This window comes from Hypanus sabinus, chromosome 9 (genome assembly GCF_030144855.1).
Source record: "Hypanus sabinus isolate sHypSab1 chromosome 9, sHypSab1.hap1, whole genome shotgun sequence".
Taxonomy (NCBI): domain Eukaryota; kingdom Metazoa; phylum Chordata; class Chondrichthyes; order Myliobatiformes; family Dasyatidae; genus Hypanus; species Hypanus sabinus.
This window is the reverse complement of record NC_082714.1, coordinates 50,417,700-50,489,788: the sequence shown is the minus strand read 5'-3', so window position 1 is coordinate 50,489,788 and position 72,089 is coordinate 50,417,700. Positions and strand designations below refer to the sequence as shown.

Here is a 72,089-nt window from a genome sequence, read left to right as displayed (position 1 = left end):
GCCAGGACCAGTCTGAACTCCTGCCTCAGCAAGGACCTGGACCCGTTGCAATTCACCTATCACCACAATTGGTCAATGGCAGATGCAATCTCAGTGGCTCTCCACCTGGACAACGCAAACACCTACGTCAGGATGCTGTTCATCGATCTAAGCTCAACATTTAATACCATCATTCTCACAATCCTGATTGAGAAGCTGCAGAACCTGGGCCTCTGTACCTGCCTCTGCAATTGGATCCTCAACATCCTAACCGGAAGACGATAATCTGTGCAGACTGGTGATAACATATCCTCCTCACTGACGATCAACATTGGTGCACCTCAGAGGTGTGTGCTCAGCCCACTACTCTACTCACTATATACACATGACTATGTGGTTAGGCATAGCACAAATACCATCTATAAATTTTCTGATGATACAGTCAGGTAGACCCTCAGGTAGTGACGAGAGGGCGTACAGGAGTGAGATATGCCAACTAGTGGAATGGTGCCGCAGCAACAACCTGGCATTCAACATCAGTAAGATGAAAGAGCTGACTGTGGACTTAAGGAAGGATAAGATGAGGAAATCATACTAATCCTCATAGAGGGATCAGAAGTGGAGGGAGTAAGCAGCTTTAAGTTCCTGGGTGTCAAGCTCTCTGAGGATCTAACCTGGTCCCAACATATCGATGTAGCTGTAAAGAAAGCAAGACAGTAGCTATACTTCATTAGGAGTTTGAAAAGATTTGGCATGTAAACAAATACACTCAATAACTTCTATAGTTGTACTGTGAATAGCATTGTGACAGGCTGCATCATTGTCTGGTATGGAGGGGCTACTGCACAGGACCAAAAGAAGCTGCAGAAGGTTATAAATCTAGTCAGCTCCATCAGGATACTTGTCTACAAAGTACCCAGGACATTTTCAGGGAGCGGTGTCTCAGAAAGGCAGCGTCCATTACTAAGGACCTCCAGCACCCAGGGCATGTCCTTTTCTCATTGTTACCATCAGGTAGGAGGTACAGAAGCCTGAAGGCACACACTCAGTGATTCAAGAACAGCTTCTTCCCCTTTGCCATCTCATTCCTAAATTAACATTACACTTTTTAAAATATAAAATATTTTTGTTTTTACATGATTTTTAATCTATTCAATATACATAATTGATTTACTTGTTTATTTATTATTATTATTAAAGTTTTATTATTATTTTTTCTCTGCTAGATTATGTATTGCATTGAACTGCTGCTGCTAAGTTAACAAATTTCACATCCCATACCGATGATAATAATCTGATTCTGATTCTGAAATCTGAAGTTGATAGTTATTTCACCACACTATGTGAACAGAAATTTGGCAAGCTTTGTTGGGCCGAAAGACCTGTTCTTGTCAAAAACATTTAATGTTTTGATCTTCTATGAAGTCCAGCAGAACTGTTTCTGTTAACAGGAGAAAGGGCTAGGGCAGGTTACTGGCTTCTTAAAAACAATCGCTTTGGGCAGATGGGGCTTGTCAGCTATGGTTGACAGCTCATTGGAAGGGAAACTCTGATTACAATCTTCTGCTGCCTTGCCATTGGTTCATCCCCACTCATCTCCCTCCTGGCACCTATTCCCTGCCAGCAGAAGAAATACTACACCTCCCCATTCACCTCCTCTCTCACCTCCATTCAGTGCCCCAAACAGTCCTTCCAGGTGAGGTAACACTTCATCTGCGAATCTGTTAGGGTCATCTACTGCATCCAACTCATGATGTGGCCTCTTCTATATTGATGATATCCAACATAGACTGGGGAACTGCTTTGTCAAGTGCCCCTGCTCCATATGCAAAAGTGAAATTTCCCAGTGGCCAGCCAATTCAATTCCTATCCCCATTCCCATTCCAACGTGTTGCTCCATGGCCTCCTCGTCTGCCATGATGAGGCCACACTTAGATTGAGCAACACTTCATATTCTACCTGGGCAACCTCCAACCTGATTTCTCCATCTTCAGGTAATTTTTCCCATCTTCCCCCTTCCCTCTTCTATTCCCTATTCTGGCCTCTTAACTCTTTTTCTTACCTGCCAATCACCTCCCCCAGTGCCCTTCCTCCTCCTCTTACTCCCATGATCCACTCTCCTCTCTTATCAGATTTCTTTTTCTCCAGCCCTTTACCATTTCCACCTATCACCTCCCAGCTTCTTACTTTATCCCCCTTCCCCCACGTAGCTGGCTTCATCTTCTAGCTTCTTCTCCTTCCCCTCCCTGCATCTTCTTATTCTGGCATCCCCACCCTTTATATCCAGTCCTGTTGAGGGGCCTCAGCCTGAAATGTCAACTGTTTATTCATTTACAAAGCTGCTACCTGACATATGGGGTTCCTCCAGCAGTTTGTGCATGTTGCACTATAAGGACATGATCATTTTGGGTATAAAGCTGAAACATAACCATAAAGACTTGACAAATGGCAGATTCTTTAGGAAACTTTAGGATCCTTTGTAAATCATCATCAAAGTTGGAAATCTATTTTACCATTAGCATCCACAAGGGGCTGTATGGATAATATTCCCTTGCACATGGAATTTCAGCAGCATTAGCAATTTCCCAGCGTACCATGGACAAGATCTCACAGTTACTGAATTGTGCTATCTGCTTTATGGGTGATACCTTAATTTCATCAACCAAGGTAACATAATCCGACAATGCTGAAGAAGATTGAGTCCATATTTTGGCTATATGAGATCAATGTGAAGCAACTAGCATGGAAATTGCTACAAGAACAGGGAGTACCACTATTATTGGCAGAATCTCAAATGGCATTGAGAAGATGTGCAGGAATGAGATAGGTCACTGGTTGAGAGGTGTCTGAATGACATCACATTCAACATCAGCAAGACCAAGTATCTGAATGTGGACTTCAGATATTTGGGAGAACACACTCCAGTCCTCATTGAGAGATCAGTGCTGGAAAGACTGAGCAGTTTCAAGTTCTTGGGGGATCCCTCTTATGCCTATCACATTGATACAATCACAAAGAAGGCATGCCAGCAGATCTATTTCATTAGGAGTTTGGAGAGACTTGGTATGTCATGAAAGGCTCTTGCAAATTTCGACAGATGAACAGTGGAGAGAGTTTTGATTGGATGCATCACTGCCTGGTAAGGAGGCTCCAAAGTACAAGATCGCAAGAGGCTCCAGAGGGTTGTAAACTCAGCCAGTTCCATCATGGGCCAAGCCTCCCCACCGTTGAAGACATCATCAAGGGGTGGCATCCATCAGTAAAGACACTCATCATCTGGGACGTGTCCTCTTCACATGACTTTGGGATGGAGTTAGAGGACTCTGAAGACCAGAAGTCAACATTTTAGGAACAGATTCTTTCACTCTGCCATTAGATTTCTGAATGGTCCATTTGTGTTTTCCACACAACTGACCATGACTCTTTTGGGGCATCTCATTATATTTCATGATTTACCAAGTGAGCATGTGCCAGACAGTGGTCCTCAGGTCATTACATATATTTTGAGCTCTTCCTGAAATGAAATAGGGTTTGGTCAAATTTTGTCCCTGCCTTATCAATCTGCGACGAATGGTGCAACTGAGTGGGCTGTACAAACCTTACAGAGGGTCCGGACAAATAAGGATATTCAGTCTTTTCCTTCTTTGTAAAAGTTGGCACAGTTCTTATTTGTATAATGTATGGAATACACCAACATGCATTTTGTAAAGGAGCTTACAGTGTTTTTAAAGCATTAGCATCCTGCATGTCATCTTCCTTAAGCATTATTTGTCTGCCACATTAGCTAAAGTGTCTGAGAGCTCATGATAAGATGACCACATCTGTGTGGATGTTCTGTCCAGGGAAAGGATGATGGTCCAGAAAATCAGACATTCAAAATGCCTGTGATTTTCAGGAGAGATTGTCAGGCATAAATGGCCTATAACTTACGCAGCACAAATGGAAAAGATGCAAGTTTGTATTCAACTGGAGGATCACTTTGTTGTATCCACTTGTTGTATTGCCGTCTTAGCAGCATCCTGCCAACAGGAAGAGGAAAACAAAGGTGGCAACACCAAGATGAATATCACATTGCTTAGTCTCTCAATGTATTATTATAATAAATGAAGGTTATTATGTAGAGACTCCCACAATGCTGATGAATAGGGATTTTCAGGATTTAGATCCTGCATCAATAAGAGATTGGAGATCTATTTCCCGATCCAGATTGCGTGGGAGTACAGTTGACAGTGCTCTCATTCCTCACTGTCCTTGCTCTTCTTGGTGGTGGAGGTTCTAGGATGAAGGGATGTTGTTGGACTCACCTGAACAATGGAGAGTATTGTAGATACTGCACACTGTAACCAAACTCTGATGGTAGTGGAGGGCATTAATATTTAGTATAGTTTGACGGATAGTTTCCTGAGTGTTTCAGAAACTTAGGAATTCTTTGAAATACTGGCCGGAGGATATTTTTTCACATATGATGCCATATGGGGGATGGAAATATTATTCTTTGTCTTCTACAGTATCATACAGGAACTGTTAAACCTTTCAACTCCAATGGAGTTCACACTTCATGGTTATTCGCAACCTTTTATCAAATGTTTGAACAGCAATTGAAACTTAAAGACTATTTAGCGTTTACAACAGCTCACCTATTTTTGAACCACTCAGTAATGGTTTTTTAAAAGGTATTAACTATCACCAAGGATGGAGTCTGACATCCCACATAGTCAGCAGACACCAAACAAGTGGTTGCATAGCTGTACAATGAAATAAATTGACATAATATGATCACAGCATACTATTTCTGGAAGTGATTAATATTGGTTTGTTATGATTACTTTCAGTTGTTGCTCAAAGGTGTAAATTAGATCACAGAGCAAAAACAATTTTTCACAAGAATATTAATATTTGGAGACATAATCTAATTGGATCTGGGGGTTATATTAATATCGAAGATCACAAATACAGCATCTGCAAATTGGGCTTTCTGATATTTAGTTGCAGTGAATCTCTATATTTATGTCAAGGTTAATTAAAATGTGCTACTTTCTAAAATTGATGTTGGTAATATGAAATCATGCTGTTGTCAACTATGACACATTTGAAAGTGCCTCGTCCTCTGAACCAGATACAGTATATCAGTGACTAAGGGAGGGTGTACTGTTCGAGATGCTGTCTTCTGGTAGTAGTGCAATCACACGAATCGATGATGATGTCCTCCTAAGGGTATTGTCCTCAGGTGGCTGTAGATGCTGATCAGAGATTCACATATCCTGGTGCAGTAACTGGTAGCTGTGGCTAGCAGTTGGGTCTTTTGATAGTCCGGTCTCTCCTTTCATGGCTCTCGTTTCTCTACAGCACAGGGGAGCACAGCTCCCTCTTGAACAGACTCCCTCCAGCTGTATCTATTGAGTGCAATGTCTTCCCAGTTTTAAAATGTAGAATTAAACTTCGTCAGGATAATTTTGATGCATTTACTTTGCCCACCAGGGGCTCGCTGACCTTTCTTCAACTTGGAGTAAAGGATCTGTTTGGGGAGATGTGAGTTAGGCTTTCAGAGGATGACCTATCCATTGGATTTGGTATTGGAGTTGATGTCTTCTTGTTGTGGCTCAATCTATGCTCTCTGGTGGGGGTAAATAATATACGGTAAGAGCAGGGGAACTGTGTTTTCCATGTAGCCAGTATAAATCCATCAACTAATGGCTGGCATAGAGTCAATGGTTGAATGACCACTATCGCTGCCTAACAATCCTATGATCTAACATCTGTGTTATTAACACGTTGTCATTTGGAGAACGTTCTACACACAAACTGCTGTTATGTTTTGACATGGCAGCATGTACACTTAATAAAAAGAAGTTCAGTCAATGTGAAGAGTTTTGGACAGCTGAGGTTATGATAGGCTCTATATAAGTGCACTAGTACATCATACATCATTGGTTGTGTCAACGGGGAAGTTTTTCGATGGTACTTAAGAGGTTAGGCTGTCTAGGCAAATTCATATGCACCCTGCACTCATTTTATAAAAGCATATTGATAAAAGGCAAGGATGTAAGAAGTGCTTTGCCAGCTTTGGTGTAAATAATTGTAGCAAAAAGTGTGGAAGAGTAATGGTTCTTTAATAGTTTCATATAAAGATGACCAATTCAAAAAAAAAAAGAGAATGCTGCAGTGGGTCAAGTAGCATCTGTGGAAGCAAAAGGTATAGGTTGACATTTTGGGTCAGGATTGAAAGGGAAAAGGAGCAATTATGTATATACATATAAAACAGTACAGTGGAGTTGGGTGGGATAGCAGCTGATGGATGATAGGTGGAATCAGATGAGGGGTGGGGGTGGGAATGATGGACAGATAATGGATAGATCACCTTCCACAAGCACATTTCACATGCTGGATACCCCCCCCCCCATTCTAATTCCACCTGACTGGTCAGCTCACATCTGCTAGTTCCCTCTACCACCTTCCTTACATCAGATTCCAGTGCTGGAACCTTTGTGTTCCTGCTTATCACTCTCCAACCTGTCTCCATCTTCACCCTCCCCTCCCTTACCTGGCTCCATCTGCCCTTTTTTTTGCTTACTTCCATCCATCAACCAATGGCCATTGACTTCAACTTCACCGCTACACCTCCACTACCGAGTTGCATCTGCCCATTGTCCTTCATCAGTCTTTGGTCCACCAGTCACATACCCCAACCTCAGCCATCACCTTTGCTGGCTGCTTTCCTTCTCCACTCTCATTCTTGGTGCAGCATCTGGACCTGACACATTGATACTGCTCAACCCACTGAGATCTTCCAGCTGATTGTTTGTTGCTTTAGATTCCAGCATTGGTAGTCACTTATAGTCCTTTAACATCTTTGGACTATTTTTACTGTGCCCATAGTCTGTTTTTTATCAATTATGCTATTGTTTGCACTGTTGTAACTATGTGGTTTTGTGCAGGTCTTGTAGCTTTAGTTTTTTGGTCTTGTTTGTCTGGTGGATTTGGAGCTCCTTTCCGGGGAACGTGCTAAGATGGTAGCACAATATTAATACACAGCAGCCTCTCCGGACTCTGGATTGGGGATTGCCAAACGTTACGTGGATTTTCTGGTGTAGTCTGTTTTGTCATATGCTTTTGTGATATCATTCTGGGGGAATGTTGTCTCATTTTTTAACTGCATTGCATTTGTGGTTTCTAAATGACAATAAACTGAATCTGAATCTGACTTGTGTCTCCATTGTACCAAAATACCAATATGTGCGTGGCTGTACTTTGTAGATCACAGATCAACTTTATGTCTTGTTCCCTCCTGCCAATTACAAGCCAGAAGATCTAACTCATGCAGTATACTGGATGCAGAGCAGTTATATCCCCAGGGGCCCATGATTCTGTATGTGTAGTGTACATTATTATGTACGAGGCTGCACATCTGTTCCAGTCTGTAATGAAGAAAAAATTAACATCTGTGCTTACCGATGTAATCATTACTTATAAAAGTTGCCTTGTTTTATTTGGGAGACAGAGAACTTATTTAGAATTGAGAAGATGTGAATGTGTCAGATACTGTCACTGGTTGCAAAGTAAAATGAGCAGTAGTTTTCCATTGCTATCATTTTCTACTTTATAGGCTTTATGAATAAAAAACATTGAAATGTGTGTCAGCAATTACTATTCCAATGCATTTTATGTAATAATTAGAGCATTGCTCCTCCGCTCACATTCAGAAGGTAAAAATGCTGAAATATCTTGATTAGCTGTCAGCTAAATTATCTTCTGTAGAAAGCAGCAATTTATATTTCCATAGTCAGCTAACTGAGGTAAAATACTGATGAAATAATCTGTGGTAATAGTCATAGAGTACACATCACAGGCATAAATGGGTTTAGAATTAGATATTAATTGGAAATATAAAAGTTACAGAGGGTAATTGAAGGAGAAATCATGTAGTGTGTATTATTAACACCTGGTGTACACCATTTCAGTAAGTTCAGACTAGGACAATAAAGATGCATTCACATTGTAAGTGGAACAGAAAGATTAAAATCACATGCATTGCCAGCTGTAACTCATTGGGCAGATTTTGCTTCTGAGTCAGAAAGTTTCTGGTTCAGTTTGTACTTCAGTTCCTGGAGTTGACCAGTTAGTTCAATTTGTGCTATCCTTTGACAGGTAAATTGATAAATTGCTTTATATGACCAAGGTACTGTGAAAAACATGTCTTGCAATACAGATCTATTCATTACACAATGCATTGGGTAGTACAAGATAAAGCAGTAACAGAATGCAGGACCAAATGTTACAGCCATAGAGAAAGCACAGTGCAGGTAGACACTGTGAGTCAAAAGTTCATCTTATCTGTAATGAGATGGTTAAATCTAGGAGTGTCTAGGAGATATGCTAATAAGCATAGAAGCACAACAAAATAACTTAAGTCTAATTTATTAACATAAAATAAAAAGCACAAATAAACCACACAAAACACTACGTAACAAATCTCAGAGATTTCTGGGCTCATGATTTTTAGTCACCAGTTGATTGTCTCTCTTGGCGGGGCAACTCCAATTTCTGACTCACTTGTGAAACCACCTCTTTGTCACAGGCACTGATCACGATTTCTGGCCCTGGCTGAAGTCCAAAACAAATCCAAAAAGCAGTCCACTACATGCACAAGCTGCATAAGCACAGGGCAACCATGAGACAGACAAACTCTTCGATTTTTTTTTGTTCTCATGCCATTAATTCAATCTAGTTCTTTTCATTCAAATAACACATGAGTCCATTAACACAATGTTCAGCATATCCTCATAAATCAGTTAGGCATTTTAATGATCACTCCTTATTCATTGGCTCCCCAATGTCCAGACACAACATCCCTTGGACTTACAAAGGAGATTAATGTTTTCCTTCTCTCTATATTTATTTATCATGTATTTTGTTGTACTGTTGCCGTATGTTAACAAATTTCACAACATATGCAGGTGATATTAAATCTGATTCTGATTCTGGTATATAAGTGATGAGTCCAACATTACAGACATTGACAGACATTTAGTCCCTAACAGACTTCACACACCACAAGATCAGAAAGAGTTAAGTTGTCATTTGACCTTACAGACATTCACTCATCATTTACAAAAACCAATATGCCACATTATTGGACAAGGGAATTACTCAACAGTCTTACAACAATGAGATAGAATCTGTTCTTGAGCTTGGTAGTACGTGCTTTAGACTTTTATATCTTCTACTTGAGGGAGGGAGGGAAAGAAGAGAGAATGTCCAGGGTGGATGGAATCCTTTATTGTGCTGGCTGTATACTAAGGCATTAAGAACTATAGACAGAGTCAATAGAGGTGGGGGCAGGGGTCTGGTTTCCATGATGCACTGAGTTGTGTCCGCAAATATTGCTTTGATAAAAATTAGTGACAATCAAAGTAGACATGTCAATTTTTTTTTCTCCTGAGTAAGTAGAGGAGCAGGTGAGCTTTCTTGGCTGTGGAGTCAGTGTGGTTAGACCAGGACCAGAATTCTTACTCCAAGAATCTTGAAGCTTTCAATCATCTTGGACTCAGAACCGTCAGTGTAAACAGAAACATATTCACTGATCCCTCTTCCCGAATTCAATGAACATCTCTTTTGGTTTGGTGACATTGAGTGATAGGTTGTTGTTATGATACCATGTCACTGGGCTCTCTATCTCTTTCCTGTGTCTGACTCATCATTAATTTGTGATATGGCCCACTACCTGCATACCACTACAGATGGAGTGAAATAATAGCTGGCTATGCAGTCCTTAGGTTAAAAAAGAGGTCTGAAAATACAGCTTTGTGGGGCACCAAAGTTGAATACAATCATGGAGGCGGTGTTGCTGCCAATCCTTGCTGATTGTGGTCTGCTCATCAGGAAATCAACGATGCAGTTGCAAAGTGAGAAGTTGAGTCCCAGGTTTAGGAGTTTGGAATTGTAATAATTAAAGTCGGAGTTGTTGTCAATAAACAATAGTCCAATGCAAATGTATTTACTGTTGGCATGCTCCTGAGGTGAGTGTAGGGTCATGGAGATGGTAGCTACCATGGACCTGTTTCAGTGATAGGTAAATTGCAGTGGGCCAAGATTATCTGGAAGGCTGGGGCTAATGTGGGTCATAACCAGCTTCTCAAAACACTTCAAGATGCTGGATGCTAGAGTGATTGGCCAATAATTATTAGGGTACACTACCTTGTTTTTCTTAGGTACTGAGATGACAGTGGTCTTCTTATAGCAAGTGGGAACATCAGAATGAAGCACAGAAATGTTAAAAATGTCTGCAGATACCTCTGCCTTGTCAGCACAGGATCTCTCAGGTTTATGATGTGTTCTAGTTCTGGTCACTCTTCTTCTTGCTACTTCTGGGCTGTTTCTGAATTGGAGTGGTCTGCAGATTATGAATACTGAGCTGAACTGTACTGAAATGCCTTTTTGTTTTGTGTTTTATATCCTGTGTTTTTGATATTTTTTTTTCATTGCTGATTGCACGATATTTTTGCATGGGGCGGTGAGGGTTTTTTTTTAATTTAATTTTTTTCAAATATTGCCCCCCCCCCGCCATCAAGGGGGGGTTTTGATGTTCGATATTTATCTTTGGTGGGCTGGGTCTATGGTTCTTGATTCGTGACTGTGGGGAAAATTAACTTTAGGGTGGTATACTGAATGCATACTTTGAGAAATAAATGTAGTTTGAACTTTGATCTAAGAACACAGCTGTCAGGATGCTGAAGCAGGGACCCAATCACAGACCAAGTACTGAGTGCACTGTGATATTTACTGAGTAGCAAATCAGCGTCAAGGTTCAGGCGGAGATCAAAAATTCCTGAGAAAGTGAAAAACCAGAATCGGGAACAGGCAGAGTCGATATTCAGACGGACAGAATTCAGATACGAATGCTGAAAAGGCTCAGGAAAATTCACTGGCACAATCTGGCAACAAACAAGTGAAAACACAGGACTGAAATACACCGAGCAATAAACGGGGAGGCAGATGATAGGTGGAGCACAATGAGACAGAAATGGCAGCAAAACAGGTAATAATGAGTAACAGATGAGAGACAGAGTACTCAGTGATACAGGGGCCGGAGTAGAGCAGGGATGGAGACAGGAGCACATAGGGCATGAAAACGAACAAAAGCACATGGCAATACAAAACCACAGACTGACGGCTAGGGGGAAAACACAAAAAAGACAAAGTTCAACTGGAGGTACTGACAACAGCCAGGTACACCATTTGGGTCCGATGCTTCCCATAGGCTCACTTTGGAAGCCTGAACTTATATCCACAACAGCAACGGTGGGTCCAGGAGCACAGAGGACTGTGGGAGTGGATGGTGATATTCTATTTCCTGCTGAGCAAAACATGTGTAGAATGCGTTAAGCTGATCGGGATGGGAGGTACTATTGTCAGTGATGCTGCCTGTCTTTGTCTTGCATCCTGGTAAATCATGCATGACCTATTGCAACAGACATCTGGTCTGGAACTTGATTTTGGGTTGAGACATCTACCATCGCATGTGGGCATAGAAATTAATATTTTTAAAGAAGGGGCACAAGCTATGGGTAGGCAAATATTTACTTTTCACTCAATGTGGCTAGAAGAACGTTTCTAACCATATTACACTGCAGCTTCGGGGACCCTACTATGTACCGATTTGTTGTTTTGACATTACAGAGGTGTCCAACTTTTTAAAGAATTCACTGTAGACTGTTGTGAGATGTCTTGACTCAGATGTGATATGTGCTGTATAAATACTTTTCTTTGCAAAATGTCAAATTTAACGAGAGTGCCAAGTGATTATATGCCAAGCTTCCTGTCTCACCACAATCACACGTCCCAGAACTCCAACTTTGTGTCCTCCATTTATTGTTTAGTTCCTACCTCTTGAAAGTCAAGTTTCAATAAGGATTTACTCAATCATTCTGCTTCGCTTTGGTGGTAATGTGCAGAGATATTGTGAATGCAAAACTACATAGAAGCAAGCTCTGCCAAAATTCACACCATGCTTGCCACACTGTCTGATTTCAGCCCCGCTCCTAACTCTTTTTGTATTCCTAACCTGAATAGCTTTCTCTGCTGTGAAGAAGCTTGATGGAATTAAAAGTACCACATAAAGCTATTAATAATTAATCTTAAAAATGAAGTGTATAATGTTGATGTTTATAAATGGCAGCAGGTCTGTAATTTTGGAATGAGAACTGGCAGCAGGTTTTCATGCATAGTTCAATCAGCAGAAGGTATTATGTACCTTTGACGTTTACTGTCTGGTTTGGGCATCATTCAATCTGATCCACGACACGATGAGACTGAACACGGGATCACTTAGCCATTTAGGAGAGAGAGAAGAGGTTTCTTCACCAACAGGGTAGCAAGTCTTTGGAATTCTCTGGCCAAAAGTAAGTGGAGGAAAATAGCACTGAGAGAAGAGATCAGCCATCATTGTAGCTGAATGGGCTTGACAGGCTGAAAGACCTACTCCTGCTTTCACTTCATATGTTCTTATGTACCTTTTGGTCTATTCCACCATTTATATTGTTACGAGTGTGGAGCAACTCTGAGGGGCCGAAGGGTGCAAAGCCACCCCCATCTTTTTGAGAATCGCGGGATCGCTAGTATTTCGGGTCTGAGACCCAGGAAATGAGAGAGATACACATCATGTCAATAATGAGAGAGCGAGATGCAGGATCACAGCAAAGGCAGTTGCCATAGACAACACAGAATACACAAGGTAGGGGAATGCCTCCTGACATAAGCAGAACAGAACCACTGATTACTGCTATTGTCTCTTGGAGAAGGAATTGTGTATTGAGTACTGTACTATTCATTGAAACCCCTCAGGGGACAACCAGAGTGGGCTGGTTGAGGGATTGCATCATTCCAACCTGATTGACATCTGAGACCCCATGAGTGAGGATAAAAGAGGGTCTGGGGAACAACCCCTTAGACACACCAGGAGAAACGCTAGAAATCCCGTGACAGCCTTTAATAGCGACAGCCGTTGGGGGACTCGTGTGCGTCCTCCCTTGCCAGGGTGGTGGGCTCATCACGGAAGAACGGTTTAGCTAAAGGAGAGGCCACAGTTGAACAGCCACACCAACGAGACACCGACAAATCGAAATCATAAAGGAAGGTTGGCAAAACCCGTAGCAGTAACTGTTCCCATTCTCCTATCTCTCTCTCTCTCTCCAACAATTGCAACACAGCGACAAACAAACGATGGCAGCCTGTGTGAACTGCAGCGAACTTTATATTTCCATCGGACAATTCATTATCCCCTAGACAACGATAGAGCTTATTTCTTATTGATTATTATTATACCTGCACTTTTAGGTTTAGTATTGATGACGTATATTATCTGTATATTTGCATTGATATTATTTTTGTGTATTTTTGCTAATAAATACTGTTAAAAATAGTATCACCAGACTCCAACGGATGTCTCTATCTTTGCTGGTAAGTAACCCAGTTACGGGGTTCGTAACAATATAAATATAACAATTAACCATATAACAATTACAGCACGGAAACAGGCCATCTTGGCCCTTCTAGTTCGTGCCGACGACTATCATGCCTGATCAATTCTGAATCTCAAGTTTTAATTTTTTTCCATTGATTTAACCTTAAAATGTGATGAGGAAAACTTAAGGAATAGAAAGAGGAGCAAGCTATTTGTCTGTCTCCACCCCCCACCTTGTGTCTGCTCATTTATTCATTTAGATCATAACTGGTTTTATACCTCAGCACTTCTTTTCTACACAAAACCTCTGGTCCTTAACTCTCTAAATATGAAAATAGCCGTCATTATTGGTTTTGAATATACTCAGCATTTGAGCTTCAGTATCTCAGTAGCCCTTGAATAGAGAATTCCAAAGATTCATTCTCCTCTAGAGTAAGAAATTCCTCCTCATCACTATCCTGAATGACTGAGATGGTGGCCTACTGTTCTAGACACATCAATTGTGGAGAATATCAGTCCTGCCTGCATTGGGTGAAGCCCCATCAGAATGTTGTACTGTTTGATGCAATAATTTCTCACTTATCTAAACTCTGGAGATTATAAACCCAGTCTATTTAATCTTTGTATCTATGATACTAGCCATTGAAGTATCATTTCACTTAAAATGTAAACCATGTAGGCTTCATTCCTCACATTTTCAAGGTCGTAATCCTCTGTTCTGTCTTTATTTATTCCATCAGCATCTGTACTTATCATAACCTCAATGAGGTCATTATTTAACTTCGCATCTTTAAATGCAGCCTTTGTGATCAATCTTCTTATAAATTATTTCAGCTCAGTTGTCATGTTGTATTTTCTCTCTGTCTAGATTAGTATATCCCTGAGATGAATTGTCCAGAACTGAGACAGCCATTTCAAAGCTGTATGCTTTAAGTGGCTGTAAAATAAGGCTCACCCCTTTTGTGTTAGTCTACATTTGGCAAAGGTCAAGATTCCATGAGTCTTCCTGACTACTTTTGAATCTGTCCTCCAGTTGTTAGAGATTCCTCTCTTTATTTCATTAAATTTTTCTGATCATTCACATTTTCCATCTTTCTGAGGTCCTATGGGCATGAGCTAATACATTAACCCACTAAGTATTACCCACCACAGTCTAAACCATTAATATCCTTTCCGGAATTTTCTGTACTTAATTTTCATTTGTCAAGTTTTATTGGTAGTATTGAAAATGCCTATTGTTTCATCTGGGATTACATTTTTTTTAAAAAATGGAAGCATTTAGATGAACTGGATCAGCATTAGTCCCAATCTGCCTATTTGGGCGCATCTTCATTGTCGCCTCTATTTTTCCTTGGTGATTCCTTTCTCTCACCTTTTCTTTTCCATCCTGGATCTCTCTATCTCAGTCTCAAGGGCGAGTCTGCCACAAACTTCCATGACAATCACAGACTCACACAGTCATATTGACTCTTACTTCCTCTCACCCTTCCATCGCATTCTCCTTCTCCATTGCATTGTTCTGATAGTTTTCATTTCTTTTTCTTCCTCTTCTGGTTCTTCTGAATTGTTTTCCTTCATCCTGAACCACAAAATCCCTTCTACCATAGTGAACGAAGCCTTTGACTCGATCTCTTCTATTTCCTGCACTTCTGCTCTCACCCCCTTTTCACCCAAACAGGGCAAGAACAAAATTTCTCTGGTCACCACTTTCTACTTAATTAATGTCTGCATTTATTGGATCATCGTTTGCCATATTCACCAGCTACAATATGATTCCACCACCAGAAGCGTTTTTCCCCATCCTCCATTTTAGCATTTCAAAGGGATTGCTTCTTTTGTGTCATTGCCATTAATCTCTACCCATTTTATGGCACTCTCCCATGCAACATCAGGAGTTGCAATGCCTGTCCTTTCACCCCTTAAATTCTAAGGAATAGCAGTTTTTTGCTTTGGCTGCAGCAGTTCTTTGATGCTTATTGGCAACCTTCTATTATGATAAGCTCCCTTGCCCATTTATCATCCTTCCCTTTCCAAATGTTTCTGCACGAGCCTCTTCTCATGGCTCAAACAGACCTAGTTAGTTGCACATCATCTTAGTTTGCCCAATATGCACAGAAGTGGTGAGTAATGGTATGATTTCTCATTACAGTCATTGTTTCACTCTGTGCTCAGAAAACTGTGCATGGGCTTTCAGCTGCTGATTCTCATTACGTTCTATGGATTTTCACACATCATGACATTTTTAATAAAATATGCTGACATCTCAAAATGGTTTTAATGTTAATAGGACTTTCTCCTCACACTTATCTGCTGACAGATGAATATTACATATAATCAGACACTGATGTTTTTGAAAAAGCAAGAAACGGCATTTGCTGGAAATCTGAAATGAAAACAGAATATTCTGGAAACACTCAAGAGGTCAGGCAGCATCAATGGAGAGAGAACAGTTACATTTCACATAAAATTTGACGTTCCTTCTTTAAAGCTGACCCTCTGAATGGACTGTAATATTGCTTTAAACCTACTTTCTACAAGGAATCTCGAATCTTATTTTCCTATTAGATATCTCCAACCATGGTTCCCTATGAGAATTCCGTATTAAGATATCCTGAACTGTATGCCAACTCTTACTCCAAATCTTCTGACCCTCTGTATGACCATGATCCTACCAGGAAACTCTTACAGAGGCTCTGATCCTCCTTCCCAATCAGGACTGTGCAAATAGCCTTTTCTACCAAGAACATTGCACGTTTCTCTTCAAGAATCATGATTCTATAATTTGGTGGGAATCCCTTGTCTCTTGTACCCCACCAGTGCTATCAGCCCTCTCTCTGAAAAGACACCTAAGCCTTGCACTCCTAAGCTATGAGAACTTTCTCCTAGAAATTTAAATTCCAAAGGGAAACAAAGAAGGACTTTCACTTATATAACATCTTCCAACTTGCTCTACAGAGTAGTTAATGAAGAACAGCTTCCCTTACTGCACAGTGTGGTGAAAGATGCCAGTTTGCACATTCTAAGCTATCATAAATGATACTTTGTAATGACTAAATAACCTGTGTATACTTAGCTTGAAGGATAAACATTGGCCAGGACACTGGGGATAACTTCCTTTTTCTTCTCAGAGTCCATGAACTTTGGAATTTATTAAATCCACCTTAGAAACAAATTTTCCATGGCTTCAAGTCTGTTTCATGGTCAACTGTACAAATGTGTTATTAATTTTTGAATGGTTTTAGTGATACTACAGAGGAAGCCATTCCTAGATCTGCAGATAGATGGATCTTTTTTTAAAATGTAGACAATAATAAGAGTTTGAATAACTTTTGAAAGGTTTGGCAGGTAACTTACAGAGTATCTATATGACTCCCAGTGCGAGACTCTGGAGCTTGGGGTAATACCCAGTGACTGATGATGAAGCAAATCTTAGGTACTTGGTGAAAGCCTTGTATTGCTGGTCACCCATGACAACTGCCTAAGATGGATATCGTGACAGTGATCTTCAATGGTCAGAGTTGCACATTGCTGGACTTGTTCCCCGCTGCTTTAGTATATCATTTACATGCAAGGTGAAACACTAGGGAAGATTAAAGATGGGGAAGGTTAAAGGTAGAGGGATAGGGGGAAGGAAGCAGAAAGGGAACTGTGGGAAGGTGCGCCTCTATATTTGTGTGTGACACAAACATGGTGACAGGTATCCATGTGGGTGCCCATTTTTGTGTGTGTGTTAATGTGGAGGTAGCAGAGCTCTGTCTCCTGTCATCCCAGACTCCGTCACCACTGGATCGAGACATTGCTCTGTGTGGTAGTCGATTTACAAAGGTTTGAGGTCCTCCGTTGGTCGATGTCGACCATGGATGTTGCGTTCCAGCTGTCTACGTGATACGCAAGCCAGGGCAGTACGATACAGAGAGTAAGTTGTTGCCTGTGTAGCAGGCTCCCCCCTCACACAGTTGATGAATCAAAGGAATGGCAGAGATCGATACAATTTGGCATCAGCAGCATCACAGAAGCTGCCAGTCAGTGTTAAACTCCACATATGACTGCCTTAGGGACTCCAGTGCCATTTTTTCCCCTCGAGTCTTACCCCAAAGCCTTCCCCATGAGTGGGCATAGCCATAAGGCAGTGGAGGTTTGAAATCAGAGTTTTCCTTCTCCTATATGGGCCACTAACCACGGCTGATGAGCCCCATCTGCCCGAAGCGACTGGTTTTAAGGTGCCAGTAACCCACCTTCATCCCTTGTCCTGTCAGTAGAAATGCTTCCACTGAGCTTAGTAGCCAAGGCACACAGGGAGGCCAAGGAGCTAGATTTGGTTGTCAGATGCTATTTGAGACACACATCATTGGGAGCTTTAAATGGTAGTGGGAGCCCCCTTAGGAACCAATGGTTATCTGATATTTAAAGACATAATGCACAGGCAACTTGCACTTGTTTGTTCTCCTGTATCACCTGAGACAAAGGAAACTGAAAAAGGAGTCCTGAAGTACTGGAGAGAAACTACCAACATCAAATCCTCCAAACCAATGTCAGTATCCTCTCCTAGACCTACGTACCCAGTATTCCAACCCCTGACTTTGAAAACAGACACTTCATTCCGAGTTCTGCAATGGAAAGGGCTCATCAGGCACAGGGAGGAAAAGATTCACAGAACTTTCACCACGCTTTGAAAAGGTGTAATCATGAGAGCCGTGGCCCATGAATGCTCAAATTGTAGAGGGAGTGCTTGAAATGATGTTGATGACCTCAGGTTCATTTGTCGGGAGCACTCAGCAGTCAGGTTTACCGGATTCCTAACTCCTCCATCTGTCTAGTTCCCTTCCCTCCCTCTGCCAGCTCCACCTGTCTTACCTGTGGCAGAGTCTACCGTCCCCACATTGGCCTCACTAACCACCTCAGAACTCACCGACAAGGATTGAAAGCAAATCATCTTTGATGACAAGCGGCTGCCTAAGGTATTTGAAAACTACAAATAAAAGAACTGTTAATGGGCGTCATCTGATTACAACACATGTTCAAGTGTCCAGGTACAGTTAGGTTAGAATTATAGCTAAATTACCTTACCATTAATACATTCTTGATTAAGTATCTTAAAACGTGACTTGAAACATTCTCTGGCATCTGGTTCTGAAAATCTAGAATCTGCATTGGTGATCGTGAAGCTGCAGGATTGCCCACTGTTTTGTCTAGCTGTATACACTGTACAGGTCTATAGCTGAATGACAAATAAACTTGAAGTCAAGGATCTTTACTAGGGAAAGGCATCTGTGTCCACAACAATGTGGTTAACTCTTAACCCTTCCTTTGCAAAGAAACTTGGTTCAAGCACAATATGACCTGATAAAAACTCCTAATCTGGCAATATGAGTCAGCTGCCTTAGACCAAGTCTCACACTAGGAGATTTGACGTATAAATGCTTCTATTAATATTCTTATGGTATCAAGGTTTTATGTTCCGTACAAACGTTGACAACAGGAGGAGAGGTTCAGGTTCAGAAAAGAAAGCGAAGTGGAGAGCCTTAGATATTTACAGGCTCATTGTCACAGCCGCATTCTTACCCTGAAGAACAATGGAGGGGGACTTCAGTCTGACTCCAGATCTATTTCTTTCTTGAGGTGTGATGGAAGAATATTCAGGAGAAGCACATTTTGCTGTTTTAGCAGTGAAAAACATCCATGTTATCTGTTCCACTAGGGGGAAAAAATGACAAGCCTGTCTATGCCACCCTTAACGCAGAGGTAAGGTCAGCAAGTGGCACATTTTATCTGCATCTTCCTGTACACAGGGTTGCTTATCACAGTAATTGATCCACTCCAAGACGGATTACCTTTGCTAACCAGCACTTTTGGGTCCTCTCTCAGCAGACGTGACTCTCACTGGGCCAATTCCTCTCCTCTGAAAGAAGCTGATCAAAACATGGCAGTTCAGAAGACTTGCAGAAGAAACTTATCGACTTGCAAATGCTTACACTCAGCCCATTTCCATGCAGACATATAGCCTAAAACAAACTTTTCTAAAAGACTAAGCTGCAACATAATTCCATCACTAACATTTTTATTGGGAATTGGATTATAGTTACGAACATTGCTGGCCAAAGTGAAACCATGCACTCCAGATGGTGTTGAGTTTGTCTTAACCCAAGGACAGTAGCTAATTAGGTAATTTCTTTTTATTTTTGATACCACTCAGAAATTCAGCTTGTAAATATATTTTTAATTATATTTGCATGTTATATTGCCAGTGTGATGTTGTTAAAACTGTGCCTGCTTGAAAAACTGCTGAGTTTCCATTTCACGTGGTAAAAATACAGGCTCAGTTTTCTCTTTTAATATTTATAATGTCTCAGCCTAATTGTATCATTTCGAAATCTATTTTTGTTGAACTATCGAATAGAAAATTATGTAATCTGTTTTATATATTCATACATGGAATGCAAACAATGCTGTCTAGATTGGTACTCAATGCCCTACTTTACCGTACAAGAGAAGGTAAGGGCACCTCTGAAACTGTTGCAGTCCTCCGGCTGAAGATTCTCCCTCAATAACGCTGGTAGGGAGTTCCAGGTTTGTGAGACAGTGCCATGAGGAAATAGTGAGATATTCCCAAGCCAAGATGGTTTGTGATTTGGAATGAAAACATAGAAATCTACAGCACATTACAGGCCCTTCGGTGCACAGTGCTGTACCGACCATGTAACCTACTCTAGAATCTAGCTAGAGTTTCCCTACTGCATAGACCTCTAGTTTTCTCAGCTCCATGTACCTACCTAAGAGTCTCTAAAAAGACCCTATTGCATTCTCCTCCATCACTGTCGCTGGCAGTGCATTCCATGCACCCGCCACTCTCTGTGTGAAAAACTTACCCCTGACATAACCCTTGTACCTGCTTCCCAGCATCTTAAAACTATGCCCCTTGTGTTAGTCATTTCAGCCCTGAGAAAAAACTTCTGGCTATTCACACAATCAATGCCTCTCATCATCTTATACACCTTTATCAGGGAACCTCTCATCCTCTGTCACTCCAAGGAACAAAGACCAATTTTACGCTATCTATTCTCATGAGGCACGCTTGCCAATCCAGGCAACACCCTTATAAATCTCCTCTGCACTCTCTCTATAGTATCCACATCCTTCCTATAGTGAGGTGACCAGAACTAAACACAGTACTCCAAGTGGGGTCTAACTAAGTTCTTAAATAGCTATAACATTATCCCATGGCTCTTGAGTTGAGATTTGTGGGTACTTTAGTCCTTTTTTTAGTGGAAATGGTGTGTTTGGGGAGAGTTGTCAAAGTCGCCTTGGCAGGTAATTATAGAAAGCACTGCTCTATGAATTCCAGTGCTCCCTCTGTAGAGTTTGCACATTCTCAGTTGCCACACCGGTTACCTCAGTTTCCTCCCCCATCCCAAAGTCATGCAAGTTGGTAGCATCATTGCCCATGGGAAATTGCACCTACTTTAGTTTTTCCTTTATACTTAGAATCACCTCAGAATTCACAATGTGAGTCTTCACGTTAATGAAGAATTCTATCATATTGCAGTCACTCCTTCCCAAGGGGCCTTGCATGTGATAGTTGATTAATCACTCAATATCCAACCTAGGATAGCCTGTTTTCTGGTTGATTCCTTGACGTATGGGTCTAGAAAACCTTCTCACATACAAGTCCAGGAGTTTATTCCAGCAAACCACTGTTAACTATTGGCTAGCCCGATCTATGTATAGATTTAAATCAGCTTTGAATACACTTTATCTTTATTGCACATGATCTCGATTTTCCAATCTGTCTTTGCTGGTTGGGAGGCAACAGGATGAACTTTAATGAATTGGCAGCACTGGGAAAATGAGTATTGTCATCGTGAGACAGGACCACTGATTTCTACTTCTCCCAGGCACTTCCTCTCCAACAAACCAGCACTTCAGCAAATCTAATAATCTCTGAGAGGTTTGCTTGCAAAACGCTACTACACTCTGTAAGTAACCATTTAGGAAAGCGGTATCCACGGTTACATCACCAATTTAAATTTAAGTGGGAGCAAGCTGAACTTCCACTAAAGGACTCAGATATTAAATGGTTTCTGCTTGTCTTGTAATGGAAGCTAAGGGATCAGATACCAAGATATGATTGGGCCATAGGGTATAAAGGTGTCAACTACCCTTTCTGCACTCCATTTACAATGCATGCAGGACCTCTGGGAGCCTAAAATATATTTTATTTAAGTCAATAATCTGTACAACCAAAATACTAATTTGACTATTGCCCAGTAGCACTCACATCTACAGTGCTGAAATGCTTTGAGAGGTTGGTCATGACTAGACTGAACTCCTGCCTCAGCAAGGACCTGGACCCATTGCAATTTGCCTATCGCCACAATAGGTCAACAGCAGATGCAATCTCAATGGCTCTTCACATGGCCTTAGACCACCTGGACAATACAAACACCTACGTCAGGATGCTGTTCATCGATTATAGCTCAGCATTTAACATCATCATTCTCACAATCCTGATTGAGAAGTTAAGAACCGGGGCCTTTGTACCTCCCTCTGCAATTGGATCCTCGATTTACTAATTGGAAGACCACAATCTGTGCAGGTTGATGATAAAACCTCCTCCTCGCTGATGATCAACACTGGTGCACCTCAGGGGTGTGTGCTCAGCCCACAGCACTACTTTCTCTATACCCATGACTGTGTGGCTAGGCGTAGCTCAAATGCCATCTATAAATTTGCTGATGGTGCAACCATTGTTGGCAGAATCTCAGATGGAGACGAAAGGGCGTGGAGGAGCGAGACATGCCAACAAGTGGAGTGGTGTCACAGCAACAAACTGGCACTCAACGTCAGTAAGACCAAGGAGCTGATTGTGGATTTCAGGAAGGGTAAGACGAAGGAGCACATGTCAATCCTCATAGAGGGATCAGAAGTGGAGAAAGTGAGCAGTTTCATGTTCCTGGCTGTCAAGATCTCTGAGGACCTAATTTGGTCCCAACATATTGATGCAGTCATAAAGAAGGCAAGACAGTGACTGTACTTTAGTAAGTGTTTGAAGAGATTTGGTATGTCAACAAAAACACTCAAAAACCTCTATAGATGTACCGTGGAGAGCATTCTGACAGGCTGCATCACTGTCTGGTATGGGGGAGGGGCTACTGCACAGACTGAAAGAAGCTGCAGAAGGTTGTAAATTTAGTTGACTCTATCTTGAGTACTAGTCTACAAACTACCCAGGACATCGTCAAGGAGCGGTGTCTGAGAAAGGCAGCATCCATTATTAAAGACCTCCAGCACCCAGGGCATGCCCTTTTCTCACTGTTACCATCAGGTATGAGGTACAGAAGCCTGAAGGCACACACTCAGCAATTCAGGAAAAGCTTCTTCCCCTCTGCAATTGGATTCCTAAATGGACATTGATCCTGTGAACACTACCTCACTTTTTAAATATATACTATTTCTGTTTATGTGCAATTTTTAATATATTCATTATATGTATACTGTAATCTATTTATTTATTTATCTATCTATCTATCTATCTATCTATCTATCTATCTATCTATCTATCTATTTATTTATTTATTTATTTCTCTTCTTCTGCATCCTGCATTACATTGAACTGCTGCTGCTAAGTTAAATTTCACGACACAGGCCGGTGATAATAAACCTGATACTGATTCTGAATGTTTTGAAGTCAAACTCATGTATCACCTCACATTCACTGAAGCTAGTATCTTCACCACTCCTGACTCCAGCCTCAATGTAGACCACGTGTAGATTTTATCTTTAATGAGCAAATTACATGCTCCAACTTTATGACCACTGGTGACTGCAAAGGTTTGATTTAAGGTTTACCATCTTATTTAACACTGCCCAGATAGGTTTAAGCTCAAGGCTATCTGAATTGGTCAATATTCAAGTGCAGGGCACTGATAAGTAGACAAGGGAGATATGAGTGGTCTTTATTCCATATGCATTTTGTATATAAGATAATTTGGGATGAAAGAAAGTGGGATGTGTAGAAGATAAAATGTGAGGTTATCACAGCTGCTTCAGAGGTAGTGAGCACCATCTCCTATATGTAGTTAAGGTAACACCGCCATGCCTGACCCTACCTACATTAACATTGCTACTACCTACATTAATGATGTTTCCAAAGTTGATTTGAAGGGGACACTAGAGGGGATGACAGTAAAGCTGCATTTTCTGGGTTTTCTGGGAATAATTTGGAAGATGGAGGATCCGTTCATCTCAAAGACAAAAAAAAAAATTCTAAAAGGAGGATGAGGCAACTGTGGCTGCCAAGTGAAGTCAAGGACTTCATAAAAGCAAAAGAGAAGGCATACAATATCATAAATATCAATGGGATGCTAGAGGATTGGGAAGCTTTTAAAAACCAACAGAAAGCAGCTAAAAAAGCCAGAAGAAGAGAAAAGATAAAATATGGTAAGCTGGCCAGTAGTATAAAAGAGGATACCAGAAGTTTTTCCAAATATCTACAGAGTAAAAGAGAGACAAGAGTGGACATCGGACTGTGGGAAAATGATGCTGGAGAAGAAACGAAGAAATAGCAGATGAACTGAATAAGTACTCTGTGCCAGACTTCACTGTGGAAGACACCAGCAATTGCCCGAAATTCAAGAGCATCATGGGGCAGAAGTGAATGTACAACGGAGAGAGTTCTTGGGAAGTTGAAAGCTCTGAAGATGGATAAGTCACCTGGACCAGATGGATTACATCCCAGGGTTCTGAAAGAGTTAGCTGAAGAGTTTGTGGAGGCATTAATAGTGATCTTTTAAGAATCATGAGATTCTGGAATGGTTCCAGAAGACTGGAAAATTACAAATGTCACTCCACTCTTTAAGAAGGGAGAGAGGCAAAAGACAAGAAATTATGGGCCAGTTAGCATGACTTCAGTGGTTGGCAAGATGTTAGAGTCCATTATTAAGGATTTGGGGTATTGGATTGTGGGGTACACAATAAGATAGACCAAAGTCAGCATGCTTTCCTGACAAATCTGTTGGAATTCTTTGAGGAAGTATTAGACAGGATAGACAAAAGAGAGTCAGTTGGTGTTGTTTACTTGTATTTTCAGAAGTCCTTTGAAAAGATGCCACACATGAGGCTGCTAAACAAGATAAGAGCCCATAGGAAAAGTACCAGAAGCGACAGAAATATTGGATGGGACTGGCTTGAAGCAAAGACTGATAATAAATGTGGCATTTCAGGTTGGTTGCCAATGACCAGTGATGTTCCACAGTGGTTGTTAATGGATCCACTTTACTCATCATATGTTAACCCCTACAATCCATGTTCCTATCCAACCTTCTCTTAAACATTGAAATAGAGCTCACATGCACCACTCCCACTGACACCTTCGTCCATACCCTAATGACCCTTTACTCATGGTGGGATTGATGACTTTGTGGCCAAGCTTACAGATGAAACAAAGATAGATGGATGGACAGATAGTGTTGAGGAAGCAGAGAGTTTTCATAGAGTCACAGAAAAGTACATCACAGAAACAAGCCCTTTGGTCGATCCAATGGCAAACAAGACAAAATCTGCAGATGCTGGAAATCCAAGCAACACGCAAAATGCTGGAGGAACTCAGGAGGCAAGGCAGCATCTATGAAAAAAAAGTACAGTTGACATCTCGGTCAGAAAAATCGACTGTACTTTTTTCCATAGCTGCTGCCAGGCTTGCTGAGTTCCTCCAGCATTTTGTGTGTGTCTTTTGGCCCATGCTGAGCCATTTAAACTGCCTATTCTCATCAACCTGCCCTCTGTAGCCCTCCATACTCCTACAATCCAACCTTCTCTTAAACATTTAAATCGAGTCACATGCACCACTTACACTGGCACCTTGGTCGATACTCTAATGACCCTTTGAATGAAGAAGTTTCCCCTCATATCCCCCTTAAACTCTTCACTTTTCATCCTTAACCTATGACCTCTAGTTGTAGTCCTGCCCAATCTCTGTGGAAAAAGTTTGCTCACATTTACCTATCTATACACTTCATAATTTGTATATCTCTATCAAATCTCCTCTCAATCTTCTACATTCCAAGGAATAAAATCCGAACCTATTCAAACTTCTCTTATAACTCAGGAACTCTAGACCCGGCAACATCCTTGTAAATTTACTCTGTACTCTTTCAAACTTATTTACAGTACATCTTTCCTGTAGGTAGGTGACCCAAACTGCACATGTACTCCAAATTAGGTCTCACCGATGTCTTACACAATTTCAACATAACATCCCATTTCCTGTACTCAATAATTTATGAAGGCCAATGTGCTGAAAGCTTTCTTTACAACCCTATCTAACCATGATGACACTTTCAATAAATTATGGACCTGTGTTCCCAGATCACTTTGTTCTACCACACTTCCAGTGCTCACTATTCACTGTGTAAGACCACCATGGTTGGCCCCACCAAAGTGCAACATCTCACACTTAAATTGCATTAACTTTCATTTGCCATTTTCAGCCTATTTTTCCAACTGATCCAGAACTTGCTACAAGCTTTGATCATCTTCCTTGCTGTCCACTACACTCCCAGTCTTGGTGTCATCCACAAATTTGCTGATCCAGTTAGCCATATTCTCATCCAGATTGTTGATTTGGATGTCCAACAACAACAGATTCAGCACCAATCCCTGCAACATTCCACTAGTCACAGGCAACCAGCTACTGCCATTCTCTGGTTTCTTCCACAAAACCAATGTCTCACCCAGTTTACTACCTCATCTCGAATGCCAAGCAATTGAACCTTCCTGACCAATCTCCCATGCAGGACTTTGTCAGATGCCTTACTAAAATCCATGTAAACAACATCCACAGGCTTGCCTTCATCAACTTTCCTGGTAACTTCCCAAAGAACTCTATAAGATTGGTTAGACATGAACTACCATGCACGAAGTCATGCTGACAATCCCTAATCAGTCGCTGTCTATCCAAATACTCATATATCTGGTCCCTACCCTACATTCCAATAACTTTCCCACAATGGATGTCAGACTCACTGGCCTATAATTTCCTGGTTTATTTTCAGAGCCTTTCTTAAATAATGGACAATATTGGCTCATCTTCAATCCACTGGCACCTCACCTGTTGCTAATGATGATTTAAATGTCCCGGCTAGGCCCTGGGAATTTCTGCACTTTCTTCCCATAGGGTCAAAGGGAACACCTCATCAGGCCCTAGGGATTTATCCACCCTGATTTGCCTCAAGACAGCAAACACCTCTGTAATATGTACAGAGTCCATGAAGTTGATGCCATTCTGATGCTGCGTCCATCTTCTGAGTAAGTACAGATGCAAAAAATGCACTTAAGATCTTCCCCATCTCTTTTGGCTCCAGACGTAGATTATCGTTTTGATCTTTCAAAGGCCCAAATTTGTCCATTGCAATCCTTTTACTCTTAACATATCTGTAGAAACCCTTAGAATTCTCCTTCATCTTATCTGCTAAGAAGGCAACCTTATGCCTACTTTTAGCCCTTCTGATCTCTTTCTTAAGTATTCTCTTGCATTTCTTATACTCCATAAGCAATTCATTTGCTGCTAGCTGGATTTACCCACAATGCACCTCCTTTTTTTTTCTTAACTAGGGTCTTAATACCCCTTGAAAACCAATGTTTCCTACACCTGTTATCTTTACTTTTTATTCTGCCAGGCACGTTCTAGCTTTGTACTCTCAAAATTTCAAGTTTGAATGTCTCCCACTTACCAAGTACAGCTTTGACAGAAAACAACCCGTGCCAATCCACACTTGCCCGATCCTTTCTGATACCATCAAGATTGGCAATCACAATCTCAACCCCGAGCCCAGTCACATCTTTCTACATAGGTACTTTGAAACGAATGGTATTGTGAACTGATGATAAAGAAGAACTTTAACAGATTAGGAGAATGAGCGAAGAAGTGGAAGATGGAACACAGTTTAGGGAAGGATATGGTTATGTTCTTCAGTAGAAGGAATAAATGCATGGACTTTTTTCTGAATAAGGAGCAAATTCAGAAATCTGAAGTGCAAAAGGATTTGGAAGTCCAATTTGCAGGTTGAGTGAGCAGTAAGAAAGGCAAATGAAGTGATAGTATTCATTTCAAGAGGACTAGAATATGAAAGCAAGGCTTTATAAGGCATTGATCACACTATATTTGGTGTATTGTGAGCAGTTTTGGGACCCATATCTAAGAAAGGATGTGCTGGCTTTGGAGAGTATCAAGAGAAGGTTTATGAGAATGATTCTGGGAATGAAAAGGTTAACTTTTGAATAGTGTTTGACGGCTCTGGGTTGATACTCACTGGAGCTTAAAAAGATGAAGGGGGAATCTCATTGAAATGTACTGAATATTGAGAGGCTCATATAGAGTGGACTTAGAGAAGATGTTTCTAATAGTAGGAGAATCTAGGACCAGAAGGCTAAGCCTCAGAATAGCAGGATGAGTTGAACAGAGACGTGAAGAAATTTCTTTAGCCAGAGGGTAGTGAACCTGTGGAATTCATTGCCGGGCATATTTAAGTTGATATGTACTTAATTAGAAAGGGTGTCAAAGGTTATGGGGAGAAGGCAGGAGAATGGGGTTAAGAGGGATAATCAATCAGCCATGATTGAATAGATGAGCAGAATTGATAGGCTGAATGGCCTAATACTACTCCTGTGTCATGTCTTATATGATTATACACCACCTTGACCTCAGTGTGGGCCGCCAAATCTTGTTCAGTGTGTTTGAGTAATGTGCCTCTAGTGGTGGAATATTATCAGGGTATGCAAACCCTGACAAGAGAGCGTGAGGATTGAGAGTTGTGCGTGAGGACAACATTTATCATGTGACAGGTGGATAGTTTCTTGGCAGCTGAGCGAAGGAATGAAGTTCATTGGGCAGTATTGGAGGCTAGCAGTACTTGAGATGGGATAAGGAATTTTGAAATACACTTATTGATCTCAACCACACATTGAATTTTGCATGGCACAGTATCTCACTCTTAAGAGCTAGGTAATGGCAATAATTGCTACAGCAATTTACTCCCATCATTTTCAGAGCCTCCAATGACCAGCCAGAAATTTGTTCAATGTGGTTTTACATGATTGAAATCCAGCTTAACCTGGAGAGAGCTGGTCTTTGCTACCTTTGGGGAATTAGTCTTTACACTCGACTGTAAGATGCTTTTCCCCCTTTACACACCTTTCTTACTGGGGTGAAACTTCCTCGAGTGTGATCAACAGTAGTGCAACATGTAAATTCAGTTGCAGTGACATTTGCAGCCACAGTGATCTGAGGCATGACTGTCATCACCTGCTCTCAGATCTACAATATTTGTCCTGAATTGTGACCACATCAGTGGTATCTCCTGCACTTCGACTGCTTTGACCATGGAGCACAGAGGGCAGCATCACCATCATTGCTACCCTCACCTTAGGACCGTTCCAGGCTACCGCTGATGGTCCCTGCCACATCTCACAGTTTGTTGTTCATTTCTCCAGCAGGGAGGACGTGTGAGCATTTAGTCAAGGAGAGAAGGCATCAATAATTCCTTCAGCATCAGAAGCAACCAGTGTGGATGTGGACATAAATGCCTACACTTCAAAATGCGGGTGGTTAGAGGCAGCACATGTCCTCACTGACGGCTTTCTGGGAGTACATTCATCTGGGGCAGCATCACTCTTGTGACGCAGGTGTGCTTCTTGTGACACATCAAAAAAAACGTCAAATGCTAGAAATCTGAGAAAAGAAAATTGCTGGAAACACTCAGTAGGTCAGGCATCATCTGTGAAAAGAGAACAGAACATTTCACATTCAGCATTTCTTATCAGTCCCAAAATGTTAACTGTTCCTCTTTCTCCTGATGCTGCCTAACCTACTGGGTGTTTCAAACATTTTTCATTTCTATTGCATGGAAAAGACGATTTGGTGCTTTCCAGAGAAGGCATTCCATCAGATAGTCTTATCCTCCGCCCTGGTATATACAGGAGACAATGCTCATGTCGGAACATTATGATAGAGTTTTATGGTAATGTTCATCTTCAGAACTGATAGACCTGTCTGTGACCAGCAATCTTTAACTGCCTGTGGCCTTCTCACAGCGACAATCAAATCATCTAAGCTTTTGATTTCTGTGGCAGAGGGTAATTTAAAATGACCACAGAATACTTGTAATATGATCAGAAGTACTCACAACAATTTTTGAGTTCACTTCATGTCCATTGCACTAGGATAGTTTGTTTCTGTTGTGTTTTATTCTCACCTGTTTGTCCTTCTAAGTGCTGTTGTACTATGCAGAGTGAGCAGATAATTGAAGCAATTACATCATTTAACAATGGGAATCCTCATTGGAATAGACCTGCGTATTACCTACTCCGGGTGGTTGTTAAAGGGCCAACAGCATTGTAACTCAGAAATTCCAGGTTCCAGCTCTTGGGTCATGCCAATGGAGAACTTTAGGTTAAGAGCAATCAATCACAAATATTCATAAATCATAAATATTATAACTATCATCTAGCAGAGGGTGAAGGGAAATTATAATTAAAGTATGCAACTGACCTGGAACCCAAACTCAAATTGTATGTGTGATATATATTTGCATATTAATTGATTTTTGAAAGACCAGTGCAAGCCATTCATGGAAATGAAAATGTTTTTAATTATCTGCAAGCCTCATGTTTCTCTCAATTTTGGCACATTTAAATTTGTAGGGTCTTTACTGAGGCTGGCCTGAGATGTCTTAAATAGTTTATTCCAGCTATTTTCTTTCAAGATATTCCTTATAATACGACAGTTATGAACCTAAATATTCCAAATCTTTCAGAAAAATTATACATATGCTAACAATGGAAATGTTACTTATGGTTGATTTGTTACAGAAATATTACGGAATATCAAATTAAAATAATATACAGACAAATTCCCAGTATAGATTGTTTATATTCTTTAGATCAAAATATAAAAAGTATATAAAACAGAGATTAAATAAGAGCTTCACAGTTTCAGATAAGATGAGCTTCTGATATGAGGGTTTTTTGAAAATATTGTAATGTACCTTAAGTATATGCTAATATCATGCAAGCAATTAAATAGAACTTAGCTCCTACAGAAGAAATAAATGAGATGGATTCACTCAGAATACTGATGCAATTATAGCCTCAGGATAGCAGATTGTTTCATGAAAGTTGCTTGTTTATAGAGAAAGTTTAGATTAATTTAAAATGCTGATTTTTTTTTACCTTAAGAAAAATGTGTGCTGGAGAAAAGGATGTACTCAAGCTTAATTTTTTTTATTGGAACAGTGCTGTGTTTCTAACTTCCCTTTTCAGGTACTAAGTGGAATCATTTTATTTAATCCAGTAGTCTTTAAGTACTTCGTTTCCTGCGAGTATGTTGTTCAGTACTGGTGGGGATTCTAATTTTTTTTCATGACAGTAGTCAGATTAGATGCTGCTGTATAATGCAGATGGGGAGAGAACAGTTCCATCATGACATATATCTTAAATAGATCTGTAACATCATGGGAAAAGAAAATCATCTGGATGATTTTCAAATCATAGAGCGATTTTTCAGGAAAACTCTCCAGCAAGTTATATTTAAATAACAACTTCCATAAAAATGCAAAGGTACAATTGAATAAAATGTCATTTTTATAGGTAAACATTCTAAATTACACAGTGAGGGTTTTCAGTTTACTGTTAAAATAAATTAAATGACTGGATAACATATTTGATGTTCTGGCGGACACTTTGAAATTTACATCATTTACACTGCACCTATCAATCAAGTGGACACTACAGGCTAAATTAGATTGCTCCTGAAAACAGGCAATGTATGCTATTGATCTAGGTTTAACTCAAGGCAGGGAGCATGGAGTGCTTCCGGCGTTTTTGTTTGACTGTAGTGAAAAGCAAACACATCTGCATTTCGATTGACCTGGCACTTACACCACGAGTCTGATGTTATGAATGGAATAGCTGATGCCAGCTGATGACCTGCAAGAAGCAGTTGTGTTTTGATTGAATAGCAGGGTTAGCTCCACAAGTCTCAGAATCTGCAGGGAAGAAGAGGAAGAAGGAGATTCTCAATTAAACAAGAGGCCTTCCTAGTTTTTGGTATCATCGTATTGACCATTGTTGAAGCTGTCCGGGGGCAGTGCTGAACGGCAGAAGCTCAATGTATCGTGTTATCTATTCTTCCTTCTCATTTCCATTCAACCCGCACTTTCCCTGCTGGAAATACAAGCTACAGGTGATGCGTATGTGCGCCACTTGTTTGCACCGTCCTTCCCCTGCCCAACCCTTATACTGCATTCTCTTCCTTTAGACTTCCAGCCACGAGAAACAGGGAAGGCAGCAGGAGGAGATTAAAGGATGTCAGGGTGTAGACAGTCACTCTCAGAGTCGAAGCTTCCAGCTTACACACTGACACTCTGACCTTACACTCTTACAACACACTGATGTTGTTTGGAGGTCAGTTTTAAAAGGGCATTTCAATGAGCCATCAGTTACAAATGGTCCGTGCCAAAATTATGAATGGGGAAGTTCTATATGGATTCAGTGTTGTAATTGGGAGAGGATGACCTTCAAGAAAACTGATGATGGGCAAATGCAATGCTGAATGAACATAAACAGACTTGTTTTGATTTTGAAGATTTAAAAAGGGCAGAAATCCTGAATCGGTTTTCGTTTGGAGGAGGAAGTTGGAGAATCAGAACGGGAGTAAGGCGGGAGCCATCTTGAATTCTTCTTATTCTCATCGGAGTTAAGCAAGGCGGGACTGCGCAGTGGGCAGTTCACTGATGGAGGGCAGTGAAGTGGGGAATATTTAAAAAGGACACAGCCTTATACAGCAGGCAGCGGAGTGAGCAGGGAGCAGAGTGAAGGCTGAAGGGCTTGGGCTCAACGGGCTTAGGCGGAAGCGGGTGAGGCAAGGTAGGGTTAGGTTTCAGTTTTTCCTGTTATTTGAGGAAAGGGGAAGTATGAGTGTGAGGACAGCTTGTTGCTCTCGGTGTCAGATGTGGGAGGTCCTGGAGTCTCCTTGTCTCCTGGAAGTCCACATCTATGTCAGGTGCACCGAACTGCAGCTCCTAAGGGACCGTGTTAGGGAACTGGAGCTGCAGCTCGATGACCTTCGTCTGGTCAGGGAGAGTGAGGAGTTGATAGAGAGGAGTTACAGGCAGGTGGTCACACCGGGGCCACGGGAGACAGACAGGTGGGTCACGGTTAGGAGGGGGAAGGGGAAGAGTCAGGTACTAGAGAGTACCCCAGTGGCTGTACCCCTTGACAATAAGTACTCCTGTTTGAGTACTGTTGGGGGAACAGTCTACCTGGGGGAAGCAACAGTGACCATGCCTCCGGCACAGAGTCCAGCCCTGTAACTCAGAAAGGAAAGGTAGGGAAAGGAAGAGGAAGGCAGTAGTAATAGGGGACTTGATAGTTAGGGGGTCAGATAGGCGATTCTGTGGATGTGATCAGGAGACCCGGATGGAAGTTTGCCTCCCTGGTGCCAGGGTTCCGGGATGTTTTTGATCGCGTCCAAGATATCCTGAAGTGGGAGGGTGAGGAGCCAGAGATCGTGGTATATATAGGTACCAATGACATAGGTAGGTAAAGGGAAGAGGTCCTGAAAGGAGAATATAGGGAGTTAGGAAGGCAGTTCAGAAGAAGGACCACAAAGGTAGTAATCTCGGGGTTATTGCCTGTGCCACGCGACAGTGAGAGTAGGAATGGAATGAGGTGGAGGATAAATGCGTGGCTGAGGGGTTGGAGCAGGGGACAGGGATTCAAGTTTCTGGATCATTGGGACCCCTTTTGGGGCAGGTGTGCCCTGTACAAAAAGGATGGCTTACACTTGAATCCTAAGGGGACCAACATCCTGGCAGGGAGATTTGCTAAGGCTACTGGGAACGGTTGGGGGACTGGAATCAAATTGAAGAGACTAGGAGAGAGGAGGTTAGTTCACAAATAGAAAAAGCTAGTAGATAATGTGTGAGGGAGGATAGGCAGGTGATAGAGAGGGGGAGCGCTCAGACAGAAGATGTAGGGGAGAAGGAAGAAAAAGTTAATAAAATTGATCACATCGTTATGGATGAACAGAGAGGAAGAGGTGGAAAGTTTCTTAAATGCATCTATTTTAATGCTAGGAGCATTGTAAGAAAGGTGGATGAGCTTAGAGCATGGATTGATACCTGGAAATATGATGTTGTAGCTATTAATGAAACATGGCTGCAGGAGGGGTGTGATTGGCAACTAAATATTCCTGGATTTTGTTGCTTCAGGTGTGATAGAATCGGAGGGACAAGAGGGGGAGGTGTTGCATTGCTTGTCCGAGAAAATATTACAGCGGTGCTTTGGCAGGACAGATTAGAGGGCTCATCTAGGGAGACTATTTGGGTGGAATTGAGGAATGGGAAAGGTGTAGTAACACTTATAGGGGTGTATTATAGACCACCAAATGGGGAGTGAGAATTGGAGGAGCAAATTTGTAAGGAGATAGCAGACATTTGGAGTAAGCACAAGGTTGGGATTGTGGTAGATTTTAATTTTCAACACATAGACTGGGAAGCCCATTCTGTAAAAGGACTGGATGGTTTGGAGTCTGTAAGATGTGTGCAGGATAGTTTTTTGCAGCAATACATAGAGGTACCGACTAGAGAAGGGGTAGTGTTGGATCTCCTGTTAGAGAATGAGATAGGTCAAGTGACGGACGTATGGATAGGACTGGACCCAGGGTTGAGATTTTTGATTGGAGAAAGGCTAACTTTGAGGAGATGCGAAAGGACTTAGAAGGAGTGGATTGGGACAATTTGTTTTATGAGAAGGATGTAATAGAGAAATGGAGGTCATTTAAAGGTGAAATTTTGAGGGTACAGAATTTTTATGTTCCTGTTAGGTTGAAAGGAAAGGTTAGAAGTTTGAGAGCACCATGGTTTTCAAGGGATATTGGAAATTTAGTTCAGATAAAGAGGGAGATCTATAATAAATATAGGCAGCATGGAGTAAATGAGGTGCTTGAGGAATATAAAGAATGTAAAAAGAATCTTAAGAAAGAAATTAGAAAAGCTAAAAGAAGATACGAGGTTGCTTTGGCAAGTGAGGTGAAAATAAATCTGAAGAGTTAGTACAGTTATATTAATAGCAAAAGGATAGTGAGGGATAAAGTTGGTCCCTTATAGAATCAGAATGGACAGCTATGTGTGGAGCCAAAAGAGATGGGGGAGATTTTGAACAATTTCTTTTCTTTGGTATTCACTAAGGAGAAGCATATTGAATGGTGTAAGGTAAGGGAAACAAGTAGGGAAGTTATGGAAACTATGACAATTAAAGAGGAGGAAGTACTGGCACTTTTAAGGAATATAAAAGTGGATAAATCTCCAGATCCTGACAGGATATTCCCTAGGACCTTGAGGGAAATTGGTGTAGAAATAACAGGGGCTCTGACAGAAATATTTCAAATGTCATTAGAAACGGGGATGGTGCCGGAGGATTGGCGTATTGCTCATGTGGTTCCATTGTTTAAAAAGGGTTCTAAGAGTAAACCTAGCAATTATAGGCCTGTCAGTTTGATATCAGTGGTGGGTAAATTAATGGAAAGTATTCTTAGAGATGGTATATATAATTATCTGGATAGACAGGGTCTGATTAGGAATAGTCAGCATGGATTTGTGCATGGAAGGTCATGTTTGACAAATCTTATTGAATTTTTTGAAGAGGTTACTAGGAAAGTTGACGAGGGTAAAGCAGTGGATGTTGTCTATATGGACTTCAGTAAGTCCTTTGACAAGGTTCCGCATGGAAGGTTAGTTAGGAAGGTTCAATCGTTAGGTATTAATATTGAAGTAGTAAAACGGATTCAACAGTGGCTAGATGGGAGATGCCAAAGAGTAGTGGTGGATAACTGTTTGTCAGGTTGGAGGCCGGTGACTAGTGGTGTGCCTCAGGGATCTGTATTGGGTCCAATGTTGTTTGTCATATACATTAATTATCTGGATGATGGGGTGGTAAATTGGATTAGTAAGTATGCAGATGATACTAAGGTAGGTGGCGTTGTGGATAATGATGTAAGTTTTCAAAGCTTGCAGAGAGATTGAGGCCATTTAGAAGAGTGGGCTGAACGATGACAGATGGAGTTTAATGCTGATAAGTGTGAGGTGCTATATTTTGATAGGAATAATCCAAATAGGACATACATGGTAAATGGTAGGGCATTGAAGAATGCAGTAGAACAGAACGATCTAGGAATAATGGTGCATAGTTCCCTGAAGGTAGGATCTCATGTGGATAGAGTGGTGAAGAAAGCTTTTGATATGCTGGCCTTTATAAATCAGAGCATTGAGTATAGGAGTTAGGATGTAATGTTAAAATTGTACAAGGCATTGGTAAGGCCGAATTTGGAGTATTGTGTACAGTTCTGGTCAGAGAGAGTACAGAGAAGATTTACTAGAATGTTACCTGGGTTTCAGCACCTAAGTTACAGGGAAAGGCTGAACAAGTTAGGTCTTTATTCTTTGGAGCGTAGAAGGTTGAGGGGGGACTTGATAGAGGTATTTAAAATAATGAGGGGGATAGATCGAGTTGACATGGATAAGTTTTTTCCATTGAGAGTAGGGGAGATTCAAACAAGAAGAAATGATTTGAGAGTTAGGGGGCAAAAGTTTAAGGTAACATGAGGGGGTATTTCTTTACTCAGAGAGTGGTAGCTGTGTGGAATGAGCTTCCAGTAGAAGTGGTAGAGGCAGGTTCGGTATTGTCATTTAAAGTAAAATTGAAGAGGTACATGGACAGGAAAGGAATGGAGGGTTATGGGCTGAGTGCGGGTCAGTGCGACTAGGTGAGTGAAAGCATCGGCATGGACTAGAAGGGCTGAGATGACCTGTTTCCATGCTGTAATTGTTATATGGTTATATGGTCTGAAATCCTGCGCAGTTTCAAGAAGAATGGGGAAGTACAACACGTTGCTGTACATCTATCCCACCAAAGAAGTGATTGGCAATGTCATCAGAAGAATTGAAGATCCTTCCTAGTCTGGTCCCTGCTTCCTTTGCAGCACAAACAAAAGTCACCCAAGGTTTGGATGCTGCAGCAAAAGGAGTTTGATCTCTACCTGCTTACATCATGACTCTGTGTTCAAATGCCCTTGCCTTCTGTGCACTGACAGGTTACAGGGCTGCCGAGAATCCACTCTGCTGGAGTGACTTGGTACCCTCGCCCAACTTCGGTTTACTGACTTCCCCACTTTTGGCAATATCCTTTTCTGTAACCTGGCAATTTAGTCTGCTGTGATGAAGCAGGTAAGTACAGTGCAGAGCTCTGAGATTGTACCAGTCCCAGAGCTGCTCAAGGTTGCCCTCCAGGGCAAATTACAGCCTCCTAAATGTGCAAGTCAGAGCCGGAGCACCAGCAGTGAGGGACCACTGCATCAGAATGGCAACATACACAGTGCCTAGAAAAAGCATTCTCCCCTTTCCCCACCTTGGAAGTTCTCAGGTTTTATTGTTTTACAACGTTGAATCACAATGGATTTAATTTGGCTATTTTGACACTGATTAACAGTTAAAGACTCTTTCATATCAAAGTCAAAACAGATTTCTACAAAATGATCTAAGTTAATTCCAGATATAAAACACAAAAAAATTGATTGCATAAGCATTCATCTCTCTTTAATATGACACACCAAAACATCACTGGTGCAGCCAAATGGTTTCAGAAGTCACAGTTAAATGGAGATCTATTTTTGGAGTCCTGTGTGCAGTCAAGGTGCTCCAATTGACTGTAGTAAAAATACACCTGTATCTGGAAGGTCCAACTGCTGGTGAGTCGGTATCCTGGCAAAAACTACACCATGAAGACAAAAGAATACTTCAAGCAATTCTGCAAAAAGGTTATTGAAAAGCACAGGTCAGGAAATGGTACAAGAAAATTTCCAAGTCACTTAATATCCCTTAGAGTTCAGTTAAGTCAATCATCAAAATGTGGAAAGAATATGGCATAAATCTGCCTAGAGTAAAACTGAGTGACTGTGCAAGAAGGGGACTAGTGAGGGTGCCCACCAAGAGTCCTATGACAACTCTGGAGGAGTTACAAGCTTCAGTGGCTGAGATGGGAGAGACTGTGCACACAACAACTGTTGCCCGGGTGTTTCACCAGTCTCAGCTTTACGGGAGAGTGGCAAAGACAAAGCCATTGTTGAAAAAAACTCACATGAAATCCTGGCTAGAGTTTTCCAGAAGGCATGTGGGAGACTCTGAAGTCAGCTGAAAGAAGGGTCTATGGTCTGATGAGCTTTTTGTCCATCAGACTAAATGCTATGTTTGGTGTAAACCAAACACCGCACATCATCAACAACACACCATCCCTATTGTGAAGCGTGGTGGTGGCTGCATCATGCAACAGGCCCTGGAAGGCTTATGAAGGTAGAGGGTAAAATGAATGCAGCAAATTACAGGGAAATCCTGGAGGAAAAACCTGATGCACTACGCAAGAGAACCGCGACTTGGGAGAAGATGTGTTTTCCAGCAAGACAATAACCTTAAGCATAAAGACAAAGCTACACAGGAATGACTTAAAAACAACAAAGTTAATGTCCAAGTCAGAGTCCAGACCTCAATCCAATTGAAAATTTGAAGCTGAACTCATGATCCCCATGCAATCTGACAGAACTTGAGCAGTTTTGTAAAGAAGAATGAGGAAAAATTTCAGTGTCCAGATGTGCAAAGCTGATAGAGACCTATCCACACAGAATCAAGGTTATAATTGCTGCCAAAGGTGCATCTATTAAATACTGACTCGGAGGAGGTGCATACTTGCTGTATGCTCAATTATTTTGTGTTTTATATTTGTAATGAATTTAGATCATTTTGCAGAGATCTGTTTTCACTATGACACAAGAGTCTTTTTTGGTTGACCAGCATCAAAAAAGCCAAATTAAATCCACTGTGATTCAATGCTGTAAAACAATAAAGCATGAAAACTTTTTGGGGGGGGGGAACAAATAATTTTTATAAGCACTGTAAGAAAGGCAAATATAAAGGAATTAATTTTGTCAATTTATTGGCATTCCCATGTAATAAAGTGTGCTCTGAGTTAAACAATTGAGTTGCATTTACTACTATTGCAGTTAGATGAGTTGATCACAAAGAGAATGTCCAGACAGGCTTTGATAGTTCTATCAATTGATTGATTGAGATACAATGAGGAGTAGGCCCTTCTAGCCTTTTGGGTCCTTCAACACACCCTAGCCTAATCATAGGACAATTTACAATTACCAACTAACCTACTAACCAGTACAGATTTGGGCTATGGGAGAATCATAGCCCCCAGATGAAACCCATGCAGCCTCAGGGAGAACGGGGATTACAGGCAGCTGCAGGAGTTGAACCCCAGTCACCTGTACCATAAAGTGATGTGCTAACCACGATGCTACCATGCGTTTTTATCTTTGTCCTGTTCCTCTCTCTCCTCAAACCATGCCTCGTTCTTTTTTTGAGCTACTTACTGAGTGCCTGATGGAAACGAAAAGGCCTCATTATGGGGCTTTTTATGTGAACAGCAGAGAAGATTGTTCACACTGTTGTATGCTCTGCCGTGGGAGGAGATTAACAGGCTGATGGACAATACAACACTGCAGAGAAAGCAGCATCAGGCAATTTGTGATGTGAAGAAGGGTTTAATCTTCACTGAGCCTGAACAATGAAACCCATTGTTTTGTACATTGGCTGGCAACTTAGGTTCTTGTGTCAGAATTGTGTGGATGTGGACCAAGAGCACGTGTAACCATGGGAACATTAGAAGCAGGAGAATAGGCAAGGCTGCCAGAGGGAAGTCCCAGCAGAACACAAGTGGAGGAGGAAGCACAGACCACTGAGGACACACTCAGTTGATGATATGCTGCACACCTGCCTGAGGGTGTCCACTCTTGAAGACAAACTCTCCACAGGAACCAGACTCCACAGACACACACTGTAGTTGCAGTTGGGAAGAGACAGACCTTATTTTTGACAGGCTTTCTCAGCAGTGAGATAAAAGCAAGAGGGAGTATACTGGGGAGGGATTGAAGAGAACTAAACGGGTTGAAGTAGGAAGGACCTGGCAGGGGGTGACTCTGCCTGTCTCCTCGGGCATGAGAACTCTCAGTCACTTACTATACCAGGACGATTCCTGACCTCGCAGCCTCTGAGAATGGATGTGATGCAACATTTCATGAAATGGATCGGGAATTCAAGTGGGATAACCAGTGTGTTGGGTGGGGAATTATTATGTAACATCTGGACTTTCTCAGCTAGTTATTGGTGAACTATGTTGGTATTAATAACAGGAATGCAGAGAGGGTGAACATGTTTGGATTAGAATTTATGATTTAACAGATTCCTTTCAGAAAATGTCTGTCAGGGAGTCTCTGATACACCTGAGTGTGCCTGATCCCTGTTTGGAATGGCTTTTGTAGGCTATCATGCTTAGACTTGGTCAGCTGAGTATGTCATCTTAGGGACCATGTTTGTAAACCATCATAGCACAATTTCTAATACAATTTTATCCTTTTTCCCCAGGGGATTTCTTTAAGCAGTGGCACTACTTGCAACACGTGTATTGCATCACAAATGGGGGAAGTCCAGCAGTTTCAGCAATTGTTTGGAGTAATTATTAGGACTGTCTTCTTTGGAGAAGACAGTTCTCTGCAACACCATTGATTTGTACCAACACACTAAGCAGCTTTTACAATTCAACGCTTTTCAGTAATGAAGCAGATGGCGTGGTGGCATTTTGGGGAAACCAACAATGTTGCATGGAGCGACTGAGCAGACACCAAGTGCAGGACACAGGCACGGAGGTTGAGTTGGGGATGTGGGCACAGACATGAATGTTGAACAGCAAACCGGAGGAGCCTTGACACAGAGCTCTGATATGGAGTCTTGACACGGAGATGGGGTTTTCATGGAATATCTTGAAACTGGAGCTGAACTTGGAACAAACGGTTCTAAGCAGTTGAGAAACAAAGTTATCACATAGGAATAGACTAACAATCTGGCAACCTGTGATAGTGATGCCATTATATTTATTTCATTCTCTGATGAAAACCAGGTGTACTGTAATTGAGTGAACTAGCAGCAAATGGAGATCTAATAACTGAAATTAGAACATAATCAGGGAGAAAGGAGCGTTAAAGGGGAACAGCCAACCAGAACCATGACAAACAATGATACAGCTTCTGGATATCTGTGATGAAATATCCACCTTCACCTATTTGAAATTACTGCACAACTTCCAGGCTGGTAACTTAAATCATCAGAAACCAATAAAGGAGAAAGAGAAACTGGTAACAAATCAACGTTTTAACTTTTTACTTTGGAAGCTGCAGAAACCCAAGCTGGGGAACTGTTCCTATTAGAGACAGTGGTATAGAAGGCACATTTGGATAGGAGCAAATAGTCACAGTAAAGAACATCTGTCAACATCTGAACAAAGCTGGGAATGCAGAAATAAATGAGCTATAGGAGCTGAGAACAGATTGACAGGGTCATTCATAGAGTCAGATTGCTAGTAGGTGAATTGTCCACCTAAGTACCCCCTACCACCCAAGACATGCCCTCTTCTCATTGCTACCATCAGGATGGATGCACAGAAATTTAAAGGCTCACTCTCAACAATTCAGGAACAGCTTCTTCCCCTCTGCCATCCAATTTCTGAATGGACATGGAACCCATGAACACGATTTCACTACTTTTTTTGCATTACTTATTTAATTCAACTATTCAATATATATACCGACTATAATTCAGTTTTTTATCTCCCCATTATCATGTATTGTACTGCTGCTGCAAAGTCAACAAATTTCATGACATATGCCGGTGATATTAAACCTGATTCTGAAGTAACTCACTGCGGATAAGTACATGAAGAGATTCCTGATGCCCGTTCAAAGAAAGGGGGGAGAGCTCCTGCTTCACAGGATCAGCATTGATCATTGTTGGTCCAGTTCATGAAATGATTTGATGGAGGAAAACATTGCAAGGAATCCGAGGTAGCACCAGGTGTAGTAGCTGTCTCAGGTCAAACCTCATGACACCCGCGGTGGAATAATGGAGTTAATTTTACATGCACCATTTCAGAGCAGCTGCAGCCTTTAGTGCAACAATCCCTCCTGGAACACACAATATAGTAAAGCACATCATTGACTTTAATTAAGCATAAAATCTTTTAAAACTTGTTGAACAGTTTCTTTCTAATTTATATGATTACAGGCATGTGGAAGTTAATCATGTACTGCGTTCAATTTTACTATGAACAATTTAAAAAGAAAACTATGAGTTGGCATAAAAATTGGTTGAATGATCAACTAAACTATAAATTAGAGTATAGGGGACATTGCACCAGGATATGGCAAATGTTCCTAAGCAAAGGGGGTATATTTTAAAGAGGGCTTACTTTTACACATATTACATTTTTTAAAAATTAGATAATATGTAAAAAATCAAGTTACTTAGCAGTGGACGGATTATGTAGACACACTCCTCCTGCCCACATTAACCTGCACTGGACCTGGAGGGTTGGAATTATTCGTCTTTTCTACTCTGAAGACCATAGGCATGTTGTGGATGGCAACCAGGCCGTGAATGGCAGAGTGCAATGGCCCCAGACCTGTCGATTCTTGGGAAAGCTGAGGATGGGCCTTCCCCAACTGTGAAAGCTGCCTATGATTTTAATAGATAATGTATGCTTCTGAGGTCCTAGACAACTAGCAACAGATACAATTGAATTAAGTAACCAATAATTGTGCGCAGTTCTTGTCACCCCATTAAAGGAAGGATGTGGAGGCTTTGGAAAGGGTGCAGAAGAAGATGCTGTCTGGATTGGAGATATCAGGAGAGATTGGGCAAACTTGGGTTGTTTTCTCTAGAGTGTCGGTGGCTAAGGGGAGACCTGGTAAAGTTTATCAAATTATGAGAGGCATAGATAGGCCAGACAGACAGAATCTTTTACCTGGGGTAAAAATATCAAATACTAAAGGACTTACATTTAAGGAGAGAGCACAAAAGTTTAAAGAAGACATTGGGGTCAAGTTTTTCACACAGGGTGTGGTAGGTGCTTGAGTCAGGCTGCCAGAGTGGTGGACGCAGATTTGATCATGAAACTTAAGAGGCTATTAGCCAGATGAAATGCAGGAAATGGAGTGATTTGGATCATGTGCAAGCATAAGACTTTATTTAATTCTGCATTGTGTTCGGCACAGACATTGTGGGCAGAAGGGCTTGTTTCTGCACTGTACTGTACAATGTTCCATAATATTGATTAAATAGTTTAAAAATAAGAAAAACATGCAAATTAAAGTAACTTAAAGCAAATTGTAGCATATCTAATATTTAATATTTGAGCAATCTTGTATATATATGGTTTGATTAAGCATTCTTGTTCATTTAAATGATTCATTACTGATTATTTGCCAATTGCATATGTCATCACACTATCACATGATATGGGTGTGCCTCGCTTGAAATAAAACTCGAAGTTAGGCCTTCATTCCCGGACTCCCCTGTCTTCCTTTGAATTGGTTGAATGTTTTGAAGATACAAAGCATAAAACTAAATCAGTATTTGTGTCAATGACTTTAGGCCTTCTTTCCTGGAGGTAACCTTGAGAGTAGTCTCCTTCCTCTGCCTCTTTAGGTGGGCTTCCTAGAGACTATTGCTTTTCTTTAATCCATTTTTTAAAAGATCCAGGTTCTAGTTATCGCTGACATGGCCATATCTATTGCAGTATGGATGCTGAACTGATGATAATGAAATGAATCACGCATATGTCCTCACCACTTCCAACAACACTGGTTAATCACATGCTCTAATTCCAGTGTAGGTTTGCCAGTGCATGCCAGTTCTCCCTCCCCAAAAATAGAAAGCAATTTTCTTTTTCTGCTGAATTCTCATTGCTCATTTGGGATGAAAGCTTTTGAAATATAGCTGGCTTTTATCGCAGCAGGGGTGGCATGTTGTTTTACAGTTAGGTTGTAGTTTATGAGAGTAATAATCAGTTATTGTCACCTATAAAAAGATATGAGATGTCTCAACTCTGGTAAACTCTTTGAAACAAATGACGAGTTGTGAATCCTGAGCCTGAGGTTCACTCACTAGGAAGAAAAAGATAAAATTCTGGGGTCTGGAGCTCTTTCGAGACCCTGTGATATGAACGAACTTGGAGAAGGCACTTCCATAAAGTCTGCATCATGCACAGCAAGTTTTGGAAGCTGAGCTGAGTTATGATAGCTGGTGTGCTTGGTTACAGTGTTTCAGTTAAATGTTTAGTCAATAATAGATCCTCAAGGGTCCTGCTAATATATAATGTGTGCAGCACAATGCAGTTTCAGTGAACTGCATTCTCTGCAGCATGCAAAGGATTAGAATTATGTGTGCAAAGGAATTTTGTGAAGTGTGGGAGAAGGTTTTATTAGGAACCAAATAGGATTATATTGTGGTGTATCATAACTGGGAGAAATGTACATAATTCACGACTACCAACATTGAGTTGGGCTTTTGCTTTAAGAGGCTGGTCTGACGCGATGACATTGTTATGTAAGGACTTTTAGAATGCTTCTGTGTTTAGGTTTTGGAGTTCAATAAAATGTGCTATGTGTTTCAGTAAACATAAAATACCTCACTTCGTTTTATTTGCAAAAACCTACATTGGTAACCCTGATGCTCTAGGACAATTCCAGAGCGATTGAACATGTCAGCCAATGCAGTTGCTTTGAAACTGATGGAGTTTTGGGAGAAAAATGCCATCACTTGGTTTTGTACAAGCTGAGGTCCAGTTTGCTCTACGAGAAATCTCCACCAACGACGCCAAATTCTACTACGTGGTAACATCGCTCAGCAGTTCCGTGGCTGTGAGGGTGGTGAGTTTGCTTGAACACCCGCCTGAACACGATAAATGCTGATCGCTGATAACTCACCTTTTGCAGACTCTCGGACTATCCGAGTCCGAGCGCGCCAGACGGTTGCTGTCCTTACCCAGTCTCAGTGATGCTAGGTCTTCAGGTCTAAAGGACCACATGGTGTCCCTCCTGAGAAATCACCATCCTTGCTCTATTTTTAAAGGACTGATCAAGTTTGCACAGCCCTTGCCAATGCATCCGTGAGGGACTATAGGGATCTTGCTAAAATGGCTGGTAGTCTACACACAGGCAGCATTGCATCATTCCTGCTCCTTTCTCTACCTCTGAGCTCAGTCAGCAAGGTCTCCAGCATAAGGACGCCCACGGCTGTGAAACAGAGTACGCCGGACCTGTGCTTTTACCATGCTGCTTTAGTAGGAACGCAAGGAAGAGCTTCGACAGCGCCAGCGCAACAAGACGTCAGGGATCCATGAACACTGTGGGTTCCAGCTGCCAGGGACGCCTACTGTTTATTATGGACACCCTTTCAGGGTGACGCTTCCTGTATGACACGGGTGCTCAAGTGAGTGTGCTGCCAGCATCAACTATTGATGAGAAGGCAAAGAGGAATGAAACCCCAACAGAGGCCGCAAAGGATCCAGACTTACGGGACACAGTGGATGACACTCTGCTTTTGTAGGCGACGTTACACAGGGGACTTTGTCCAGGCTAAAGTGGCTAGACCTCTGCTCGGTGAAAACTTCCTATGTGCTCAAAGACTATTAATTGATCTTAAGCACTGCCCACTAGTGGATGTCAAGGACTTTGGGTCGTTACCCTGCTTCCCCAGTAAGTTCCCCACAATGACTCTGTCAAGCGCATGCACTTGACTGCTGGGTGAATTCCCAGACCTCACCAAGTCCAGATTTTCCACTACAGTCTCAAAACATGGGCCCGAGCACCACATTCTCACAACTGGCCCACCAGCCCATGCCCGCGCACGTGAGGTAGACTGGACCCAGAAAAGCTGGCAACTGTGAAGACTGAGTTTGCCAGCATGGTAAGACTCGACATTGTACACAGTCCAGTAACCTCTGGGCTTCATCCCTCCATGTGGTCCCTAAGTTCAATGGTGGTTGCCACCCATGAGGTAATTACCAAGGCCTTAATGAGACCACCACCCCCAATTGTTACCCGGTCCCACACATTCAAGTCTTTTCAGCATGTTTAGCCAGAAAGCTGATTTTTTTGCCAAAATTGCTCTAGTTAGGGGCTATCATCAGGTGCCTATGTACTTGAAGAACATTCCTAGAACACCTGTGATAACCCTGTTTGGCCTTTTTGAGTACCTGTGCATGCCATTCGGACTGAAAAATGCAGCACAGACTTTCCAGCAGCTGCTGCACTCTGTGCTAAAAGACTTGGGTTTTCTTTTTGTTTACCTGGATGACAAACTTGATGCCAGGGCATCCAAATCTGAGCATGAATCTCATCCCTGCACACTTTGAGCACTTAAGCCAACACGGGTTGATTATTAACCCTGCTAGATGCCAGTTTGGGTTGTCAACCTTCCACTGTCTTGGCCATCGCCCCCCCTCAGAATGTGCAAACCCCCTCCCATCAAAGATAGCTACGATTATAGATTTCCCAGTGCCCCGGTCTACTAAGAAACTACAGGAGATTTTAGGCACGGTGAATTTCTATCACCACTTCATTCCACCAGCCGCTGAATTTATACTCCCTCTGTATCGTGCTCTAATCAATGCTTGACTCGTCAGTGGACATGACCAGGGCATTTGATGATACCAGACGAGCTCTTTCTAACCCAACCCTACTGGCACACCTGATCCCCAGTGCATCCATAGCCATTGGAACTGACTCCACAGACACTGCTGTGGGTGGCAGGTATGAAGAGCTGGGCAGAGGCACGGGTCAGCCGTTCACCTTCTTCAGCCAGCAGCTCCGTCCCCCCAAAAGGAAGTACAGCACGTTTGACCGTGAGCTCGTGGTCTCTATCTGGTTGTCCAACAGTTTTGTTTCCTTCCAGAGGGCTGCCATTTCACCGCGTTCATTGACCACAAACCCCTTGTGCACGTGATGACCGAAATATCAGACTCTTGTTCTGTACAACAGCAACATGACGTGCTCTACATATCCGAGTTCACAACTGACATACAACATATCAAGGGGGCAAATAATGTCACGGCTGATTGCCTCTCATGGCCAGTCACTGAGGCAGTACTCATGGGGGCTGACTATGCAGCATGGTAGCAGACCGAGTTACTGACCGAGAGGCCTGGGCTTATTGAACAGCAGTCACAGGCCTGCCATTGGCTGACATTAAGGTCAGAGAAGCTGGGGTTTCTCTCATGTGCGATGCCTCACCCAGTTGCCCTCACCCCACAGCTTCAGAAAGGACTTGCATGATTGGACTGCAGCTTTTGTGGAGTGCCAGCGGGCAAAGATTAACTATCATGTTCAGGCACCACTGACATCTTTTGAGGTCCTTAAGCGATGGTTTGACCATGCCAATGTAGACCTTGTTGATCCTCTTCCCCCTCCCATATTTCACACTGCTTCTTACCACCACCAGGTGGCCAGTGGTCATCCCTCTAGCATCAATGACGGCCGTAAACGTGGATTGGGCATTCATCAGCACTTGGATTGCTTGGTTTGGCACCCCATCTGATATTTCCATAGACTGTGGTCCACAATTTCAGACCTCTGGGCTGTGTTGGCCCAGAACTTTGGCATTAGGCTATATCACACCGCGGCATATTACTTGCAGTCCAATACCCTACGCGAGTGGTTTCACTGTTCCTTAAAGGCTGCTCTGAGGGCTGATTGTGAGTCCTGCTGGGGCTCAGAACAGCTCCCAAAGAGGACCTGCAGTCATCCGCAGCTGAGTTGGTACATGCACAGCCATTACAAGTGCCAATTTTTTTTTTCCTGATGCCACAAGCATGTCGGCCTCCTAACAGCATTCCACTCTCCTCAATAAGTTCAATTTCTTTTCACCTGTTCCCTCCTCCCATCATGGTGTACAGCACCCTTGGGTTTCCATTGACCTACATTCCATCTCGTTTGTTTTCATCCACCACGATGCACACCAACATCCCCTTAGGCCCCCTTATGATGGCCCGTTCTGTGTTCTGGAACAAGGAGAAAATACTTTTATCATTGATAAGAGAGATGAACCTCAACATATTTCGGTAGATCACCTTAAACCGGCCCACCAAGATTTGGAGTATTCTACTGCTGGGCCCCTGGCGTCACAACATGACCATGAGCGTGTCTACACACCTCTGGATGAGCCAGGGTCACCTGCAGTTCCTCCACCCATGGAACACAGGATTTGAACCGGGCAGCTTGTCAAGCACCAAATGGGCTCAAGATGCCAGTTACGTAATGATTTTAGCGTGCTTTTGTGTTTAGGTTTGGGATTTCATTAAGATCTGTTATGGGTCTTATTAAACTTAAACACCTCACTTTGTTTAATTTGTGAAAACCTACAATATTAATCAGACAATATTTAATCAGTTAAACCAGATAAGCAACCTGGAGTTAATGATATGTTGGCCGAGACAGTAGTTAGGGGAAAAAGTCATATTGTGCCCTCAGTCTGATTGAACGTCCATCTGATGCATTGGGGAAATCTAGATGCCTTCCTATCAGTTTATGTGGGGAAAGCTGTTAGCGGGAGGAGTTCTGGATCTGAATTCCATTGCACAACAGCTTGGGTTGAGGAGGATAAAGGGAACGGGATTGATGGAATTGTTCTACTGTCCTGTGACTGGGTTCCCAAGAATTTGAGAACACTGCGTTTTTTGAGAATTGCTCATCATAGCGCTCAGAACTGTTTCTAGAGTCTTGTGGAGGACATGAAAATGAAGTGGCCTGCTCAATGGATCCAACTGAGTGTAACGGCTTCTGTGCTGAGCATGTGAATACAGGAAAGGACTCTGGCACTGGCATGCATATCCTTCCCCTGTATTTAGTGAATCTTTCAGAGCAACATTGGTAGCATGTTGCCTGAAGATGCCAACTATAGATGATGTCTCTGATATAGGAGATGTAGGCTATTCATACTAGATAAGTTAATCAATCTGAAGTTCTTGGTCTTCAGTTACCTGTGGTAGTTTGTACAGAAGGTTAAGGCACATGGGATTGAAGGTGAGCTGGCTAATTGGATCCAAAATTGGCTTGGCGATATCGGGCAGAAGGAAGAGGTGAAGCACACAAACGCCTAATGTAGAGAGCAGAGGAGTGGACTCCCTCACAAACTAATCACCCCCTGCCCATCAGGCACCTTCTTCCACATCTGTAGAAGACGACAACCTCATTGGCCGCTTGAAAATCTCCACCGCCAGCGTCATCCCCAGTCTTGAAGAATTGCCACAGAAGAAGGTGGTGCAATGCATGGAGTTTTGGGAGCAAACGTGATGAACAGAGAACACAAGGAAGAGGATCACCGACGGGCCAAAAGAAAGAAGAAAGAGTGGCAGTTGAACTTTCCTGGGTAGCATTGGACTTTATCACTCTTTAAAGGAACATTGTCCTGATATCAGGAGACCTGAATGGACAGCTTCAAAATTCAATACAGGATGCTCATACACCTAATGTTTTCAGGAATGTTCTCAGCTAATTATTATTTCATTGTGATAGTATTTAACTGCATTCATTCCATCGTAGTATTTGTCAAGACTTGGACAAGCACAGCAATGCTTTGCTGCCTGTTTGCATTCAGCCTTGCCTGAGAAATTGGACTGTCAAGTCAACTGACTCTGAAGACTAGCGGTATTTGTTTTCTATGTAGTTGTTCTTTTCAGCTGCAGTGTAGGCTTTGTTTTCCATTTGAGAGTTTTAGTTAATGGCCCCATTTGGCCTCACGTATATTGTTTTCTTTTCCCTTTAACACTGTTGGCATTAAAGTCTGTGAACTATCGACACGCTTCAGTGTCTCTGACTCCGCACTTGGGCCGTATACAAACCAGGGGTGACAGCAAGTCTCAACCACTCAAAGGTGGGCCCAGCAGAGAGAGGAGCTGACCTTGGCCATGAAATTCATTGGTCAGAGATACGTCAAAGCAACAATGTTGTGTTGAAATTCCTATGTATAAATTCTTGTTTCTGTCTCCATCGTAACAGAAGGATCTTGCCAAGTAATGGATCCAGCAAAGTTAGATCAGCGACGTTTTGACATTGGTGGCCTGAAGAGAGTGTGCCTTCTATTCTCAGTGCATGCCCTGACTCTATGTTCCGAGAGTCCCAGGTCCACATACCGAGCTTCTCTAGTCTACACTGATTTTCTCCGGTATCCATTCCGAGCTTTTCAAGTCACAAGTACCCACATTCCCAACATTGTGGCCCCATGATTCAGTCTACATAACAAATGAACACTTCAAGCAAGCTTATCAATTGATTCAACAAATCATCATTCAAACCCATAGTGTAAATTCTGGAAAAGCCCTACTCCAAAAGCTGATCCCTGGCTGGAGTGTGCAAATACACAAGTAAAGTAACCCTATTGAGAGTATTTTTAACCTCTTGATGAAAGTCATAGCACAGACTGGGAAAATTGTACTTTCATTTTTGCAAATTGAACAGATCAACAGAGAACTAGTTTAGCGAAGAAAGAAACCTGTCTATGCTGCCTTGATCTGTAAAATGGAGAGTATATCCTAATTGTCTCTGGAAAAAATTGTGAAAGATAAAACACTGAGTTAAGATTTGAAAAGGTTCCTTCTCTAGGTTTCAAATTTCATGTTTCCAAAGTTTTTATATTTCCAATTGTTTCCAAGGTTTATTCAACGTGTTTAGGGTTTTTCAATGTTCTCCCCTTCTCGAGGACTCCCAAGCCTCCCTCTCGGCCCTGCCCGAGGTTTCTTGATCTCACTCAAGGTTCCCCGGCCTCTCTGTCTGTTGGGGTTCCCAGGTCTCAGTCTCTCTGGATTCCTGAGTCTCCCTCTCTCTCGAGTTCCCCAGGTCCCTCGAGACATCCCTGGATCTCGAGTTTTCAGGTCTTCCTGGGCATCTGGTGCCAGCTATAGGGAGATGATCCTGTATTAACTTCAGGGCTGTGCAGGGCATCAGAGCATTGGGCACAGGTTTTTAGAGCACCTGAATTGGTTAATTGTTGCTTAACAACAGTTATTAATGGTTTAAGAGTTCCTTGTGTTTTTGTCGAGCGACTTGCTCTTTGTAATGCTGTCTCCTGGTGCTTTCTGTTCAAGTTTGTTAAATTTACTTTGATAGGCTCAGATATTCTGTGTTACTTTTATTCTTGAAGCAGATGCCTGATTAGCTCCAATTGGAGGGTCCTCATTATGAGAATGATCCATCTCACAGTGTCACTTGGTCGAGCTATCTCTGTAAAAGCTCTCGATTCTGTCTCTACATGGAAGTCTTTGGCTCCAATATTGGCAGTGCACACCATGACACTTATCTTCCAGCATCACCGGAGGACATCTTGGACAAGTCCCTCATTTGGGACTTCCAGTGGACACAAGTCTGTGGCGCTTCAGGAGCTGTTCCTAGAGAGGGGGGCCCTGTCACAACCACGGATTCTGCAGCACATCAGATATAGCAATTGTGCTCATGAATATGCATGTGTCAACTAATTTGTTGAGTCAACTGACTCTGAAGACCAGCGGTATTCATTTAATATTTAGTTGTTCTTTTCAGCTGCAATGTAGGCCTTGTTTTCCATTTGAGAGTTTTAGTTATTGGCCCTGTTTGGCCTAGTGTTTAATGTTTTCTTTGCCCTTTAACTCTGTTCGCTTTAGCCTGTGAACTATTGACCCACTTCAGTGTCTCTCTCTCCGCACTTGGCCCATATCCAAACCTGGTGACAATTCCAAAGTCTACAAAAGTGACAGGGAGCACCTTGTCCACGTAGTGAGACATTCGTTCCAAGAGTGCTTCAGTGATGACACTGCCAGAAGCAGTCTGTAACTAGAGGCATCAATACGCCCACGGTCGGCCACTCAGAATGGTCAGGAACTTTCAGGAAGGAGGCAAAGGCACTCAATCAGAGATAACCCCCAGAGAGCCTTCGGAGAAATCACATCCTCCTGCCCCTTTTTGATAAGCAATATATATGCAGGGCTTGTTTTTACAAGACCGACAAGTGTGATATGCTTGAATTGGAACTGTTGGAGGTCAAAATCATGTTGACTCTCACTTTTCTCACGATAGGATCATTCCAAGCATTCTCAGCAGATTCGGGCAATGCCTGACACGTGGCTGCTCACTGCTGCATCACAGAGGTGATGGAGAGTGAGGCTTAAGTCCTTCACCTCTCAGTCGGCAGCATGATTGCAGACACTATGTCAATAGCACAGTGCAGAAAGGGATGTAACCTGGAAGCCCATCTCTGTTCTGAGATATTCACAAAGGGGACAGATTTCAGCTTTCAGCCAATTTCTACCAGCATAGAAACTACTGCAGCTGACAGTGATCTTTGAAGGATTTTATCTGACAAAATGATAGATACATGTTCGGGCTATAATTTAGGTGTCTGACTGGACACTGTTCCCCTTGTAAATGTTACTATGTCACGGAGAAATATTATTACATTCAATATTAACAGATTACAGCTCCCTAACAAAATCTAAACTGGAATTAGTTAAACTGATTGAAAATCAATAAAAATTGTAGATATTGGAAATCTGAATCAAAAAAATATAGAAAATGCTTGAAATACAGGAGGACTTGCCCTCTTCTCATTGTTACCATCAGGAAGGAGGTACAGGAGCCTAAAGGCATGCACTCAATGATTCAGGAACAGCTTTTTTCCCTCTGCCATATGATTTCTAAATGGGCATTGAACCATGAACACTACCTCACTAACTTCTTTAAATTTCTGTTTTTGCACTGCTTACTTTCAATAGGTTTCAATAGGTACATTTAATGTCAGAGAAACGTATACAATATACATCCTGAAATTCTTTTTCTTTACAAACATCCACAAAAACAGAGGAGTGCCCCAAAGAATGAATGAGTTAAACGTTAGAACCACAAAGCTCCCCCCAGCTCACCCCTCCCATTCACAAGAAGCAGTAGGAAATGACCCACCACCCCCACCAGCAAGAAATATCAGTGCCCCTCCACCAAGCACTCAAGTGTGCAGCAAAGCATCAATAAAGATAGAGACTTGCAGTACCCCAAAAGACATTCAATATTCCACAGGCTCTCTCTCCCTAATAAAGGGAAAAGAGGTCTCCCTGTTTCACAGTGAGAGGGGAGACATAACAAACAACTTGCTGATTTACGATGTTAAAAGTCTATTGCTCTGTTAACTTAATTATTTAAGATACATATATATATATAAAATTACTGTAATTCCATTGTTTTTCTCTATTATGAATTGCATAATACTGCTGCCGCAAAGTTAACAAATTTCACAACATGTGATATTAAACCTGATTCTGATTCTGATACTGAGCAAGTTAGGCTGCAGCAATGGGAAGAGAAACAGAGTTATTGTTGCATGTTGAAGGCTCTGCTACTCTTCCCACAGATGAATAATTCGACCATTTTCTATTTTATTTCATTCTAAAGGATTGCTGTTTGAAATGCATTTTTAAATAGCTGCCTTGTTTTTCTGTCTCCAAGTTTCAAAGAATGAACGACTAGGTTAATCTCAGGGGTTGGGCCTTCGACTAAGACCAAATAATTCTTAATTGGAACCCTGTCCACTGCAGAGCAATGGGCTGTAAGGTCGCTCAGAGAGTCAAGAAGTAAATTCTAATGCCTGAGGTGCTGTTGGCTGAAGGTTCGGATATCAGTGTCAGTGTGGTGATAACTGAGGAAGTCTGTTAGCCACACTGGACCAATGTGATGATCTCAGAACTTTAAAGGGTGAAGGAGATTAATTACATAGACAGGGACAAAGGCCACTCAATAGCAAAGTTGCTGCCTCACACCTCCAGCAACATGGTTCAGTTTTGATCTCCAGTACTGAGTGGAATTCGGACATGCTTCCTGATACTGCATGGGTCTCTTCATGCATCCCAAAGAAGAGCTCGTTGGTAGGATAATTGCACACTGTTAGTTAACCCTAGCATGTAGGTGACTGGTAAAAATATTGGAAGGCTAGGTGAGTGCAATGTGAGGAGCACGAAATGGTATTATTCTAGGATTAGTGTAAGTAATGGCTGTATACGGTGGTTGGTTGGAGGGCCGTGTCTATGTGGCACGACACGATGTTTCCGTGTACAGTATCGATGTACAGTGTCAGTAATACTCTGAAAGTTAGATTATGCTCCATTTGGTAGGAGTTAGCAATCCGGGTATTCTGGGCAGGCAGGTAAACATGAGAAAACAGAAATTCTGAGAAATGGTGAATGTAAAAGATTTCAGCATAGCTGCAGAGGCTCAAGTTTGTTTCACTGTGGAGAGATACAGTCACTATGCAACACAAAAAGGTGTTAAGGGAAGAGGCTTGTACTGATTCCTTTAGATAGGTAAAGTCAATGCCTCCAAATCGGTTTTGCTGGATTTTCTATTCTAGGTCTACACAGATCTCCTGACTAAGATGAAGATAATGAAGGAAGGCAATTACTTTACTTAATGAACAAGCTCAGATATTGTACCCTTCATGTAACAGTTGATCTGTTAGTGAAAAATGGTAATTAGTAGAGTGTTGAACAGAGTTCTGACCAGTCCCTTGAAATAGGACAGCAATTTCTCAAGTATGAAGGCTGACGAGTAGGCAGTTAACCTGGAATTCTTTCAACTGAAGCTTCTATGCAGACATATTATGCCATCATTAAGGACCCCCAACACCCAGGCCATGCTCTCTTTTCACTGCTGCCATCAGGAAGAAGTACAAGAACCTTAGGATTCCCACCATCGGGTTTAGGAATAGTTACTACCCCTCAACCACCAGGCTCTTGAACAAGGGGGATAATTTCACTCGACTTCACTTGCCCCATCATTGAAATGTTCCCACAACCAACGGACTCACTTTCAAGGGCTCTTCATCTCGTGTTCTCAATATTTATTGTTTATTTATTTATAGTACTTTTTTCTTTTTGCACTGTTTGTTGCCTTCTGCACCCTGGTTGAAAGTACTAGTTTGGTGGGTGCTTGTTGATTCTGTTATAGTTACAACTCTATAGATCTATTGAGTATGCCCTAAAGGAAATGAATCTCAGAGCTGTATCTGGTGACATATACATACTTTGGTAATAAATTTACTTTGAACTTTGACTTGACGATGATCAGCTCAGCAAGAAGACCATAAAGGGAAACAAGCGGACTGTTGCTGCTCACAGCTTAGACCAGGACATCCAGAACTTGTTGGCTGACTGACAAAGTGTGAGCCGTTATTTCATTTGTTGCAGGCGATATGATTGCATTATAAATTTTGTATGATTATATACAGAATTAGTGTAATTACAAGTAATTTATTCATGACCCTCTTCCATGCTCCATTCCTAATCCTGCAGTTAATCTGTGATCCTGGGGGAGAAAGTCTTATATATGAAGGAATAAAACCATATGGGGAGGGGCCCCGAGACTGTGATTTGCAAGGTTAAAACACAGCATACTGATGACCATAATGGATGTGATCATTTTGAACACATCAAATATAACTGAATCAGCAAATTCAGAAGTTCAGGAACTACATAGCTAAAGACAGCAGAAATTAATAAGCAAGTAAAATCTGAACAGGAGAAGTTTAGAGATCTCAGTGGAGGTTTTGATGAGCTTGGAAGCACATGATTAAATAGGCTGCAGTCAGCATGGTTTTCTTAAAGGAAGATCTTGCTGTACCTGGCAAATCTGTTGGAATTCTTTGAGGAAGTTACAAGTGGGATAGCAATAGAGAGTTGATGGATGTGGTTTACTTAGAATTTCAAAAGGCCCTTGACAAGATGTCATGCATGAGGCTGATAAACATGATAGGAACATATGGTATTACAGGAAAGATATTAGCATGGAGAGAAGATTAGCTGACTGGAAAAAAGGCAGAGTGGAATAAAGGTGGCTTTTTATAATTGCCTCCCAGTGACTAGAGGTGGCCTATGTGAGGCCGGTGTCAGGCCAGCTACTTTTCATGTTATATGTAATCAAGATTGTGGATGGAACAATGGTGGGTGTAGTGGCAGGTAGTGCTGAGGAAGCAGGGAATCTCCAGAAGAAATTGGACTGAAGTGGCAGTTGGAACACAGCCTAGGGAAGTGTAAGGCATAGACTATTTTTAAAAATATAGATAGAATTCAAAAACCGAGGTTCAAAGGGACTTGGGAGTGGTAGTGCAGGATTTCCTAAAGGTTAACTTGCAGGTTAAGTAGGACCAGCAATGTTAGCATTCGTTTTAAGGGACTAGAGTATAAAAGCAAGAGCAAGTTGCTGAGGTTTTATAAGTGGTTCATCAGACCACATTTGGAGCCTTGTGAGCAGTTCTGGGCCGCATAGCTAAGGGAGGATGTGCTAATGTTGTGGTCTCAGTAATGTAATAGTGTTAAGTTACTGTGCTGGGTTATAGAGACCAAGGCTAGCCAGGAGCACTGGTATTATCAAAATGGAACAAATGCATGGGCAATAGCTTCAGTAGCATGTGAACTGTAGAGAGGCAAAGCATACTTACTAAATTCTGAAGGAGGCCATTTGACCCATCGTGTCTGTTCTGGCTTCCATTAGAACAGTCCCCTTTCCCAGTAGCATTGCACCTTAATCTCTCATAGTAAAAGACCATCAGCTCCCTTTCAATTCTATTGCACTTACCTACATAAAGGGGTAATTTACAGTGCAGGAAGAAATTGAAGCACCTGTTGAAGAGTCACAAGGAGATCCTGCGAACTCCAGACAGAGAGCACCAAAAATCAGGCCCCTGGAGCTGTGAGAGAGCAGCACTAAATGCTTCACTGCTGAGCTGGGTGGTGGAACTACTGGTGTTGATGCTGCTGGGTCTAGTATGATGCTGGAAGTTTGTCCTGGGGTTATATACAAAACATTAGCAAGTACCCTGGCTCAGCTTCAAAGGTGCATCTAGTCTACAAACGGAGAGCTGAATATATGAGACAATAATCTCACATTTTAAAGGTCCCCTTTATAAAATATTTGGCAAAGACATCATACAATAATAGAAACAGAAACAACTCCTGCCAGGAATCCTGTGTGCCTTAAATAAAAATATTTTGTGAAAAATTAGCATTGTATGTATATTTTCTATAAGATTCCAAGCAATCAAGATAGTCTTTTACTCAAACAACCTTTCTATTTGTGAGCAGTGGCATTGACCAAAATTTGACAGATGGCTACACAGGATGTGCCAAGTTGTGCTCTTTGAAGATGATCTGTGATGAGATAATTTGTCCCTGAATAGTAATATTTCCAAGATGAGATTTCATTAAGTTTCCCTGATTACAGGAAATATCACTTTGGCATCTCTCTCCTCTCTGTGGTTGTACCTTTTTCCATTCTTGTATGCAATAACTTTGAGAGAATAGAATGACATACTTTCTGAAGCAGTGGGGGAGAAATAGGCCATTACTCTGTCACATGGGCTCAGTTAATTTTCATGTGACCAATCAGATGAATAATAAGGTATTCTCCACTATTTGGTGATAGGACTGACGCCAGAGGATGGGAGACCAGCTAATCCCTATTCCCATGTTCCAAAAAGGAAGTCTGAGTAAACCTGGCAACTAAAGGCCAGTCATTTTAAATTTGGTGGTGGGGAAAAGTCTCGAAACAATGATCTAGTATTTGATTTATAATTACCCAAAAGAAAATTTGAAAAAGGAAAGAAGTTTACTTGTCTCCGTGCTGAAATGATGCTGTGGCCTGCAACGAATGGGCTTCTGAATTGGCTTAACACACACAAAATGCTGGAGGAACTCAGCAGGCCAGGCAGCATCTAACAAAAAGAGTAAACAGTTGATGTCTCGGCCTGAAATGATGACTGTTTATTCTTTTCCATAGATGCTGCCTGGCCAGCTGAGTTCCTTTGGCATTTTGTGTGTGGTACTCCACTTTCCAGCGTCTACAGACCTTCTTTTGTTCCTGAATTGGCTTCATGGCTGTGGTCTCACTTTTGAGAACTTCAGCTCTGAATGCAATTTGTTTACTTTAATTGTTTGCACGATTGACACATGCGAACACAGGGGCCAACCAAAGTTGCTTTTTTCCCTGTAAAATTTGTTTTTTAACAATCCAAAGACAATTCTACTCCAAGAACTATTAAATACTGCAAGGCTACTCTATCAGTGAACTGTCTGTTGATCGGAGTAGCTGGACTGGTGTTGGAGGGGTCGGCCATAATAGAACCATAGAACATTACAGCACAGAAACAGGCCCTTCGGCCCTTCTTGGCTGTGCCAAACCATTTTTCTGCCTAGTCCCACTGACCTGCACCTGGACCATATCCCTCCATACACCTCTCATCCATGTACCTGTGCAGGTTTTTCTTAAATGTTAAAAGTGATTCCGCATTTACCACTTCATCTGACAGCTCATTCCACACTCCCACCACTCTCTGTGTGAAGAAGCACCCCCCCCAATGTTCCCTATAAACTTTTCCTCCTTCACCCTTAACCCATGTCCTCTGTTTTTTTTCTCCCCTAGCATCAGTAGAAAAAGCCTGCTTGCATTGACTCTATCTCTACCCATCATAATTTTATATACCTCGATCAAATCTCCCCTCATTCTTCTAACGCTCCAGCGAATAAAGTCCTAACCTATTCAGCCTTTCTCTGTAACTCAGTTTCTCAAGTCCCAGCAACATCCTTGTAAACCTTCTCTGCACTCTTTCAACCTTATTAATATCCTTCCTGTAATTCGGTGACCAAAACTGCACACAATACTCCAAATTCACCCTCACCAATGTCTTATACAACCTCACCATAACATTTCAACTCTTATACTCAATACTTTGATTTATAAAGATACCAAAAGCTCTCTTTACTACCCTATCTACCTGTGACGCCACTTTTAGGGAATTATGTATTTGTACTCCCAGATCCCTCTGTTCCACTGCATTTCTCAGTCTCCTACCATTTACCTTGTATGTTCTACCTTGGTAATGTTGGAGGAGCTGACCTGGCTGCAGACCATGTTGCTGCCTGCTACTTGGAAGCATCAAAGTTGGTGCAGTGTAACCAGGGGAGATTTTCTTGGAAATTTCACTTGCAATTGCAAGACTCTGTTGGACAGTGATAATGTAAGTTGCAACAGGCCTGTTACCCTTGTCTGGTGGAGGGTCAGACGATGTGGGAGCTGTGTAGTCTCCGTTGTAGCGGGAACTAGGCCCCAGGCCTCAGGCTTGCCTGCTACTGTGGACCAGGTGAGAAGACATGAGAGTCCTAAGGCTTTCTTCAAGTGAATATGCTTCTTAACTCACTATTTTGAATTATGTTACTCGCTATTTTGAGCACTTGCAACTTGGCCCCAAGGAGTGCTGTCTCGTTCAGCTGTACCTATGTATGGTTTGAGTGATATTTAAACCCAATTTGATGATTTTCTCGGCACATTGGATATTTGATGGTCTTTTTTTTTAATAAGTTCTATTGGGTTTCTTTGTTTTGTCACTGCCTGTAAGGAGACAAATCTCACAGTTGTATATAGTATACATGCTTTGATAATAAATGTACCTTGAATTTTGAATTTTGAGAACAGACTCATTTGGTTAAGCCAGCCTGAATACGTTAAGTACAAATTCTGTAAATCCATTTAATGGAAAATTTTTGATGAAGTAAATGGCATGAGTTGATGTGGGGCGCATGGACTTCTGAAAACTTTTGATAAGGAGTCACATACCAGGCTTATTAGCAAAGTACAGTGAATAGTATAAAAGGGCATTTTTAGCATGGATGTGAAGTAACAGGCAATTATTGGTTATAGTTAATGGTTATTAAGTAACAGAGAATAATTGCTCATGGTTAATGGTTATTTTTCACACTGGATGGAGCTAAAGAGTGGCGTTCTCAGGGATCACAAGTTATTGAAAATGATGAGGCAGATTGAGAAAGTGATGAATCGTGCATATATAATTTTGTGATTTAGGGATTACAGGAGGAATGGAGACAGGCTAACCCCTATGGATCTGGGGTTGTGAGGGTAAACAGCTTCAATGTTCCTCAGCATCCACATCACCGAGGACCTCACGTGGTCTGTACACACCAGCTGTGTGGTGAAAAAGAAACGACAGCGTCTCTTTAACCTCAGACGTTTGAGTAAGCTTGGTATGGGCCCCCAAATCCTAAGAATTTTCTACAGGGACACAATTGAGTGCATCCTGACTGGCTGCATCACTGCCTGGTATGGGAACTGTACCTCTCTTAACTGCAGGACTCTGCAGAGAGTGATGTGGACAGCCCAGCACATCTGTAGGTGATTCAGGACATTTAGAAGGACAGGTGTGTAAAAAGGGCCCATAAGATCATTGGGGACCCAAGCCATCCCAACCACAATCTATTCCAGCTGCTACCATCCAAGAAGCGGTACCGCAGCATAAAAGCTGGGACCAACAGGACAGCTTCTCCCACCAGGCCATCAGACTGAGGAACTCACATTGGTTTGACTGTTCTATTTATTATAAATTACTATGATTGCACATTTAAATGGAGACATAAAGATTTTTACTCCACATGTATGTGAAGGATGTAACAAATAAAGTCAATTCAATTTAATTCAACTTTATAAAATAATGGTCTAGATTCAACTGGAGTATTGTTTCCAATTCTAGTTGGAATTGCATTACAGGAAGCATGCAAAGGCCTTAGGAGGAGTCCAGAAAAGATGCATTAGAGTGGATACTGGGATGAGAGCCCACAATTCCAAGGATAGATTATAGGGAGTGAAGTTTTCTTTGAAGAGATTTGGCGGAAATATACTGTATCAGCTGTTGAGGGGCCTGGACACAGTAGTGTTCTGTCTGCTAGAACATTTGAGGGCTAGAGGTCACAGTATAAAATAAAAGGAAAGGGAAATAAGAGTGACATGTAGAAAATGCAGTGTGCAGCCCGAATCTGGAGTATACTGCTGGCAGACGTGGTGGAAGTAAGTTCTACTGTGATCTTCAAAATGAAGTTGGTTAAATATATAAATTTCAAGAGCTGGGGGTATAACTGTTGAGTTGCCGTGGTGAAGAACTAGTTAAAGACATGGTGGGCTGAGTGGCACTCTTCTGTGTTATAACCATCCTATAATTCTGTGATTTTACTATGAGTAGTGATTGATAAGTCCGTGAGCTAAGGTAGAAGGAGTCAATTTTAGAAAACCTATCACATTTATTTTTCAACATAGTCCCCTCCTACATGTACACACTTAGCCAAGTGGTCATGGAGCATACGGATCCCTTCTTTGTAGAACTGGTCCACAGCAGGGGTGTTTGTGGCCTAAGGTAGAAGGAGATGAGTTATTAACTTCAAACTTTGCATTATTACTCAAAGAGTTGAACTGCACATGCATGTAATGAGAGTGTCTTGGACCTACAGGTGTCCACAGCAGGGGTGATTGATAAGTTTGTGGCCTATGGTAGAAGGAGATGAGTTATACAGCTCTCGTTACATGCACATGCAGTTCAACTCTTCGAGTGATGATGCAGAAAGTTTGAAGTTAATAACTCATCTCCTTCTACCTTAGGCTACAAACTTATCAACCACCCAATGCTGTGGACCAGTTCTGGACGTCTAAGACGCCAACTTCTACAAAGAAGGGATCTGTATGCTGCATGGCTGGACTAAGTGTGTAAACGTAGGAAAAATAAATGTGCTAGGTTTTCTAAAATTGTCTCCTTCTACCTTAGGCCACACACTTATCAATCACTCCTCGTATAATGGCTGTGGAAGAAAGGTGGCAAATAAATTGGATTGGTGTCTGTCCAATTTTCTAGATAGAATTCATTGATACTGTTACTCTGGAGGTCTGACTCGGTGACAGTGAGAAGGTCAGAAATGTGAGTTGCTAAAATGAAATCTGTGGAGTTGTCAACATTGATATATTGATATAGGGAAACTATGGTCCTTAACAATCAGTTAGGGCTTACTGACCTTGGAGAAACATAAGAACATGGAATCAGTGTGTGTGTTTTTAAAAGAATATCGAAGATTATAATGAGCAAGTTTTAATAAAGCTAAGTTTTGAGATATAGCATCACTGACAAGACCTTGAAACCACTATAGAGGTGTTGTGATAATACAGGTAGTCAAGACATTTCTAAATTTAAGTAGTGGTGATGAAGGGATGGTGATATATAATTGAGTCAGAAATCCAAAGATGATGTTATTTCCATACCTTGTCCTGGGTGCTTGAGTTTACAGGTTGGTCTAGTTCATAGAGCATCCAGTGTATAGTACATGCTAGGTCATAATACTTGATTTCTGAAGAGAACGGAGGTGTTGGTTACTGATACATTGCTGACAAACCAAATTGTTTCATGCTAGCTCGAGGTAACTGAGCTTTGCTGTAGCTGGCACCATCCACCATTTAGCCAAGGACATTGAAGGGGTTTAGACAGATGGCCACACAGGGTGTACCAAGCATACTCCTTTAAACGGATCTATGAGTTAATTTCTTCCTGCTCAGATTGCATTAAGACTTCTTGATTACAGAAAATTCCACTTGGGACATCTGAACTAATTGTGCCAAATGTTCTTGTCCTCTGCAGTTATATAATTTTGAGGAACAGAATATCATCCTGTGTAAAACAGTGAGCACCTTCCTACGGCTTCAAGCAGCCAGGAGAAGATCAGTCATCACAGACTAAGCCTGCTTTCTTCCTCGCTACAACAATCACAGAACATCCACAGTTAGTCCAGTTCAGGTTCTCTCAGTGGCAGCCAGCAGCATATTATTGTTCATAAATCTGTCCTCAGAAACACCGGAGGAGTGACTAGATTCTCTCTTGATGGAGAAACTCTGACAGACACCATCAGAATGTCTGACAGCGTCTTGTTCTGCTGGAGAGAGAGGCCCAACAGAAGACTCAGTAGAGTGCCACATAGCTGGAAGGAATGGTCCTGGGAGCCTTCAATATTGACTTCAGGCACAATTAAGTGCAGTGGTAACAGATTAAACAGAAGTAGCGAAAGATCCTCTTAATCACCACTAATCTACTCAGCTGGTAAATCAGTCCTGCAGTGTTTGAAGAAGCAATTGATGGAGCAAGGACATAGGATGCATACAGGGTGGGAGACTTCGACGCTTATTCCCAAGCATAGCTTGGTAGCACCATACTGGCCAAATTCTGAAGGACGTGACTTCCAGGTTCAGCAATTTAGAACTGAGCATACGTGAGGCATTGTAAAAGCAGAATTATATTCCACTTGTGTGTTAACACTTGCCTCTTACATCCTTCATTCTAACACTGCAATTAAGCTTGAGGACCAACTCTGTCTCAATGAAGGATGCAGGATGATAATGAAGGGAGAAGCAGCACGTTTACTCAAAGATCAGCTGCCAGTCTGGTGGAGCTGCAGGAATGGATGTAAAACAGGAAGGACTCTCTGCATAGGACAGAGCTAATCTCAAAGGGAATAGGAGAGATACGACATTAGCAATCCTGAGGTCTAATTATGAGTAATGGTGGATAATTAAACATCTCTACAGGGGAGAAGTCCCCAAGACCATTCCCATCCTTAAGGATGCTGGGGTCCAGAACATAAGAGTCAACGACAAGTCTGATCTTTTTCAATATCTTCAGCCAAAAGTAACGAATGGATAATCCAGCCTAATCTCCTTCCTATGTCCTGATTAATAGGGTTCCTAGGGAAGAGGAACCCAGAGGATATATTCATTGAGATCTTTAAAGCTGAAAAGGGTTTTGATGGAGGAGATGTCGAGATTTCCATTTTCTAGATTTTTCTCAACTGGGGACCGCAAAATGTACTGATAAATTAGCGTGTATTAGCTGAAGATTACAATATAGATGTAGCTAAGGAGATGTTGGATTATTCTGAGGAAAATCAGTGGACAATACTGCTGGTAGGATTTGATGAATTTGGAGAAGGTTTATGTGATGTAAAAGAAATGACTAATTGGCTATAACTTTTCTAAATATGGTCTCAAAATCTATCTTTATTTTTTCTTGGTGATAATTTCACACTCAGAATAATCACAGCTTTTGCTTTGAGATTTTACCTTGTGAACAAAAGTGCATCTGCTGCATTTTAGAAGTAAAGTCTTGAAATTTCTTGGAAGCACAGCTATTTTTTGTATTCATTTTGAACTCAACCCTCACAATACTTTGATAAATTGCGCCAGAGTTTGCAGACAGACATCATCGTATTGTGCATGGCCGTTTAAACTTCCCCACAGCTAATGCTCAGGAATTGGCTGGAAATGCAAACAGGTCATCATGTGACAAGAAAAATATATTTCATCAACCAATGTTATTAAAGGATTCAGAAATAGACGAAGGATTAAGAACAACATTTAAAAGCTGAAGTCGAGGTCGAATCAGGAGCAGAAAGAAATTGTTTTGAAAAGTTGATAAAGAGTCTGTATTAGGAGATAGGGAGAAGAAATTATTAAACTCAGATCTTGTTTTTTTTTTCAAAAATTAGGTTGACATTTTGAAAGCTCTATTACCAATTCATTATCTGAAAGAATATAGCCCTGCACTTTTAATCATTTGTCATGCAAAAGAGAGGTTGGTTTGCAGGTACTATTGTGAGAAGATTAAAAGGGATACTTAAATTATTAATTGCTAACGTTTCTCTGGAGTGTTTAAAGGGTTATTAAAATACATTTTAATAATGTATTTTGGATGTAGCCATAGCTGGCAAGGTCACCATTTATTCTCCATTCCTAATTTCTCCTGAGAAATTAGTGGTGAGTAGTCTTCTTGAACTGCTGTAGTTCATCATGAGCATAGACCATAAAGAATAAAACCATAGGATACAGGAGCGGAATTAGGCTATTTGGCCCATCACGTCTGTTCCACCATTTCATTATAGCTGATTAATTTCCCTCTCAGCCCCAGTCTCTTGCCTTCTCTCTGTATCCCTTCATGCCTCAACTAATCAAGAATCTGTCAACTTCTGCCTTAAAAATACCCAATGACTTGGCCTCCACAGCCACCTGTGGCAACAAATTCCACAGATTCACAACTCATTCGCTAAAGAAATTCCTCCTCGTCTCCGTTCTAAGTGGATGCCCCTCTCTTCTGAGGCTGTGTCCTCTGGACTTAGACTCACCCACAATAGGAAACATCCTCTCCACATCCACTCTGCAAGGCATTTCAGCATTTGATAGGTTTCAATGAGATTTCTGCCCTCCCCATTCTTCTGAATTGCACTGAGTACAAGCCCAGAGCCATCAAAGGCTCCACATATGATAAGCCTTTCAATCCTGGAATCATCTTTGTGAACCTCCTTTAAACCCTCTCCAATATCAGCACATCCTTTCTTAGATAAGGGGCCCAAAATTGCTCACAATACTCCAAGTGAGGCCTCACCAGTGCCCAATAAAGTCTCAAAATTACATCCTTGCTTTAATATTCTAGTCCTCTCTAAATGAACGCTAACAGCCTTCCTCAACACCGACTCAACCTGCAAATTAACTTTCAGGGACTCCTGCATGAGGACTCCCAATGCTCATTGCACCTCAGATTTTTAAATTTACTCCCACCTTGCCACTGGGTAAATAGTTCAAGGATTTAAAACCTACAATAAAAACATATTTCCATATCAGGATGATGTAAAACTTTGAGAGGATCCTTCAGATGGTGGTGTTTCCTGTAGTTTGCCAGCTGTGGAGGGAATGAATCTCTAGGGTGGCCAATGAAATGCTAACTAAGTAGGCTAGATGGCATTGAACTTCCTGAGCATTGTTGGAGCCTCATTTATCTGGACAAGCAGAGAGAGCATTCCATCGCACTCTTGATTTGTGACTTGAATGGTGGAAAGGTGTGTGGCCAAGTGGTTAAGGCTTTGGGCTGACGATCTGAAGGTTGTTAGTTTGAGCCTCAGCCAAGGCAGCATGCGTGTCCTTGAGCAAGGTTTATAGCCCAGACATCAAGAGGTGAGTGATATGTCAGAGATTATCCAGTGTCTGATGTCCTGTAGTTGCCCCAGTACGTACAGTGCCTATAAAAAGTTTTCACCCTTCCCCCCTGGGCGTTTTCATCTTTTACCGTTTTACAACATTGAATCACGGTGAATAATTGATTGCATTAGTATTCAACCCCCCTTTAATATGGCACACCAAATCATCACTGGTGCAGCCAATTGGTTTCAGAAGTCACATAATTAGTTAAACGGAGATCTGTTTTTGGAGACCTGTGTGCAGACAGGGTGTTTCAATTGACTGTAGTAAAAACACACCTGTATCTGGATGGTCCCACAGCTGGTGAGTTAGTATTCTGGCAAAACCTTCACCATGAAGACAAAAGAAACCACTCCAAGCAACTCCGTGAAAAGGTTATTGAAAAGCACAAGTCAAGAGATGGATACAAGAACATTTCCACGTCACTGAATATCCATTAGAGTACAGTTGGTCAATCATCAAGAATTAATGTCCTGGAGTGGCCAAGTCAGAGTTCAGACCTCAATCTAATTGAGAATTTGTGGCTGGACTTGAAATGGGCTGTTCATTCACGATCCCCATGCAATCTGACAGAGTTTGAGCAGTTTTGTAAAGAAAAATGGGAAAAGTTGCAGTGTCCAGATGTGCAAAGCTGATAGAGACCTATCCACACAGACTCAAGGCTGTAATTGCTGCCAAAGGTGCATCTACTAAATACTGACTTGAAGGGGGTGAATATTTACTGTATGTAGCCAATTATTTTGTGTTTTATATTTGTATTTAATTTAGATCACTTTGTAGAGATCTGTTTAAACTTTGACACGAAAGCCTTTTTCTGTTGATCAGTGTCAAACAGGCCAAATTAAATCCATTGAAATTCAATATTGTAGAACAATAAAGCATGAAAACTTCCAAGGGTGGTAAATACTTTTTATAGGGACTGTATAAGGCTGGTCCATTTGTGTTTCATTGGTGATGTGTGTGTGTGCACAGGAATTGCTTCTCTGTAACTGTACCACTTTATTGTGTGTTCTGTGATTGTTTTCCCTCGGATTATCTCAATGCAATGCTTTAATGGAATAGTCCTTGCGGACAGCATGCACAGCAATTCTTCCACCGTACTTCAAAGTGACCACTTTATTCGGTGCACCTGCTCATTAATGTAAATAACTAACCAGCCATGGCTCCTTAAGGTTGTTATAGCCAGGTTGTTAATGGAGAGCAACTTTCACTAGCTATTAAATGCTCCTAATGACATGCATTTCCACATAGTCTCTGACGACCAAGTCCAGCTCCTGACCTTCACATGTGGGTTAGCTACTAAGCCCGGCACAACCATTTCTACTGACAGAAGAAGGGGCAAAGGCGGGTTACCGACGCCTTAACGTCACTCACCTGGGGTAGGTGGGGCTTGTCAACCGTGGTCGGTAGCTCATCTAGGAGAAGGAGAACTCCGATCTCAAACCCATGCTGCTTTGCAGCTGTACCTACTCATGGAGAAGGCTTCAGGTGTAAACCCAGAGGCAAAATCTGGAGACAAAGTCCTGGAAGGGTCTGTTCCAAGCAGTATCTCAATAAATAAATAAAATAAATAGATGAAGGGTCTCAGCCTGAAACATCAACTGTACTCTTTTCCAGAGAAGCTGCCTGGCCTGCTGAGCTCCTCCAGCCTTCTGTATGTGTTGCTTGGACTTCCAACATCTACAGATTTTCTCTCGTTTGTGAAAAAGGTAATCTTTAACCTCATGTAGGTCTTTCGTCTACGTTGCTTCACTCACTAACTGCCAAAGTCCCAGTTTGGAAGCTGTGCCCTTTGGGAAGTGGCCAACGATGGGGGAGTTGGTGAAACATTCCCGAGATGGTCACTGAAGTCTTCTATGCCGAGCACAACCTCTGCCTTTACTACTTTCTGTCTGGTTGGACATAACAAGGCAGTAACTGATTCTTCAGCAGATCGATGATAGTAGATAGTTTTCTGGACAATGTTTGCCCTGAGGCTGTGACACTAGACTGACTCTGACATTAATGTTCTGAAGTTCCAAGGTGACTCTCCTCCTCTTTTACATCTTTGTATTATATTCTCTGTTTGATAAAAATGTGCCCATAGATTGTAATGGAGGAACCTGTCACCTTGTCTACATGTATAACTATGTCAGGCTATTGTTCAATTGGTATCTAGGACAGCTTTCTGAATTTAGAATACTTGTCCTCAGATCTCTATGAGAAAGATTTTTCAAGGTCGGTTAGGCTGGAAGTGACTTCAGTGTGACCTGATTCTATGCCTCCGTCAAGCTGATTAAGCTTGATCCATTGATGTAGCTGGGCCATCACAGAGGGTAGTTAAGATTGAAAAACATTTGCTGTGTACCTGGAATCTGAGTGGAGAGAAAGCAGATTTCCTCCCTTGAATAACAGCTGATAACCAGATGCGTATTTACAGTTACCTGACCATGGTTACTAACGTATGTTCTGTGAAGTTCCAGATTATTAAGTGAATTTAAATTATTGCATCTGCTATGGCAAGAAGTGAACCCTGGGGTATCAGAATGGTGTAGGCCTCTGGATTTCCAGTTCAGCCACCTACCCCTTGTGCCAGCAAAAGGATGAAGCACATGAGGAGATTGAGATGTGATACCATTGGAGGAGGGTCAGCAGGATGTTGCCAAGGATGGAGTATTTGTGAGGAGAGCCTGGAGAGGCTAGGTCTGCCTTCCCCGGGAGCAGATGTTAAGGGAAGTTATGACTGAATTATAGATAAGTATGAGAGTTCTAGATAAAGCAGACTACAGGAAGCTTCTCCTCATATCAAAGGTTAAAACCAGAGGGTAGAGTTTTAGAGAAAGGAGTAAGAAGTAAGAGATTTTGAGGGGTTCTGAGGGGAATCATTTCATCCAGAGAGTGGTGGGTACCTAGAACAGGCTGCTGAGAGAGTGCTGGAAGCAAAGTCATTGACAGTATTTAGGAAGTGTCAAGATAAGCACTTGAATTGCCTAGGCACAGAAAGCTATCAGCCAAGTGTTGGATGATGGGATTAAAATGGATGGCTGCTCATTCGTCAGTGTGATATAGTGGGCCAACTTGAGAAATGCAGAATTTTATCTTCACCACCAGAAGCTGTCAGCCGCTTTGCAGAATTTTCAGCAAAATTTAACCTTCTATGTTGGAAAAGTCAGTACTTTTTGTCATGTGCAGATGACATAGACTTCATGCGGTTTGCTGATCTTTTTAACTACATTCTCAGGTTGAGTTGATCTGGTACTCTGCTGTCTCTGAGGGAGGTTGGTGAGGTTTGGAGCAGAATGTGTGTCCTGGAGGCCAAGGAGTTTGGGGCAGGGCGCAAGCCCACGAGCAACTCCGTTTCTCACTGATCAAAGCGTTGAGCAAGATTGAAATTGAAGGGTATAAGAACGGAGAGCGAATGGGCGCTTGATGCCATCTGTCTGACTCTGACCGGTCTCCTTCTCGCTTGCTGCTGCCGGAAACCTGGGTCTTGAGCAAAGTTTGATCGGTGCAGTTTGGCGATTGGACTCATTTTTAGAGGATTCTGCAGTTCATGTTCTATGTGTTTCTGGTCACTCCTTTTATTATTGCTATATTGCACGATTTTGATTGAAGTGGACTGGCTCTGCGGCCAGCAGTCAAAGGACAAACCATGGCTAAATTGATCTGAACTGAACTAAACTGAGCATTCCTAGACAATTTCAAGAATTCTGCAGTTTGATGTTTTATATTCAGTGTGTTATTCACTCGCTTTTTTGCCGTTTGTATGATTTTTTTGCGCGTTGGGTTGTTTTGATGTTTTCTTTGAACGGGTCCCATGGTGTTTCTTTGTATTGTGGCTGTTTGCAGAAGGACAAATCTGAGAGTTGCACTGCACACATTCTTTGATAATAAATGTAACTTGAACCTTCTGAACTTTAAATAATTAATATATTACATGGATTGCAAAATTGAAATAAAGCAGAGATCATTGAGAATGCTCAATCTCTCAGAGGGCATTTATAGAGAAAGAAAATATAGTATTTCATGTTGACGACTTCTTCATTTTGAAAAGTTCTGATGAGAAGTCTTCCATCTGAAATGTTAACTGTTTCTCCCACCACAGCCGCAGCCAAGGCATTCCCAGAAATTTTGCTTTCATTTCTCTTGCTCTAGTTGTCTGGCTATTAAAACACAGAATAAGCAGAATAAGAATGGCTATTTGTCCCATAAAGGTAATTTTGTTCACCAATGTTATAAAAACTGACCTATCATAAAGATAGTTTGAAATTAAGAAGACTTTCTCAGGAAGACAAAAAGCAGAGTTGGTGTACCATGGAGATTCATGCAGTAACCACGGTTGATAACCACATAAATCTAAAATCTGAACTCACAAAGATTCAGTGACAAAATTTGTGGATGATAATAAAGTGGTTTCAGCAGTTTGAAAAGTTTCATGTATCACAAAACATTTATCTATTTGCATTATGACTTAGAAACCTTAGTCTACTCGGCCTTTCTACATTCATATATCGATCTCTTTTTCACATATTCAGTATTATGGGAAAATAACAATTTCAAACATGTAAACATTGATCTATCGTTAATTCAAAGCAACCCCAACTTTTGAATAAAGTTAGCAATATTTCTCAGACCTCTCCCTCAAATTGAGTATTTATCATTGTTATTAAATCTCATTAGGAGTTTTGGCAATTTAAAACATTGTTCTAATCAAAAATAACAACAGGTAATAATAGGATTTCCCATAAGACTCCGTGACTAAAATACAGTCTGGATGTACTGGAAAGCCTGAGTGTTGGGATCGGAGGCAAGGTTCGGGCTGGTTTAGCTCGCTCCCCTATGATGTTCATTCCTCTCTCCAGCAGCTGTCATCGCTGTGAGCTTCGCATCGTTATTGCCCAGCTGATAGGGTGAACTGAGATTGAAGCCTGGGCCTACTCCCCCCGCTGCTCTGCGGAGTGGTTCTAGGACTCAGTCTGGTTTGGAATGTTGTTGTTTGTTTCTATTGCTTGCCTGACGTGTGTTTTTTTCCCTCTTTCTCTGCGCAGTGGTCATTGTCTTTCTTTTTCAAATCTGGGTTCTTTGGGTTTCTTGCTTTGTGGCTGCATGTAAACAACAAATCTCAAGGTATATGATTTATACATTCGTTGATAATAAATGTATCTTGAATATTTGTATCTTTGACTATTAGCAAAAGTTTACCAACAATGACATAAAATTTAGTAATGTTAGAGTTATTGCAGTTATTATTATTTTGTTCAAGATATACTTTAATGACTTGGAAGAGGTGACTGAGTGTAATGTATCTAAGTTTGCTGATGATACAAAATTGAATGAAAAAGCAAATTGTGTACAAGATACGGAGAGTCTGCAGAAAGATATAGATAGGTTAAATGAGTGGGCAAAGGTCTGACAGATGGAATACAATGTTGGTAAATGCAAGGTCATCCACTTTGGAAGGGAAAATGGAAGAGCAAATGATTATTTAAATGGTAAAAAATTGCAGCATGCTGGTGTGCAGAGGGACTTGGGAGTGCTTGTGCATGAATCACAGAAGATTGGTTTGTAGGGTGCAGCAGGCTATCAAGCAGGCAAATGGAATGTTGGCCTTCATTGCTAGAGGAATTGAATTTAAGAGCAGGAAGGTTATGCTGCAACTGTACAGGGTATTGGTGAGGCTGCACCTGGAGCACTGTGTGCAGTTCTGGTCTCCTTACTTGAGGAAGGACATACTGGCTTTGGAGATGGTGCAGAGGAGGTTCACCAAATTGATTCCAGAGATGAGGGGGTTAGACCTTGAGGAGAGATTGAGTCACCTGGGACTGTACTTGCTGGAATTCAGAAGAATGAGAGAAGATCTTATAGAAACATATACAATTATGAAAGGGATGGCTAAGATAGAGGCAGGAAAGTGGTTTCTACTGGTATCTGAGACTAGAACTAGGGGACACAGCCTCAAGATTTGGGGGAGTAGATTTTGGTCGGAGATAAGGAGGAACTGCTTTTCCCAGGGAGTGGCGAATCTGGAATTCTCTGCCCAATGAAGCAGTGGAGGCCTCCTCAGGATATATATTTAAGACAAGGTTGGATAGACTTTTGCATGGTAGGGGGATTAAAGGTTATAGGGACAAGGCAGAAAGGTGGGGATGAGTCCACATGCAGGCCCAACAGGCCAGATGGCCTACTCCTGTTCCTATTTCTTATGTTCTTAAGTTTTTATGTACAGTCAGATACCCATCTTCTCTATTGAAAACACAAAATTAATTAATAGCTGACTGAATGTGAGAGGATAATACTCTAAATTAAGAATATATCTACCAAGAATTATAGCGACTTAAATCCATTTTCCATCATATTGGTTTGGTCTTAATTATTTTATTATTCTAAGGTAAGGACATGTTCAGCACAGCTTTCTGAGCCAAAGGGCCTGTGTTGTGGTGTAGGTTCTCTATGTTACTTTCTATGTTATGTTATGTGTTCATAATTCTAATAGCAATAATCTGTCTTGGCTGATATAATGACCCTGGGCATAAGAAGTTTAATAGTTGCATTCTTATTCATAAAGATTGGGTGCTAGGAGGATCAAATCTGGTCAGAACAGGCCGTTAAATCAAACATCCAGAAACACGTAGAACAAGGTAATAATTTCTAGAAAATTCAGCATTTGTGTCCAGATTTAGTCCAAGGTTACAGTGAGGTTTGAATCCACGTGATTTTGGGAGAATCTAAAATCATCATCACGAGAAAATTATTTCAAGGAATTGCTACCAGTTGATAATACCTTCCATCATTTTGCTAATGAGTGAGATAATATTGACAAGTTAT

At 41.6% G+C, this 72,089-nt stretch overlaps 1 long non-coding RNA gene across 1 annotated transcript; it reads right to left on the bottom strand.

Annotated features, from left to right (window-relative positions):
- Window positions 1–31,224: 31,224 nt before the first annotated feature.
- On the bottom strand, window positions 31,225–67,872 carry LOC132398836 (uncharacterized). Its single transcript, XR_009513819.1, has 3 exons — window positions 66,660–67,872; window positions 41,301–41,561; window positions 31,225–31,476 (listed from the first exon to the last, which is right to left on the bottom strand). It is a non-coding gene; the product is annotated as an uncharacterized LOC132398836 (long non-coding RNA).
- Window positions 67,873–72,089: the final 4,217 nt, after the last annotated feature.